Genomic DNA, 72,089 nt, shown 5'->3' on the forward strand with positions numbered 1-72,089 from the left:
CATTAACAAAGACATTGGGAACCTCCAAACACTTGACCTGACCCAGTTCGACTTTGTTAAGGGCAGATCATGCCTACTAAACCTGGTTGACTTCTTCGAGACAGTCACCAAGGCCATAGTTGAGGGGAAGGTGGTTCACACAGCTTACCTTGACCTAGCCAAGGCTTTTGACACCATTCCCCACTCAGAATTATAGAAAAACTCACCAGCCTGAACATAAACCCCTACGTCATGAGATGTGTTGCCAACTGGCATACAGACAGAACTCACACGGTAAGAATAGCAGGCTCCAGGTCTGACTCTAAACCAGTCACAAGTGGTGTCCCACAAGGCTCGGTACTGGGACCCCTACTGTTCGGCATATACTTCTCAGAAGTACAGGCAAACACAGGAGGACTATGGCTAACCAAGTTTGCCGATGACTGCAAACTGGGAGCCATAACTGACTCTCCGGCTGACATGGACATTCTCCAAAAGGGCCTTACTGAGACAGACACCTGGTGTCAAAGTCATGGTCTCAAGCTAAATGCCAAAAAATGCATAGTCATCTCATTTGGGAAAAGCAAAACACCCATGAATTACCACATAGGTAGCAGCCCCCCCTTAGTACAGAAGAGGTAATAAGAGATCTGAGGACCCAGGTAGATAGTAATCTCTCCTTTGATAATCATATTGCCAAAGTAGTTAGGAAATCCTTCTGTGTAGCCCATCTAATTACTAAAGGGTTTGCATCTAGAAATAGAGGTTATAGTGCCCCACTACTCATCACTCATCAGACCCATCATAGAGTACAATGCCCCATTTGGGATGTACTTCACAAGACACGTCCATCAGCTAGAAAGACCACAAAAGTACTTCACCAAGAGGATTACTGGCCTCAAACATATGTCCTATGCAGCCCGACTGGAAAAACTCTGGCTCTACTCAGTGATATATCACTTACTCAGAGGTGATCTCTGCCTGACTTACAAAGCCATGTCCAACTCAGAATTGATGGACATGCTCCACCTAAAGAAATCCAAGTCACTGCGAGCCACTCACTCTAGTGAGCTAAACCTCACCACAACAATAAATAGAACATGCTGGAGGGATAGATTCCTGTCACAGAGACTCTCCATGCTTTGAAACAAAATTCCTAACTACATTAGGCAGATCCCCTCACTAACACTCTTCAAGAGAAACCTTGATGAGTGGATGGGTAACAGAAAATGCACCCCTGGGATCACTTCATTGGCTCTTCTTGACAGAGGCTCAGTTAATTAATCAACAGGGCGGCGAAAGCTGACACACTCTGGCTACGCTTATAAATGCCCTCGGGCAGATAGCCTAGTACCTACCTATGAACCTATGAACCTATACTATGAGTTGCTAAATCTTCTTCTGTTCCTCCTGTTTTGGCTGCCTTGCTGGATGCATTTTCCAATGCTTCTAAGGCTCCAGATTCACAGTCCCCTGTTCCCAAGAAACCTAAGATTCTATAGGGTGCCTGAGTACTTTAAAGTTTTGTACAAGTGTCCTGCTGCTAACCCCTTGGTGGTGTCTGTAACTTCTGGCAAGCCCTCTCAATTACTTCCTTCTCCCAAGTTACAACCCTCTGATAAAGATAGCAGGACCATTAAAAAGCTAGGCAAGAATGTTTACACCTCTGTTACCTTGGCTTTTAGGGCCATTACTTATCGGACCCATGTGCCTAAGTACTTGTTGGCTGACCTATCCCAAGGTTGTCAGGTTATTTCTGATCTTCCAAACTGATGGTAAAACTTCTGCTCTTTCCCTGTTAGAGACTTCCTCCCAGGTGGCTTGTCATTACATCAAGTGTAGTTATGATTCAGCAGATGCTTCCTCTAGAGCTGCTGCTTTTGGATCAGTGATGAGGAGGTATTCTTGGCTTCGGCTAAAGTCCCTTGCCTGATGATATTAAGGCTGCTGATATGATTAAGTCCCTTCAGGATAAGGGCAAGGCTCTACAGGAACTTAAACATGTGTTTGTTTCCCCTGTACCTAATTTTCAGAGAAACTACCCCGATGAGCCAGCATTTGTTTGCAGGCAAGCTCACCCCCCTTGTAAGGGCAAAAAGGGTGGCAAGCAGGCTCCTCCTGCTAAGACTACTCAGATTTCATTGCCTCAGAAGTCTCCTTTTTCGGATAAACCAGGTGCTGTCTGACTATCCTGTTCTTCCCAGCCACTTTCCTCTTTCTCTTTCCCTCTGTCTCTCTCTTCTTGTTTGGCTTCAGATTACTCAGGATTCCTTGGGCCTGTACATTATTAGCCAGGGGTATTTCATGGTGTGGAAATCCCTTCTCCCTTTCATGGGTATTCCTCATCCCCCTCATGAACAACTCTCGTTTTCTCCAGATGTGCTTTGGGACCTTTTGATTCAGGGTACAATTCAAGAGATGCATGTGTTCCAAAAGGGGAGGGGGTTTTACTCCAAGATGTTTCTAGTACCCAGAAAAGAGGGCACTTGGAGCCCAATATTAAACCTCTGTCATCTAAACACTTTTCTGAAGGTGCCATCCTTTCAAATGTTGTCCCTTCAGACTTTGTTCCTTCTTTTGCTTCCTCAGGCTTATATGTGTCTTTGGATCTCAAGGATGCTTATCTCCATATTCTGATCCACTTCCTTTTCAGGAAGTTTTTACATTTCTCTGTTGTTTCTTGGCATTTTCAGTTCTCTGCTTTGCCCTTTGGCCTTTCTACTGCCCCAAGGGTGTTCACCAAATGCCTCCTTACATGGACAACCTCCTGCTTCAGGCATCCTCTCCAGACATACTCTTGCAAAATCTTCATTTTGCCATTTCTCTTCTGCAAAGCCTACTAGGGTTCACAATAAACTTCAAAAAGTCTTTTCTGACTCCTTTTCACGACCATGTTTTTCTGGGGTGCGGGATTCAGACAGTGCCTATGCTTGCATTCCTGACTCTTCCCAAGGCCATGACACTCATTTCCTTCTTTCAAACTCTTTTTCCTCTGGCTTCTATTACAGCTAGGAAGTTTTTGAAAGCTCTGGGATTCATGGCATCCACCATCCCTATGCTCCCTCTGGCCAAACTCCACATAAGAAAGTTTCACTGGCTTCTGAAGTCAATTTGGCTTCAACATGCATATCCCCTAGAATTTGTAGTTCCTCTTCTACCTTGTCTCAAAAAAGTACTTCACTGGTGGATCCAGTAGTTGTCTTTAAATCCAGGACTCCTAACAGGAGCTGCTCACAGATGCTTCAGACATGAGATAGGGAGCAGCTTTTGACTCCCTAAAGGTACAGGGGTTGTGGTCATCCTCTTCAACAGAAAGAGCACATCAATGTCAAATACATGAGATCTATTTTGCTGGGGATCCAGGCTTTTCATCTTCTTTTCTCCCCAGGACCTTTCAAGGTATTTACAGACAATACCACAGTGATGTGGTATGTAAACAAAGGGGGGAACTAGATCTTATCTTCTTTGCCAGCTGGCACCCCTGGTGTGGGACCTTGTTGTCCAGTATCAAGTGACTCTTCAGGCAGTTTACATTCCCATAAGTCAAAACATTGTGGAAAATACTCTGAGCAGGTCCTTATCTCAATCCCATGAATGGATGCTTCACAGGGATGTGTTTCTGGACCTTGTCCTACCAGTGGGGTACTCCTCAACTAGATCTATCTGCCTCCCCTCTAAACAGACAACATCCTCTATTTTGTGCCAGAGTCCCAGGTTCTCTATTTTGGAAGGTTGATGCCCTATCATTTTCTTGGGAGGGGATGTTTCTTTGTGCGTTCCCTTCCCCTTATTCCAAAAGTCCTGCTCAAAATTCAACAGGCCACTCCCAAAATCTTGTTGGTGACTCCCTTTTGGCTGAGACAGCAGTGGTTTCCTCTTCTTCTGCATTTAGTCAAGGACAATCATCACAAGTTGCCTCACAGGGTGGACCTACTCACATAGGACAAGGGATCTCTCATCCATCCCAACCTGTCCACACTTGAACTGGCACTGTGGGTGATAGGATTTTGATTCCACATAGACCTTTTTCTGAGGATGTGCTTAAGGTCCTGCAGAAGGCCATGAAACCAAATGCTAGGAAATCTTATTTATCCAAATGGAAGAGGTTTTCTATTTGGTGTCTTTCTTGAAACCTAGATCCACTTTCTATGGATACCTCTTTGATTCTCTCTTATTTGTGTGAATTGCTCATTAATGGATTTGCTTATTTTTCTGTTAAGGCCCATTTATCAGCTATATCTGCTTGTCTGCCTTTATCTCCTCCTTTACCTTCTAGATTTGAGGCTAGACAATTCCTAAAAGGTGTCCTTCATATTGTGTCCCAGAAAGCCTGTTCCTCCTTCCTGGGATCTTAATTTTGTTTTGGAAAAATTAACTCTGGCTACTTTTGAGCCTGCAGCTTCAGCTTCCTTGCAACATTGCTCTTGAAAGACTGCCCTTTTGTTAGCCCTTACTTCTGTCAGATGGGTATCTGAGCTTCAAGTCCATATGGCTTCTCCTCCTATTTTAGTTTTTCATAAGGACAGGGTGTCCTTGCATTTTAATCCTTCTTTTATGACCAAGGTGGTGAATTAATTGTCCCCTAATCAGTCTATTCATTTGCCCACCTTTTTCCCTGCTCTGCAATCTGCCAGTGAAAAGGTGCTGCACACATTGGATGTGCATAGACAACTCAGATTTTATTTGGATAAGACTAAGACTATTAGGCAATCTGATCAGCTTTTTGTTTCCTTTCAATCCTAGGTCTTTAAGATTAGCTGTATCCAAGCAAATTATTTTTTCTTGGATCTCAAAAGCTATTTCTTTTTGTTATTCCTTTTATGGTAAGAGCCTTCCTTATTCTGTTAAGGCTCATTCTACAAGGGTTGTGGCTTCTTCTGGTGTTTTTTATAAGGGTTTGGATAATAAATCTATTTTGAGGCAGCTACATGGACTTCTGTGCATACTTTTACCAAGCACTACAAGTTGGATGTAATCTTCAGAGCTAGAGTTGGTTTTGCTAGGGCCATACTTCATGGCTTCCTAGAGGGCTCTGCTGGTCCTTCCTCCTCCCAAGTTTCTTCCTGAGTTTTGGCACTCTCCCTAAAATAAAGAATACTACAACAATGAAATGGCAGGACATAGTGCAGTTGTGTAAAATCTTACCATAACGGTAGATGTCCTTCTCTTCACTGTTGCAGTATTCACTCCCTCGGTCCTCCCGTCCACCCCCTGGTCCATTTCTCTTCTGGGTGTACTGATTACCTGTCTTTTCCTTAGATTGACATTCCTACTGGGGGTCTCAGTTCTGAGAATGGTATGTCCATTACCTTTATGCCCTATGTTATGCAAGGAACATATGTGTGACATACAACGTATTTGAAGGCAACCTAAAAGGCTTTGGTATACTGACCATATGTTGTTGGCCTTGGCATCGGATCCTTAATGTAAATAATACTACAGCAGTGAAGAGAAAGACTTCTACTGTTAAGGTAAGATTTTACACAACTGTACTTTATCTCCTGGAAAATGCAAGAATAGAAGAGAGAAGAAAAGGAAATAGGGAGAGACAATAAGGGAAGGGTGGCTTAGTACTAAGCAATGCATTAACCAGGGTATAATTAATTATAGGATTATAGCAAGAATGTTCATCTACCAACAAGATGACCATAGGTCATCCTACCATGCAGGAAGATGTGATAGAATGAGCTTGTGTGGCAGATATGAGAATCATGGGCACTACCAGGACATTAGTCCATCAAGTTGGTGATGCACCCCCCATGCATTACATACTCTACCTGGCAGTTGATGAAATGGTAGCTCTTCCTATTTTGGTACCACTCACACCCTGTCCTGATGGGGTCACACCAAGCACCTCAGGGAAACGCATCATCCCATAGAAGACATGCATGGTTTTGACTTGGTCCTGTGGTGACACTGGCAGATAAATATACTGATCCACACATAACAGTATGTTAAGGAACTGCTGACATATCTTCGATGCAGAAGCCTGAGATATACCCAGCATGTCTCCAGTCAGTCCTTGAAAGGTCTCCATGGCAACTACAGTGAGTTCTATACATACATTAGTATCCGCAGGTAGAGAAAGGACATGCATTCCCCCAGTTCCATCTGTGGCCATACATACTCACTAAAGCCCTTAAAATGTCCCTGTTCACTCTACATCTATCAAACATTTCTTGATTATCAAATCTATAATTGGTAATTGTCTTTATTTATGCCTTCCTGCAGCTGGATACAAATGGTTTTGGCTCAGTCTAGACAGGCACCTCACACTGAGAAACAGCTATCCTGGCAGCAACTGCAAGCATTTTCACCAAATGCGAAGCAGTTAGAAAAGGTGAGATTTCATGTTTTATAATGCCACAGCAAATGGTGTGCAAATGCATTAAAAAATGACTGAATTTCAAACAGGCAGAAAAAGGGCTAATTAGAGTAAGAAGTTCTATATCATTTCTTATTTTAATCTTGTTATTCCTTCATTTGTATTTGTTCGTTGAATGCTACCATGTCTAAGTTACAAATGGCCTTGATAAATTGTACCAAGGCTGTGCTTGGATGTGACCAGTGCAGACTGTCATTATGCCTTAGCACAATAACTATGAATACCACTCACCGAATGATGATGGTGATTCAGGGTGGAGTTTATAAAATGGACATTAGTCATTTCATGGATTCAATCTGAGGAAGCAGTATTTATGAAAGTACTTACTGATATATTAAAATGATATTTTGTTTTTTATACATGTGCAATAAAGGAGTTTATTTTTACATTTACTGGCTGCTTTTTATATTTGTGTGTGTGTGTGTGTGTGTGTGTGTGTGTGTGTGTGTGTGTGTGTGTGTGTGTGTGTGTGTGTGTGTGTGTGTGTGTGTATATATATATATATATATATATATATATATATATGTATATATATATATATATATATATATATATATATATATATATATATATATATACACACACACACACATTTGTTTACCATAGTATTGCACTGATCAATATTGACTAATTTCAGGCTCAGCCTAGGTAAAAATCCAAAACAATTCAAAAACAAATATACAGAAATATAAGCAATAACACAGTAGTTCAGACTAGGTATACAATAAAACTGTATATATACAGTCTAGTGAACATGCAGAATATAACATACAATATATACATTAGTTTATAAAGTGGGTCAACCTTCAGTAAATCTGAGAGCGAAGAGGCTTGGGAAGAAATAGGGATAGTGTGTCAGGCGATATGTTCTGTGTTGAGGCAGGAACATTTGGCTTGGATTAAGAAGTACTTTTTGAGTTGCATTCTGAATTTGGAATAAGTGGTGATTGATTTCCCTTAGGTCAGTTGGGAGAACTGCCAAAAAGTTGTTGAATGAGAGGAGTATGCACGTGCAAGGTTGTGAAATTTGGTTTAGGGGTGATGAGAGTTGGTGTGGACTGTGAGTAGTTTCTCAGGTTGCGCAAGGATTTTTTCCCATGAAGTCTAACTACAAGGAGAGCAAACGTCTGAAGATGGAGTAGTTTGCAGAGTTGGGATCCTAACAGTATATTAGATGTTTGTTTCATGGGTAGCCATTTGGCTTTTTCTAGGGTGGTACTTTAATGCTCACTAAAGGTGAGTTTGTAATGAATCAAGAGATGCTGTTAGAGATTATCTATAGTGAAGCCAGGGGTGAAAACGAGAAGTCCATATATTTTTATCCATCCTTTGCTGACCATGTTAGTCCTACTAGGTTAGTAGCCTCTTTTCAGGGGAGACCCATGGTGGCATTTGTGTTCAAGCTGAGAAAGGAGGACTTCTTTACTGATGGTTGCTCTGGCCAGTTGATAGAAAAGGTGAGAATGTTTTTGGCCCAGAATACTCTTATGATGATGGTTGCCTGATTTTTTTTTTATTAGGTTTAAATGTAAATAGTATTTTGTTTCTACCAGGGAGGAATGCAGTTATCATTTACAAAATCACATTAGCTAACATTCATCTTTTTAAGTTCTTACATGAATTATAAAAAAACTTGCTGCAGTTAGCTGTAGCTTGCTATAAAATTATGGACATGAGTGTATGCAAGTGTTTCAAAACTGACAACCCTTAACAATTTAGCTGTGTATAGTTTCCACAAATGTTTCTGGATTACTTAATGGTTCGCATCATAAAACATTTCACATTTTGTGGATTCATTCCTAGCCATGGAAAAAAATGAGTAATCTCATTGGCCTGGTGTAGATATTGAAGGGCTCATAAGAGATTCTTGGTGCTGTCTATGAATGTTTTCTGGACTTGCAGAAGGCCTGTCACTGCCTGTGAGAAGTGCTATACAGTCACTGGGTTTCATGGCTGTTGTTGCATGATCTTCTCTTCTTGTATTTTAGGAGTGACAACTGCATGCATATTCCCAACATTAAGTCAAATACATTCAGTCTTTGTAGAGGAGTCTGCTAAAGGTAAGTTTTATCTCTCCTTTTCTTTATGATTTTTCACTGCCAGGATATCACAGCCATGGTCTGGAAAGTATTCATTTTAGGGATTTGGAAGTTTTGTTTTTGCAAATAATGCCCTTTTAGCCTAAAGTGACTGTGATCACAATCATACACTGAACAGAATTGCTACTGAATATGAAGTATCTAAAATGAAAATCAGTACTAGCGTAGCAGAGGTCGTGGCTCTCTTCCAGGAAAGAATGGCTTGCTCTCTGCTTATCAGGAGGGAAAATGTTAATTTGGTTGAGGAGTTTAAGTATCTTATGGTCTTGTGAAGGCAGATGGGATCAGAAGACTAACCACTAGGTAGGTGGAGTGATGACAGTGCTGGCTAATATTACAGGTACTGTACTAGAATGTGGTGGTGAAGTGACAGCTGAGGCTTAAGGCAATCCTCTCAGTTTACTGTCCAGCCTATATTCTTATCCTTGTCTATGTTCTCACCTTTGGATAATGACCAAGACACTAGCATCTTGGATAAAATCAGCAGGCATGAGGCTCCTTCACATGGTACCTGAGTTGAGTCACTGTGACAGAATGAGGAGCTCACCAAACTAAAAGGATTTCCATATACAGCTACTTATTCTCCGTGTTGAGAGGATTTAGTTTATATGATTTAGGAACCTCATGAGGATGCTCTCTGGGTGACTCCCATTGGAGGTGTACTAGTCAAGGCCCATTGGGATGAGGTCATAGGGCAAAATCAGGACATATAAGAATTATATCTGAGATCACTTGGGAACATCTGGTATCAAATGGAATGAACTGGAGAAGTATGATCTACCAAATCTATGTATTTTCATTTGCTGCCACTATACCTAAAAAATATATTATTTTCTTTGACATAAATGCAAGCCCTTCCCCTTTCTTCTAACTGCTAGCTGTTTTGCTTATTAAAAAATAGTACATGAGACCAGAAGATCTCTAGATATTGATTTGTCTGGGCTGTTTTAAAATCCTGTATCCAGGAAATGATTGAAAATGTGCTGAGGCTAAATAAATTGTGTAGCCTTTCCAAATGCTTGTATACATAAAATACATACTCAATGAAGATTATCTGTTATTTAGATGATATAAAAGTGGTTTACATGTTCAGTCCAATCTTTCTAGATCAAAATAGGATTTACTGATTTTTTATATTGAAAAGACTAACCTAAAAACATAAAAAAGGCATTTTTTGCCACAAACAACCAAGTTGAAATGGAGTATAATGTTGTATAATAGTACCACAAAGCAAATAATTCACCCAAAACATGCCAAACACTGATCCAGTAGAATGCAGTTGAATAATATGAGTGCTACTGTCCCTACACTTAGGGACAGATGCACACAAATAATTTATTTAACTGTGTTCTACTAGATTGGCTTTTACCACGCATTGAGAGAATTGTTTGGTTTACATGTTTTTTTCCATTGGGGCAGCCTCCTTAATCCACTATGTAAACATAACTCAGGCAGTCATTGCAATTACGTTAAGAAGTCACTTTTATCCCATCCCTTAGAGTTAAGTATAAGAGCAATATCTGGTCAACATCTCTCATTCCACATCCTATTGTGAGTAATCCACTTGGCCTACTGTAAATTCTGGACCACTGTAGGTTAAAACATACCCCAGCTGCTCTTATAGCATCAAAGGGTAAAGCCCCAACTACAGCCCAGCCAACCCAGGTTCAGTTAGTGACTTCAGCAACTGAGGGTTGGGCAGAGAGGGTGGTTATATGGGCATTTCTTGAGAGGATCCCTGGTGAAGACTGCAGACTTCGCAGTGAGAGGGGCATGGTCCAAAGAGGGGAATGGTGTTGGATATGGCTGAGCTGCTGCAGATGTGGGGAGATGTGCTGCACTTCTACATTGTATGCTGCTCTTCGTCCATTAACATGGATACCATGATCATTAGGGAGGAGTAAGGGTAAGTCATTAAGTCATTAAGTAAAGACACCCCAGGTTGAAGGTGATGGCAAGACCCTCCAGGTCACCCATGGATTCTGTCCTACACTATCCTACCTTAGACTATTTGAGTCAGTCCAGGGGAAAAAGGAGAAGTTGTTAGACTTAGTGATGGATGTAAGGCACAGAGTAGAAGTCAGTAGTATGAAGCAGGGAAGCAAAGGACATTTAAAAAAATACAACCTACAGTTCTCTCAGGTTATTTACTATACGCAAAATAAAATACCACTGGCTTGCTTTCTTGACAACACTCAATGTTCATCATTCTCATTGCTGCAGTGGTCTTTGGTTATCTGGGCTGAATCCTGTCTAGAATACAACAACAACTAGCCAGTCTTCAAAACTCCCTGGTTCCCTCCCCCACCTACACTGTGACTGTTGATTGGACAAAGCCTTGGAGGGAAATCAGCCGATTCAAGAGAAAGCAGTTCTGAGGCTTCACAGGAGCAGCATCTGGCTTCAGGCCTCATTTCTGACAATAAATTCCCATAGAGGAACACTTCTCCATGGAAATTATTGCCCTTTTAAGATAATTGTATTTATTTTTTTAGCATAAAGTGATTTTTCCACTTCAGGAGTATCATCAATTTTACAAACATCAAATGTTCATAATTTCATAAGTTCATAGACTAATGAACACAAAGACCATTTTAAGCTAGACTATGCATCCTAAATAAATCCAACATTTTTTGGTGCCCTAAAGTTTATTTTAAGGGACATATGTGAGCTAGGGCATCAATAGTCAAGCATTTACATGCTGCCTCTGTCCTTTAGAGACATAGGTAATAGACCAGGGGTGAACTTCCAGTTTCCTATCCACTGTTCCAGATTACACTTGAATAGGCTTAAGGAAGGCCTCTGCTTCACATGGATGTGAAACCTATTCCAGGGAAGGGGTACTCGCTAAGACACAGACCTCTCCTTCCAACATGTCTTAGTTATGTTGCAAGGAAGGCTTAAGTCCATTGATTGGGTAGTTCTGATGTTATTTATTTTTGGGATATGCAAAAGGTCATATCAGAGTGGGATCCAAGGTTGCCTTGCATACCAGATATGGGTCACCTCTCAACAGACTGCAGGAGACAGAGTATAAGGATAGGGTTTTGTATTGCCCTATATTCTTTTTGAGGAACCTCTGTGGACAGTCCGGTTATTGCATACACCTAGTCAGAAACAGTGAAGGGAGCATTGTACTCAATGATGAATCTGATGAGGGTTGAATACAGTGGAACAATTGCTTCCATGGATCTATATGCCATGCGGTTGCTTATAAGTTGAGCAACATAGAATGATTTCCTCACTACCTTAGGCACATGTTAGTCAAAAGCCAGGTTACTGTCTACTTATGTTATCAAATCCCTGAATACTAGGTCTATTCATAGAGGTGTGTTATCAATGGAATAGTTTCCTTGGGTAGCTAATGTCTTATAGGAGGTCTATATTAAACTGTCGAAATGGCATTACAGCAAATGCTCCCTAGGAAAAAAATTGGTGAACTGGGGTTTCACTGCTTGAGCATTTCACTCTTTACGTGTCAACAAAATGGCCTTCTCTGTAATGCCGTTTCGACAATTTAATATAGACCCCTTATAGGACACTATTATGTACTTCTTGGCATTGAGTTTTAAACCATGGCTCTGGCACCAGTTATTTGTCTGTGTTAGCCCTTCCTGGAGGATATTAGTGTCTTGGTTGTAGTCTATGACTGCTCCCAATTTGTAATCATTTGCAAACTTGGTCAGCCAGGGACCCTTAACATTGGTCTTGCCTTCCAACAGGTGGATGTCAAAAGTGAGCAGACCCAGAACAGAGCTGTGAAGGACTCAGCTACCGAGTGGCCTATTTTTAAAGCTGGACTCCCCTATCCTAGCTTCCTGGGTCCTATTTGAGTGCTGTCTGGCAATACAGCATGTAATGTAGGGGTTATGCCTAACTCCATGTGTTTGTTTACAATGCCTGAGTTGAATTTTGTACCAAATGCCTTGACCAGGTCAAGGGAGAACAGAATGCATCATTTTGTCCTCATCCATTGCCTTGGTAACCTTCTTGAAGATGTCCACCAAGCTGAGTAGACATAATCTGCCCTTGACAAAACCAGAGTGGGTTGAAACCAGTATCTGAAGGCTTCCCATATCATTAATCATTTTCATTATAATTCTTTCCATGGCTTTGCATATGAGACTAGTCAGACTGATGGGTCTGTAGTTACCAGGGTCCATAGAAGGCCCTCCACTATGCAGGATGAACATTACATCTTTTCATTCAATTGGGATAAACCCTGACTGGAGGTTATGGACATACAGGGCCATGTCAAACCCAGAGCTGTTGGACATGCTACACTTAAAGAAATCCCAATCCCTCAGAACCACGCACTCCAGGGATCTAAACCTTGTCATCACAATAAACAAAACATGCTGGAGGGATAGATTCCTGACCCAGAGACTCCCCAGACTCTGGAATAGATTGCCCATACATGTCAAGCAGAGTGCCTTTTTGGCCCTCTTCAAAAGGAACCTTGATGATTGGATGGGAGAAAGGAAATTCACCCCAGGGATCACGTCACTCGCCCTGCTAGACAGGGGTCCAGGGAAGTAAATAGTGTGGGAAGAAATAGCCAGGGAATTGTTATGGCTAGGCTTGTTTAGGCCCTAGGGCTGATAGCCTAGTACCAACCTATGGACCTATGGTTAAATATTGACTGCAGTGGTCCTCATAGGTCATATTTCATACTGATTATGAGACATCCTGGGATATTATTTGAGCCCATTGGACTTGATGCCTTTAGGACCTGCTCCCTGGTGATAGTTGGAAGGTTACATTCAAGTGTATTTCCTGAGGGGTGGTTGGGGGGGGATAAATTTGGAGCTGAATTTGTCAGCCAGTAGATTTTCTATATCTTGCACCCCCATTTACACTTAGTTCTGCACATTGTTGTACACAGCCTTTGAGGTTGCAGGCATAGCTAAAGAATGTTTAATGGTTGTCCTTAGCCTGAGAGGCTCTTTTTACCTCAAAATTGGCTTTGGCAGCCTTGATTTGCCCTCTGAGTTATTTGTTTAGCTTTGTGAGAGAGTTTTTGTCGTGATGGGCAGTGTATTACCTTACGTTTGCTATGACTTTCTTCCTTTCATTATAGAATTTATTGATGCTTGGATTCCATCAAGGTGGCTTGCTTTTTGAGTTTTTATTCTGTGCTTATTCCTGGGTGGCCACAGTGGAGCAGCGGTTAGCGTTGCCGCCTCACAGCAAGAGGTTCTCTGGTTTGATCCTTGGCTGGGGTGTCTTCTGCGTGGAGTCTGCATGTCCTCCCTGTGGTCACGTGGGTTTCCTCCAGGTGCTCTGGTTTCCTCCCACCTTCCAAAAACATGCTGTAGGTGGATTGGACACTCTAAATTGGCTGTGTGTGTGTGTGTGTGTGTGTGTGTGTGTGTGTGTGTGTGTGTGTGTGTGTGTGTGTGTGTGTGTGTGTGTGTGTGTGTGTGTGTGTGTGTGTGCCTTCTGTGAAAGGTTGGTTGCTGGGCTGGCAACTCGACACTGTAAAAACTCCACTGCCAATCATGAGCAGACAGGTGATCTGCTGTGGCGACCCCTAACCGGGAAAAAGCCAGAAGAAGATTCTGTGCTTATTCCTAGTAGGCGCAACCATTTATATGCATCTATTAACATGATTGTACAGGGTTTCTGTAAACAATTCTGCATTGGCAGGTATGTGGGGGCCTTTTTGTCAGCTTATCACTTAATAATTGGAAGTTTTACTTAGAATAGTTCCTAAATGCTACAGGTTTAGCTGGGGTTCCATTTTTTTTTTTATTTTTATTTCAAATGAGACAGCTCCATAGACTAATGTTAGCAGTCAGAACATTACATGGGGGTGCTGTAGCATTCACCCATCCTTGTGAGGACCATGTCCAGTATGCTTGTGCCCCTAGTAGGTGTGTGGACTACCTGTTTACCATGTTTGAGAATCTCTGAGCTTCACATTTGCAGTCATGTGTGATTCCTAGTTTATAGTGGGGTAATTAAAGGACAACTGTATGCCAAACCTGAAAAAACATATGTCTTTCAGCACGTCTTGAACTTTTCTGCATTACTAATGTCTCTATATCAAAGTAAGTAGTTATTATTTTCTAATTTGTTATACCCCAAAATAACCTGAAAGGGGCTGCCATGGGTAGCATGATTTTGTTATACAGTCAATGACTTTCATCTCCTGATTTCATTTTAGAGGGACAGGGAGAAATCCACATCATTAGAAGATGAGGCTTATTTACTGTGGTTTTCTCTCTCTTCAGCTTACAACAGTACTGTGACTGCCTGCTTTTGACTGTCAGCATCAATCAGCATGTTTAATTACTTTGCTTCCTTTGACTTTCATTAGTGGCCATCTCTGCGGTTTAAGGACTGTTTGAATGACAGGCTTGAAAATGCAGCAGAGTTAATTGTTCTTTTCAAAGTAGCAACTGTAGTTCAGTGCTCAAGTGAGAGAAATCTGACCTCTGATTAATAGGTGTTACTTGGGCTGAGATGGTTTGTGTTGCATTCACGGTTTTTAAAACTATAGCTAGAACTTGAGTCACTGATGTTAAATTTTCCTTCCACAAGTCATTGAATTGTCTCAACAAAACAGTGTATGTAATGCAAAATGCTTTAACATTTTCTTTCTTTCTTTCTGGCACTCAGAGTTTCATTAAAGAGTGGTAGGTTAAAGGGAAGTTTGTTATAAAGGACGAAAACATAATGTACAACATGCAAATGAAAAAACATTAATGCTTTTTTTTTGTTAATGTATGTGCACCTATGTCTTAAGTGATAATCTAATAAAGGTGTTAATGGGAGCACCTAATTTGAAATAAGAAAAAAAAACAGTATGAGTTGTGTTTTCTTGTTCATTTGTATCTGAAAACAAAGCTTGAAAGCCTTGCTTTTGTTTAGACTTCAGGCTACACTTTATCTGAGGTGTGATGCTGGCAGTTTGTAACTGATAAGTCACATTTAAATGCCATTGTTTAATAGACATTGTTTTCTTAATAGTTCTAAGAGACCTAACCTAAATAGTGTGCCGCTATCAGTATCCTTCATGTTGTAACAGATGATGAGAGAAATGCAGGAAAGAAATCAAACAGAAATAAGTTCATACATAAAACAAATGGAATAATTGTCAAATTATGCTTTCTCTATACATTGACATATTTAGTGTTAAATTACAAGGAAGAAAAACATCACTTTTTGGAACCTAAAATTTGACATTTGGGTGGAGTTCTCTTTTAAAGTCACCCATGAAATGGTATTGGGTTGAAAATTTCATAGGTAGTTACTAGGCATGCGGTTCAGGAGACCATTAAGGAACCTAGCCCAAATTCTCAATTGCCCCAATGAACTGTCAAGTTAAGAAACCTGTTGAAGATTACCCAGTAGGCAAAAGAACGAGGAAAGATTCAAGCTCTGTACCCTTGGGACAGGAAGCAATGCATTAACTGGTTGAAGCTTTAGTCCTCTGTGCTAACTACCAGACATATAATAATAATACCTCTTTGTTTACCAGGTATGCCCAATCGACTCACAGTCTTTCTTCAGGGGCAACTTGAGAGCAATTTCTGGTTAAGTAACTTTTATAATGTTACGCAATAGGCAAGCAAGGGGTGTGGGAATCAAACCCTGTACCCAGGAACTACAGCTGATAGCTTTAACCCTCTGCACCAACAAAAGTTTGTCAACAATGAACATTTTTTAAAATGTTTATTAATAATTATTGGTGGCTGTTTTTGTGATTAAAATGTACTGCTTTTCAGACATTTTATTGGAGGGTGTTGAATTTAAGAGTTGGGAAGTGCTTTCCAGGATTGCAAACTTATTTTGTGTATATATGCTTATATATACTTCATGACAACTTACCTTCAATACATGATTTCTCTCAGGGCACTTTCAGAGAAAGGTACTTGCTAGTTCTGACAAAATTTTGTGTACTGCTTATGCTTTTATTTTTGAAGTGGGATTGTGTGAGGAAGTGTACATGTGTTGCTGCTTCTAAACACTTTCCTCCATTACATGATTTCTCTCATGGCACTTTCAGAGAAAGGGACTTGCTAGTTCTGACAGAAATTGTTGTGCACTGCTTGTGCTTTTATTTTTGAAGTGGGATTGTGTGAGGAAGTGTACAGTGTTGCTGCTTCTAAATGCTTGTCTGACAACTTACTCTTTGACTGTCTCTTTCCAACAGCTTTTTCTCTTAAGGACATTTGTTATTAAATATTTGACTGCATTATATGATTTTCAAGTTGAGCAGTCCAACAGCTTCCTTAACCTCCAACCTGACATTCAGAGAAGATGTTAAACCAAGGTCGCATCTGCCTGAGTTACTGGTAGCTCAGGTGGATGTAAATGTGCCTAAGGCACTTATTGAAAGAAGAATGGGTTCTTTATTTAAACAATCAAAGTAACATCATACAAAACTTAAAATCATAATCCCCTTCCTAAAATAAACATTTTTAACATTCCTTCTATTTTTTATATTATTGTAAAAGCATAAAATATCAAGCACTAACTTCATTGTACCTTCTATGCCTTATTTTCCCCATGTTTTTTCTCCATCACCACATTGCTGTCTTTCTTATTTCATACTTATTCCACTTTTATTTTACAAAATATAATTGTATTTAGCCAACTATATACACTTTTTATGGTAGCTTATGCATAGCCATTAAATTCCACTTATATCTTTCAACTCATTCCTTCATAAAAGCCATAAAGTAATTTCCATATTCATGCCTCAGTGCTCCAAATATCTCCCATTCATGTCCAGATTTTTTTATTCTTTTACACTCTAAAAAAATGCTCAACTGTTTCTTCCTTGCTACATACATAACATAAGCTTTCAGATAACCGCTTGTACTTCATAGCTGCTTTTACTGAACATTTATCACCAATGCCCACCTAAAATCTGCACATCATTTAATATAATACACCGACTACTTTTTCCATATTTATAATACATTTTCTAATTTTATTTTCTATTCCCTGCCATCAGTCAACTTTGAAATATGTATCTAAAATGTTTTCATATCAACATTCCCTATTTTTGTCTCCTCTGTCATATTGCATTTCCATTCTTTTATTTTATTCATACATTCTATAACTTCTACTTCCATTTGTTCATCTCTCTTTCCTGGATTGTATCAACTCAAAAATGTATATATTTTATGCTTAATATTTTAGTCACAACATATTTTTCTTTTTTCTTTATGTTTTATAATAAATAGTCAGTATACAAAATAAATGCAATGATTTCAAAAATGCTGCATTTATTAAATCCAAATGTCTTTTATTTTTAGAATTGCAAAATATAAATCTTTTACCGGATTTAATCTAGAATGCCAAAGTACGTGAAAAGCAACTACTATAGATCCTATTTAAGCCTTCCGGGAATCTTAAATACTCTACCTAAATAATCCAGCATTCCTGATATTACTGAATGTATTAAATAAACCTTTTTTTTCTGAAAAGATAAGTCATATGATTCCATGACAACTGCATCTTTTATCCCATGTTAAAATTATTCCATTGTTTTCATATAATGTATCTCTGAGTTTAATACCTAACACTTTAGTATACTGCCTATTTTCTTTATTTTACCAAATCATTTACTGTTTTCTCTGTTTAAATCTAATCTAACCATCTTTAGAAGAAAGCATATATCCTTCATGACAGCACTTATCCATACCTGTTTTTAACTATTATAAAAGTATCACCTGCATAACACATCTTTATATGCAATTTCACAAAGCCCTTATAAATCAAATTTGCTTCTCAATTATTTATTTGTAGTTTTTCTTTAACAGCATTTATTACCAAATTAAGAAGTATCATACTTATCAGATACCCCAGCATATGCTCCTTTTAACTTCTGTCTGCCCAACCATACATGCTTCTTTTAACTTCTGTCTGCCCAACCATTTACTGATGTATTTGCAGTTGCATTATCATAAATAGGTTTAAAAATTAATAATTTTATAAAAAGTATCATACTGTTTTAAAATATTCCATAATTGATTATGAGGTTTATAATCATGTTAATTTTAATGTTATATGAAATAAATTTGCATTTAGTTTGGTTTGGAACAATTTTGTCCATTACTTCTTTAGCTATAACCAACATATTTCTAATATCCTTTCCTTTCATCCCATATACTCCATCATTAAATTACCTCTTTTAATGACATGAATAAACCTTATGTGAAAAATAAACACAACTTTTATAATCTTCATTATATACTGATGTGTATCTCTAATTACTTCATTTTTATAATCCTTTAAAATAAATCTAATAATAATTATGTACATTTCTCTTCATTTTATGTATCAGTTTACTCACTCACATATCACTGTATGAAAACACTTCAGTTGCCCATGTTAATTTTTCTATAAAATGTATTGCCATTACCATCTTCCCTTGGTACAGACTCAATCCTTCCACTCCTTGTGATTTTTTTAAATACATCAGTAATAGTTTCTCTACTGTTTGTTTAGAAAAGTTATAATCCTTCATTCTATATCCTCTATAATGTAGTATGAATATATAGCTTCAAACATTCAATAGCTTTAATAATTTCTTCCTGCTATGACATCTTTTTTTCATTCTGTACCTCTATTAGTATACTTTCATTATACTTTATTATCCTTCTTAAATAACAAATTAATTTCTTTATTTGTACCTTAACAAGATATTTTACCCTAACTGCATATCTGTTATGTTTACTTCATTCAACATAAATATTACTTTTTGCTGTAGTATTGTTTTCTAATCATTATAGCTAACAACTCCCTCTAATTTTTGACATTCTTCCTCATACATATATTTTTCAGTCTTATACCACAAACATTCTACATCAAGATAAATATTCTTATATTTCATTTTGTAATCAACCCAGCACTCGAAACAATTCCTGTAAAAATATGTTATTTGTAAGTTCTCATTAAATTATGCTTGTCTTTCATTCTGTCAGTTCTAGAAATACTCATTTAATCTCTTACATTTCTTGCCTAGTACAATAATAAATAGTTTGTGTCCTAAAACAGTCCATCATGTTACATGATCAGAAAATCCACAAAACAAAGTCCCAGTAGTATCTTCCTTTAATATCTCCAAGAATGCAAAATACTCAAATTCTATCCTTGCATTTCCCTTCATATAAGTATATTTATATTCCTGCCCTATGTTTACTTAAATGTTGAAAATCATTCTTTACCTGTATTAACTTCTCTCCCTTGTTTTCTTTTTTCTTCCCATGATATCACAATTATTCTCCAAAATCAGTATATTCAAGGTTCAGGGTTATTATAAAGTACCATAAAAAATCTTACTACCTGTCCTTTAACACAACAAACTAATATAGCTATACATTTCCTGGACAAACAATATTCACTTCATATATTGTAATATGATTCACCGTATACAATGTTAAACATACAGAACTTAGATCATTACATATAGAGCTTATGATATTCCCTTCCCATGCTTGCAAAATATTATGTCATATTTAACTGCTTACACAATTGTATTACATAATTTCTAATGCTTACATTTTTTATAATGTTTACATTAAGAAAAAGGACATAACATTTGTCATTTACCTTTTTTGTGTACCAGTTCATCTTTCAAGCCATTTTCCTTTTTCTTTCTCATTCTCAATTATCTATTATTAAATCTTTCACTCATCCTATTCTTTTGTTTATTTTTTAAATCTGTTTAGATTTTTAACATCTTTTTCCCCTACAACTGGCCATTCATTTTTCATTGTCTCCTTCAAGTATAGAAACATTATCCCTCCCTCTCTTCATCACAACCAGGTAATATTTCCTCATCAGTCAACACACTTCGGACATTTATTTCAATATTTTCACTTTCAACATTTTCTTTCTTTTTAACACAGACATACTGCCAATGTTCATTAGATATGTAATGCCTACAATATGCCTTACAACTTACAAATTTTCGCTGTATATACACAATCACCTTTTTGTAAATTCATTAATCAAATAATCTGCAGCAAATAAATAAATAAATATTTTATGCTGCCCTGAATATTTAACATTTCCCTTTGATTAAATTAAGCATTTTTACTCATAGAATATGTTAAACAATATTTTCATTTTCTTCAGAGTTACCAGTATTTCCCATCCATCAGTCCAAATTCTCCTTCTGTAATATAAATTGGCTATAGAGTCCAAAGGGTTGCATTTAATTTCCATTGTTAAAAACAAAACTGTCAGTCTACAAGTGACCATGTAACCAAAAATAAAAAACAGCAATAAACGGACCATAGTGGTCAATCGCTCTTACTTTATTTAAACAACAAACCAAATGAACTAAGCGCTTTCGCCAGGGACTAAACCCAGCTTCTTCAGAGTCATTTAGTCAAACAATATTACACATTTAAATAATCAATAATGTAAACAAACCAATGACTGATAATTAATGATCTAACCATCTAGTGTTATCACATATTTAAAGACACATAGTAAAAAATTCATGACTTCCATTTCCACTTTACATAAAAAGAACATCAAACTAATAATAATATACATTACCTATACATAATACATATACACAACTTCCACCTATACATAATACATATACACAACTTCACTAAAACCTATAAAAATAAATATATAACTAAGTATACATATAGTTCATGTATAATTCAAACATATTGAATAAATTTAAAAAAGTATATATATATATATATATATATATTTCTACCCTGAATTATATTATATTAGCCCTATGTTTTAAAATAGGCATCAAGGTAATGCCATCATTAAGTCCCGGTGCCTTCAAGGCATTTAACCTAAGTTGCCATTGTAACTCTCTATTTTCAACTTCAAGGTTAATATCGACCCAACTTTCACTAGTCATAATTCTATCTACAACAAAAATATATATTTTTAAAATTCAGGCATTTACTATGTGTATAAAGTGCATTGTGCGCATTCCTATTTTTGATACTTCTCAAATCTTTGGAAATCCTATCACACAACCTGCGAATAATCTTTCCTACATAAAAAGCATTGCAGGCTGTACAGGTTGTCACATATACCAATCTGGTACTGTTGCAATTGCATTTACCCGGACATGCAATTGAAAACTGATAGTCCTTGATACATAAATAGGGACCATCATTAATAAAATGACAGTACCTACATGAACCACATTTTGTCATAGATGATACATTTGAATTATTTCTGGTAGAATTACTTTCAAAAATATTTTTCATATTCCTACCTCTACCATAAACTATCCGAGGTTCAGTACCCAAAATTTCCTTAGTAGATTTATTTAAACAAAATCTCCATGCATTTCTTATAGTAGTCATAAGTTGTGGAACTAATGGATTAATTTTAAAACGAAGACATCACCTGCCTTGTTTTCATTGATTGCTTTATGAAATACCGAAAACTCACTTCTTAATATTGGGATGTATAACTTTTCCCTTTTCCTCCAAACTTCTTTTTTGACACTTAGTAACAACTTAAGGGGATAACTCCTTTCCATGAACATACCTATCAGTTTAAAAATTTCATGTTTGAACATTTCATTGTCACTGACAAATCTCAATGTCCTTTATAATACCTTTTCTTTGATGGTACGGATGACAACTGTCAAAATGTAATAATGAATTCGAATAGGTGTCCTTCCTGTATATGTTACTACATAAACCTTGTGACGTTTTCTTCAAAGTAATGTCTAGGAAATTGATCTCATTATTATGCCATACATAAGTAAATTTGAAGAAATTAATCGTCTCATTCAAGTAATCAATAAATTCACTAATGATAGTAACATCCCCCCCTCCACAGGATAAGTATATCATCCAAAAACCTACTATAAAGCAAAATATTGTCTCAATATTTAGATGGAAAAATATGTAAGTTTTCCCAGGCCAATAACACCAAACTGGAAAATACTGGTGCACATCTTTCACCCATCGCCACACCAGTTTTTTGCTGGTATATTTCCCCTTCAAAACTCAAAAAATTATTTTTTAATACCAATTCCATGAGTTCAACTATTAAATTCAATTTAGATTTATCAAACTTTTTACTATTAAGTAGACTCTCATGGAACATATTCAAACTTTCATCTTGGGGAATCACTGTAAACAAATTAATAACATCAATGGTCAAAAATATATAATTAGTTTCATCTTTGACCATTTTTAATCTTTCCAGACAGTGCCAAGAGTCTTTTAAGATATGTACAGCTTCCTCAACTGCCACTTTAGACCATGTGTCCACAAAAGATGCTAAAGGTTCTGTTTTGGAACCACCAGTGGAAACAATAGGTCTAAAAGGCAGATTCTGAATTCCCTTGTGCACATTAGGTATACCAAAAATCAGTGATAGAAATGGGATCTTAATTGTTAAATAATTGAATTCTACTTCATTAATCATTCCTTGGAAAAGTGCGTCATATAAATACATATCAATTTTCAAATAAGCCCTGTTCATCTCATTTCTAGATGCTGTATAGTAGGTTAATTCATCATTCAATATTTCGTTCATCTTACAACTGTAATCCATAGTTGTCATTACCACCATCCCTCCACCTTTATCAGGTTTCATAAACCTATAATTTCTATTATTAACCAAGTCCCTCAAAACTACCCTTTCATCCTGAGTAAGGTTGTCAATAGTCTGTCTATTGTGATTTAATATACTTCTAATATCACTTTCAACACTTCTTTCAAGGGATAATATCTCCTGGTGTGATGGTGGGATAAAGGTACTTCTTCTTTTCAATAACATTGTATTATGGCAGCCTGCACATCTAAACCCATAGCAGAAAAATACATTTTTAAATTTAGTTGTCTAGTAAATAATTTTAAATTAATAGCTATGTCTAAATGAAAATTTGGTATAAAAGTTGTTCCTTTACTAAGAAGTTGAAAATGTACATCACCAATATCCATTTCTGTATAGTTATATATAGTAAAACCATGTTTTTTCAACACTTTACATTTCATTTGTTCATATCATTGTTGAAATCCATAACATTCAAAGAATCTACACATGGTTCAAGCATTTCATCACATACAACGTGAGTATCCAAAGGAATTGCAGCAATATGGTCAGACAAAAAATCACTATGCAAAATAGTAGATACATCATTGACAGAGCAAACAGTATGAAATAAATTCAGTGATATCCCCTCCTGTTCCCTCTCCTCCTCTGGACATTTCTGTTGTGATAGTTCTGTGGAGCAAATCTGCCTCCATTGTTCCCCATGTTCCCCCTGTTTAAAAGTCTTTAAGACCTCCATAATTCCATCGGTTGATCCAAAAAACATTCATGGTTATCAAGTACTTCTCCATAATCTGTTTCACCAATATTTGCTGTTACACTACCATTGTTGTCAATGTTGATGTCTCTTGGTAGAGCACCATATTGCTTGTATTTCGATAGTAACGGATAAGCACAATTCTCCCTGTAGTCATTGGTATCCCTCAAAAGTTTCTTTTGCTTAATAGTAACATTTTTGTTAACAAAAATTTCAACATTGTTTAAAATTTTACTAAAATTTTCCCAATGTTGAAAAAAACAACAAATCTTCAGTAATACTGTTGCGGAGACAAGACAATTCTTCCTCTAACCTTGTCAATTTACTCTCATTATTACGGATAATGATATTCATCATTTCCAAACCTGTATGATCAAAATAAAGCAACCAGTTCACAATATGCTGATATCCCATCTTCTACGCCCATGGGATATTTCCATATCCTAAGACCTTTCGGTACTTGCTTCAGCATCAATGACTTGTTTAAGAACATATTGTTGAGCTGTAAGGCTCTACATGTAGCACATAGCCTCTCAAAGTTGGTCATCTGTTGTTTAAGCATTGGCATCTCCTTCCTTGCCTCATGCAAGCCTGTTAATTCCATACCCGGTTTACGAAACCAGCTAGTGAAGTCAAGGACTTTGGCATCAGTCTTAGGGATTGAATTCGCCCTCGTAGCCCCTCTTCCACCCAGTTGAATAACAATCGCGGTATTATTCGAATTAGCTGCTACGTTCATCCCTGCATCTGCAATCGGTGAATGCAAGGTGAATAACTCGGCTTGTGTGCTAGAGAGCGTGTCAGCACCAGCACCACCACTGGCAACATTTCCCATGTATACAGATTTTAGTCTCTCCACAGCAGTAGCTAATTCCTTAATGGCCACTTCCATCATACTGACCAGAAGCAATAACAAAGCACAAAGCGATATGACCAGAGAGCCAAAAATAAACTAAAAACAAAACTGTCAGTCTACAAGGGATCATGTAACTAAAAATAAAAAATAGCAATAAACACACCACAGTGGTCAATCGCTCTTAATTTATTCAAACAACAAACCAAACAAACTAAGCGCTTTCACCAGGTACTAAGCCCAGCTTCTTCAGAGTCATTTAGTCAAACAATATTACACATTTAAATACTTAATTAATAATTTAAACAAGCCAATGACTGATGCTCAATTAATGATCTCACCATCTAGTGCCATCACATATTTAAAGACACATAGTAAAAAATTCATGACTTCCATTTCCACTTTACATAAAAAGAACATCAAACTAATAAAACACATTACCTGTACATAATACTTATACACAACTTCACTATAACCTATAAAAATAACAAATATATAACTAAGAATACATATAGTTCATGTATAATTCAATCATATTGAATAAAAAAAAAAAATATATATATATATATATATATATATATATATATATATATATTTCTACCCTGAATTATATTATATTAGTCCTATGTTTTAAAATAGGCATCAAGGTAATGCCATCATTAAGTCCCGGTGGCTTTGTAACTCTCTATTTTCAACTTCAAGGTTAATATCGCCCCCCACTTTCACTAGTCATAATTCTATCTACAACACAAAATACATTTTTTTAGAATTCAGAGAACATTTACTATGTGTATAAAGTGCATTGTGCTCATTCCTATTTTTGATACTTCTCAAATGTTCGGAAATCCTATCAAGTAACCTGCGAATAGTCTTTACTACATAAAAAAGTGTTGCAGGCTGTACATGTTGCCACATATACCAATCTGGTACTTTTACAATTACATTTACCCGGACAAGCAATTGAAAACTGATAGTCCTTGATACATAAATAGGGACCGTCATTAATAAAACGCCAATACCTACATGAACCACATTTTGTCATAGATGATACATTTGAATTATTTCTGGTAGAATTACTTTCAAGAATATTTTTCATATTCCTACCTCTACCATAAACTATCCGAGGTTCAGTACCCAAAATGTCCTTAGTAGATTTATTTAAACAAAATCTCCACGCATTTCTTATAGTAGTTGTAAATTGTGGAACTAATGGATTATATTTTAAAACCAAGACATCACCTGCCTTGTTTTCATTGATTGCTTTATGAAATACCAAAACTTCACTTCTTAGTATTGGGACGTATAACTTTTCCCTTTTCGTCAAAACTTCTTTTTTGACACTTAGTAACAACTTAAGGGGATAACCCCTTTCCGTGAACATACGTATCAGTTTAAAAATTTCATGTTTGAACATTTCATTGTCACTGACAAATCTCAATGTCCTTACCATCTGCCCCTTTATAATACCTTTTTTTTTGATGGTACAGATGACAACTGTCGAAATGTAATAATGAATTTGAATAGGTGTCCTTCCTGTATATGTTACTACATAACCCTTTTGACGTTTTCTTCAAAGTAATGTCTAGGAAATTGATCTCATCATTATGCCATACATAAGTAAATTTGAAGAAATTAGTCATCTCATTCAAGTAATCAATAAATTCACTAATGATAGTAACATCCCCCCTCCACAGGATAAGTATATCATCCAAAAACCTACTATAAAGCAAAATATTGTCTTGATATTTAGATGGAAAAATATGTAAGTTTTCCCAGGCCAATAACACCAAATTGGAAAATACTGGCGCACATCTTGCACCCATCACCACACCAGTTTTCTGCTTGTATATTTCCCCTTCAAAACTCAAAAAATTATTTTTTAATACCAATTCCATGAGTTTAACTATTAAATTCAATTTAGATTTATCAAACTTTTTACTATTAAGTAGACTCTCATGGAACATATTCAAACCTTCATCCTGGGGAATCACTGTAAACAAATTAATAACATCAATGGTCAAAAATATATAATTAGTTTCATCTTTGACCATTTTTAATCTTTCCAGACAGTGCCAAGAGTCTTTTAAGATATGTACAGCTTCCTCAACCACCACTTTAGACCATGTGTCCACAAAAGATGCTAAAGGTTCTGTTTTGGAACCACCAGCGGAAACAATAGGTCTAAAAGGCAGATTCTGAATTTCCTTGTGCACATTAGGTATACCAAAAATCACTGATAGAAATGGGATCTTAATTGTTAAATAATTGAATTCAACTTCATTAATCATTCCTTGGAAATGTGCGTCATATAAATACATGTCAATTTTCAAGTAAGCCCTGTTCATCTCATTTCTAGATGTCTTATAGTAGGTTAATTCATCATTCAATATTTCGTTCATCTTATAACTGTAATCCATAGTTGTCATTACCACCAGCCCTCCACCTTTATTTGGTTTCATAAACCTATAATTTCTATTATAAACCAAGTCCCTCAAAACTACCCTTTCATCCCGAGTAAAGTTGTCAATATTCTATCTATTGTGATTTGATATACTTCTAAAATCACTTTCAACACTTCTTCCAAGGGATAATATCTCCTGGTGTGAGGGAGGGATAAAGGTACTTTTTCTTTTTAATAACATTGTATTATGGCAGCCTGTACATCTAAACCCATAGCAGAAAAATACATTTTTAAATTTAGTTGTCTAGTAAATAATTTTAAATTAATAAGCACATTAGCTATGTTTAAATGAAAATGTGGTACAAAAGTTGTTCCTTTACTGAGAAGTTGAAAATGTACATCACCAATATTCATTTCTGTATAGTTATATATAGTAAAATCATGTTTTTTCAACACTTTACATTCCATTTGTTCATACTCATTGTTGAAATCCATAACATTCAAAGAATCTACACATGGTTCAAGCATTTCATCACATACAACGTGAGTATCCAAAGGAATTTCAGCAATATGGTCAGACAAAAAATCACTATACAAAATAGTAGATACATCATTGGCAGAGCAAACATTATGATATAAATTCAATGATAACCCCTCCTGTTCCCTCTCCCCCTCTGGACATTTCTGTTGTGACAGTTCTGTGGAGCAAATCGGCCTCCATTGTTCCCCATGTTCCCCCTGTTTAAAAGTCTTTCCGACCTCCTTAATTCCATCGGTTGATCCAAAAACATCCATGGTTATCAAGTACTTCTCCATAATCTGTTTCAGCAATATTTGCTGTTACACTGCCATTGTTGTCAATGTTGATGTCTCTTGGTAGAGCACCATATCACTTGTATTTTGATACTAAAGGATAAGCACAATTCTCCCTGTAGTCATTGGTATCCTTCAAAAGTTTCTTTTGCTTAATAGTAACATTTTTTTAACAAAATTTTAAACATTGTTTAAAATTTTACTAAAATTGTCCCTATGTTGAAAAACAACAAATCTTTAGTAATACTGTTGTGGAGACAAGACAATTCTTCCTCTAACCTTGTCAATTTACTCTCATTATTATGGATAATGATATTCATAATTTCCATACCTGTATGATCAAATAAAGCAACCAGTTCACGATATGCTGATGTCCCTTCTTCTACGCCCATGGGTTATTTCCATATCCTAAGGCCTTTTGGTACTTGCTTCAGCATCAATGACTTGTTTAAGAACATATTGTCAAGCTGTAAGGCTCTAAATGTAGTACATAGCCTCTCAAAGTTGGTCATCTGTTGTTTAAGTGTTGCCGTCTCCTTCCTTGCCTCATGTGAGCCTGTTAATTCCATATCCGGTTTACAAAACCAGCTAGTGAAGTCACATACTTTGGCATCAGTCTCAGGGATTGAATTATCCCTCGTAGCCCCTCTTCCACCCAGTTGAATAACAGTCACGGCATTATTCGAATTCGCTGCTACGTTCATCCCTGCATCTGCAATCAGTGAATGCAAGGTGAATAACTCAGCTTGTGTGCTAGTGAGCGTGTCAGCACCAGCACCGCCACTGGCAACTTTTCCCATGTATACAGATTTTAGTATCTCCACAGCAGTAGCTAATTCCTTAATGGCCGCTTCCATCATAGTGACCAGAAGCAATAACAAAGCACAAAGCGATACGACCACAGAGCCGAAAATAAACTAAAAACAAAACTGTCAGTCCACAAGGGACCATGTAACCAAAAATAAAAAACAGCAATAAACAGACCAGAGCGGTCAGTCGCTCTTACTTTATTCAAACAACAAACCAAATGAACTAAGTGCTTTTGCCAGGTACAAAGCTCAGCTTCTTCAGAGTCATTTAGTCAAACAATATTACAAATTTAAATACTTAATTAGTAATTTAAACAAACCAATGACTGATGCTCAATTAATGATCTCACCATCTAGTGTCATCACATATTTAAAGACACATAGTAAAAAATTCATGACTTCCATTTCTACTTTACATAAAAAGAACATCAAACTAATAATAATACACATTACCTATACGTAATACATATACACAACTTCACTAAAACATATAAAAATAACAAATATATAACTAAATATACATATAGTTCATGTATAATTCAAACATACTGAATAAAAAAAATATATATTTATATATATATATATATATATATATATATATATATATATATATATATATATATTTCTACCCTGAATTATATTATATTAGCCCTATGTTTTAAAATAGGCATCAAGGTAATGCCATCATTAAGTCCCGGTGCCTTCAGGGCATTTAACCTAAGTTGCCATTGTAACTCTCTATTTTCAACTTCAAGGTTAATATCACCCTATTTTCACTAGTCATAATTCTATCTACAACAAAAAATTAATTTTTTTTAAAAATCAGACATTTACTATGTGTATAAAGTGCATTGTGCTCATTCCTATTTTTGATGGTTTTACTATATAAAACTATAGAGAAATGGGTATCGGTGATGTACATTTTCAACTTCTTAGTAACGGAATAACTTTTGTATCAAATTTTCATTTAGACATAGCTAATGTGCTTATTAATTTTAAATTATTTACTAGACAACTAAATTTAAAAATGTATTTTTCTACTATGGGTTTAGATGAGCAGGCTGCCTATACTACAATGTTATTAAAAAGAAGAAGTACCTTTATCCCACCATCACACCCGGAGAGATTATCCCTTGAAAGAAGTGCTGAAAGTGATTTTAGAAGTATATTAAATCACGATAGACAGAATATTGACGACCTTACTCGGCATGAAAGGGTAGTTCTGAGAGACTTGGATAATAATAGAAATTATAGGTTTATGAAACCAGATAAAAGTGGAGGGATGGTGGTAATGACAACTATGGATTACAGTTGTGAGATGAACAAAATATTGAATGATGAATTAACCTACTATACGGCATCTAGAAATGAGATGAACAGGGCTTATTTGAAAATTGATATGTATTTGTATGATGCACTTTTCCAAGGAATGATTAATGAAGTAGAATTCAATTATTTAACAGTTAAGAACCCATTTCTACCAGTGATTTTTGGTATACCTAAGGTGCCCAAGGGAATTCAGAATCTGCCTTTTAGACCTTTTGTTTCCGCTGGTGGTTCCAAAATGGAACCTTTAGCATCTTTTGTGGACACATGGTCTAAAGTGGTGGTTGAGGAAGCTGTACATATCTTAAAAGACTCTTGGCACTGTCTGGAAAGATTAAAAATGATCAAAGATGAAACTAATCATATATTTTTGACCATTGATGTTATTAATTTGTTTACAGTGATTCCCCAAAATGAAGGTTTGAATATGTTCCATGAGAGTCTACTTAACAGTAAAAAGTTTGATAAATCTAAATTGAATTTAATAGTTGAACTCATGGAATTGGTATTAAAAAATTATTTTTTGAGTTTTGAAGGGGAAATATACCAACAGAAAACTGGTGTGGCGATTGGTGCAAGATGTGTGCCAGCATTTTCCAATTTGTTGTTATTGGCCTGGGAAAATGTACATGTTTTTCCATCTAAATATCAAGACAGTATTTTGCTTTATAGTAGGTTTTTGGATGATATACTTATCCTGTGGAGGGGGGATGTTACTATCATTAGCGAATTTATTGATTACTTGAATGAGATGACTAATTTCTTCAAATTTACTTATGTATGGCATAATGATGAGATCAATTTCTCAGACATTACTTTGAAGAAAACGTCACAAGGGTTATGTAGTAACATAGACAGGAAGGACACCTATTCGAATTATTACATTTCGACAGTTGTCATCCGTACCATCAAAAAAAAAGGTATTATAAAGGGGCAGATGGTAAGGACATTGAGATTTGTCAGTGACAATGAAATGTTCAAACGTGAAATTTTTAAACTGATAGGTATGTTCATGGAAAGGGGTTACCCCTTAAGTTGTTACTAAGTGTCAAAAAATAAGTTTTGAGGAAAAGGGAAAAGTTATACGTCCCAATATTAAGAAGTGAGGTTTCGGTATTTCATAAAGCAATCAATGAAAACAAGGCAGGTGATGTCTTGGTTTTAAAAAATAATCCATTAGTTCCACAACTTACGACTACTATAAGAAATGCGTGGAGATTTTGTTTAAATAAATCTACTAAGGACATTTTGGGCACTGAACCTCGGATAGTTTATGGTAGAGGTAGGAATATGAAAAATATTCTTGAAAGTAATTCTACCAGAAATAATTCAAATGTATCATCTATGACAAAATGCGGTTCATGTAGGTATTATCATTTTATTAATGATGTCCCTATTTATGTATCAAGGACTATCAGTTTTCAATTGCATGTCCGGGTAAATGTAATTGCAACGGTACCAGATTAGTATATGAGGGCAACCTGTACAGCCTGCAACACTTTTTATGTAGGAAAGACTATTCGCAGGTTACGTGATAAGATTTCTGAATATCTGAGAAGTATGGGTTGGGAGGGTGGCCTAATGGTTAAAGTGCTTGCCTTATAAACACAACATGCAGGGTTTGAGTCTCACAAGGGATAATTGGCTAGGCTTAAAATGGCTTGCAAGGGCAGTTAGCCTAGTACTAATCTATAAACCTATAAAATCAAAAATAGGAATGAGCACAATGCACTTTATACACATAGTAAATGTCTGAATTAAAAAAATATATTTTTTGTTGTAGATAGAATTATGACTAGTGAAAGTGGCGATATTAACCTTGATGTTGAAAATAGAGAGTTACAATGGCAACTTAGGTTAAATGTCTTGAAGGCACCAGGACTTAATGCTGGCATTACCTTGATGCCTATTTTAAAACATAGGGCTAATATAATATAATTCAGGGTAGAAATATATATATATCTATATAGATATATATATATATATATATATATATATATATATATATATATATATCTATATAGATATATATATATATATTTTTTTTGTATAGGTTTTAGTGAAGCTGTGTATATGTATTATGTATAGTTAATGTGTATTATTATTATTAGTTTGATGTTCTTTTTATGTAAAGTGGAAATGGAAGTCATGAATTTTTTACTATGTGTCTTTATATATGTGATGACACTTGATGGTGAGATCATTAATTGAGCATCAGTCATTGTTTTGTTTAAATCATTAATTATTTAAATGTGTACTATTGTTTGACTAAACAACTCTGAAGAAGCTGGGCTTAGTACCTGGCGAAAGCGCTTAGTTCGTTTGGTTTGTTGTTTGAATAAAGTAAGAGCGATTGACTGCTGTGGTCTGTTTATTGCTGTTTTTTAATTTCCATTGTTGCCTGAGGCCTAAGAGTTATTTCTCATTTAGGTCTTTACCCTCTGTACCAGTCTCAGGCTACCCAACAAGAGGCTAATTGGCCGAAATGGAACAAGAGAATAATTGGACATTGATTTTCATTGCTTTTTTATCTATTTTAACTTTATTTTAACAGTCTTTGTTTTACTTGTTGTTCCTTCTTGTATTGTGTCTTAAGTTAACATATTGCATCTGTTTTAGCTATTTGAAATAATTATGTCATTTTAAGTTGGTGTTTTGTTGTTGCTGGCCTTACAGCATCTGGGTAAAGTATTGTAAGTTTTTTAAGCTTTTATTCAGTAAATTCATTATGTAGCTCTTCAGTTTTGGGTTTTCAGGGACCTCACTTTTGGAATTAAATCATGGTTGTCTTTTTATGAGAGAAATTGAAAGCCAGTTTGAGTTGCATGCATTCTTATAGCTTCCAGATGATGTTATGGTAGTGGTTAGCTGATACAATTGTCTGAGGACCAAGAGCTATTTTTTAGTTATGCCTTTAACTTCTCTTTGTGCCAGTCTCAGTCTATTCAGCAAGAGAGAAAATTGGCTGAAACTCCCACCCTCCTGCCTTAGTCTTTGTTATGTTCTTAAACCCAGTGTCTCTCTCTTTGTTGTCTGTCCTTTATGCAAATTTGAGCATAGCACTCTATCTCTATCTTAACCCACGGTAGTGGTGCTGCGGTAGCGTTGTCGCCTCACAGCAAGACGTTGTCCCGTTTGATTCTCAGCTAGAGCGTCTTCTGTGTGGAGGCATACATGAAAGGGCGTGCCTTCATTGAAGGTTGTGTGTCAGGGCTGGTAACTCAGCACGTAAAAATCCTCTACCAAACATTAGCGGACCGGAGTTCCGCTGTGGCGACCCCTAACCGGGATAAGCCGAAAGACACAACAACAACAACTCTATCTCTATCTTTCTTCATTGGTTGTTTTTATTAAGTGCAGAAATATCATTTTTCAGCTGTTTAAATACCTTTATTTCCCTCCCATTGTTTTCCATACATCCTAAATATGGGGTGCCCACCAAAGCCACCAGTGTTGCTCTTTGCTTTTTACCTGCCCATACTACAAATTGTCTTTGGAAATCCCGCCAAATCTCATCTCATCTCATCTCCTTATAATACCGTATTTTCCCGAAAATAAGTCCGGGTCTTATACTTTTCCCTCCGACCGAAATATGCATTAGGACTTATTATCAGGGGATGCCTTACTTACCCCCCCCCCCAGTACAACAATCTACATTTATTCATTTATTCATGTACAAAAATTGACATTTATTCATGTACACAAATCGACATTTATTCATGTACAAAAATCAACATTTATTCATGTACACAAATTTATTTGATACTTTTCTGTTATTGGGCAACAGTTATAGGCAACGTGTTAACAGTTGTGTGAGAATCCTACATAAACAGTGCAACAAACATTTCAACTTCAGAATATCTACACCTTGGCTTTCACAATATTTCATGTTTAACAGAAAGTGCAGAAAAATCTTAATACATGTGTATTGGATTAGGAGAATAAAGCAGGTGAATAACTACCACTTTTTGAGTGGTGATGTTTTCTTTATTCCTTACCCAAACCGTAAGAGAAGAATGATGGAAAGTCATAAAAATGAAGTCTGGGAACTAGTGGCCTTACTTTTAATTACCCCTTGATAATGAAACGTTACCTTAATACAATAAAGTAAGAAAATTGGACAAGAGCTTGCTGGCAGCTGAAAGCAGAAGCAATCCATTTTGTTGCCCTGATAACGGAAACGTTATTCAAATACAGTCATGTCATCTTCTTCTGGAACATTGTCATGTCTCCAGCCCCTGAATTCCGGCCTGAATTTCTTGTGACTCCATTTCCTGTAGAACCATTGGCCACAATCTGTCATGCCTAACAATAGAGCTCTCCTTAAATGAGTACTGCTTGTCCAAGTAGCCTGCTCGTAATGCATTGGCAACACAGCTATCAGTGATTTTATCCCATGAACTTTTCACCCAAGTCACAACATTTTGTAGGCAAGGCTTCACAAAGTTTCCATGATGATTTCTCTCCATTCTATTTTCAGTGTAGTAACTGAGTTCCATGTGCAAATTGTCCTTGAATGGCTTGTTTATTGCAATGTCAAGAGTCTGGCGATAGGCAGTCATTCCTGCGAGAATCATTATTTGATCTTTTCTTCTCCGTGCAAGGAATTTCTTCATGTCTTTAGTGCGGTGAGTGCTGGCTGAATCCCAGACTAACAGACCTCTTTCGCCACCTCACAAAACAAATACCAACATTACATCGACCCACTTCCTTATAACTGCTTGTGTGCACCAGGCTTTTTCAGTTTCAAGAATGTAAATGCCTGAAACACATTCAGTCTTATCTTTCTTGCCCTTACTAATGATTAGAGGTGGGGTTTTCTTTCCATCTAGATAAATTGCCAAAATACAGGTAACATGTGCACTTTTGTAACCAGTGGAGAGAATGTAGATTGATGAGGCACCCCTCTAATCAATTGTTGTTTGAGATCCGTGACCCATAAACACTCCAGTTTCATCCATAGCAATCATGTTGGATAGATGGTATTTAGAAAAGTCGATGCCATCAACAAAGGACTTAAATGCAAGTGCACGTTTAATAACTTCAGTATCTTCCAGCTTGAACAGTGTTGTTGATCTTCTTAGAGACAGTTCATATCACTGAAGGAAGCCATTCAGCCAATGTTGTGATGCTTTGAATTCTTCTGGGGATATTTCTAACTGTGGTGCCATTGCAAGGGCAAATGCTTGAAGATCCGCCCTGCGCACAACCAAAGCCTTTGCTCTCCTGTTAGTAATCCTTTCACAGATGATGTCTTCCAGCTCAGGAAATAATGGTTGCTGACCTGATCCACACTTGCACTTCTTAGCATTTCCCTCATCGGCCTGTTGACTGAGGTTATCGTATGCTGCACGCCATTTTCAGACCATTTGGAAATCCAACTTTTTCTCTTTGCAGAAAGCCATCAGATTCTTTCCCTGGGAGTTCTCCATGATTCCTTTCTTGTACTCGATGGAATAGCTCTTTCTTTTTGCACTCATCTTGTCTGAGGGGGAGTTAATTGAAGACTTACGAGACAGGAGTGGCAATAGAAAATAGCAATGGTTAAGAAGACACGACAGCCATTTGTTATCAAGTGCGCACGTTTTACGTGTGTTGTCTGTACTTTGACCAATTAAAGTACACTTGCCAGTGTTTATGGGCCAAGGATCTCAACCGTCAAGTGTGAGTGAGGATTAGGGTTACAGTAAGAATAGTAGAGGACTCCCAGGGAAAGAATCTTACGACTTTCTGCAAAGAGAAGAAGTTGGGTGTCCAAATTGTCCGAAAATGGCGAGAAGAGTATGATAACCTCAGTCAACAGGTGTCAATAATATTATTTTATAATTCAACATATCCATCATGTGTTGTTGACAATCTTAACTGAGGCTTATTTTTGGGGTAGGGCTTATATCATGACCACCCTGGAAAACCATGCTAGGCCTTATTCTCTGGTTAGGTCTTATTTATGGAGAAATATGGTAGTAGATGCTAGAATATCAGACTGGAAGTTCCTCTCCTTAGAGTGCTAAAGCTTGAGTTACCTCTCCTTCATATTTCCATGCCTGTGTAGTGCAAAGTCCAGCCAATATGGAAGTTTAACCTGCTTGTTTTGCTTCTGATGCCTGTCTCATGGCACTTAGTATCCTTAGCAGTGTAGTAACTGCCTTATGCTCACAGATAATGATGTCTTAGTTAACACAAGAAGTTTTGTTTGTGAGAGATGCAGATATTTAACAAATACCAAGGCCTCATTCTCACAAAAAAATGGAGTGTAAGCAACTAACACAATGTCCACACTCTATACCAACCAACACTAAAATGTCTTATGCTGAGAATGTAAATGATTGCCAAAGCCTTGTAGACCCATGAGGGCTAGGTCTCAGCACCACTTCACATTTTGGCACACATTCAACAAAAAGTGGCCAAATGTTAAATTATCTCAAATCTAATACACCAGACCAGTCTGCAAATACAAATGTTTTAGTGATCAGTGACTCTGTAGTCAGGCACACACACTCTCCTCTCACTAGTCTGGACATAGTCAGGGTAATGGTGAATTGTCATTCAGGTGCCAGGCTCATTGATATCATAAGGGCTCTTAAGACTCCTATGACAATGACATGATGGTGGCCCACATGGGGGTGAATGACTTGGAATGCAAAACCCTGAGGGATATCCAGACAAACATGTCTGAACTCGCCATGCATGTCACAAATGCAGCTAATTCTCTGGTCATGAGTGTAATTCTTTCAACTCCAAGAATGATGCCTCAGAACAAAGAAATTATCTTTAACAACTAGCTAAATAGTTGTCGTTCCAGGGGAGATCCATTATGTGTCAGCATGGAATGAGATGCTTGACAATCCTATGAGCACAGAATGGTCTTTATGCTTCATTCCAAGGCTTCCACATGTTGGCAATAGTCTTTTCTACCCCACAGTGCCTTTTTAGGCAGAATCCAAATAATGGACAATGCTATATAACTGGCATATCAAATCCAAAACAAGTTCACATTAAGGTGTCTTTGATCAATGCCAGTGGTCTCAAAAATAAACAGCCCATCCATGAAGCTCTCCTGCATTTGGAACATATCCAGATCTGTGTAATTACCGAAACTCAGTTTAAATATTCCATACCTGGATTTTGCACCTAGTATGTCTTCAGACTTGATAGTAATTGTGGTAGCATCTTCATATTTGTTATGGATCATATCACCTCTAGGCAGTTCTGCAGACACCAACAAATGGAACTCATTGAACTCCAAACCACACTAAACAGGACCGACTATCATTTTATAGTCTGTTACAAAACATAATCTGTGCCCTTGAAAAACAGGTAAGATTCCTAAATACTTGAACTTCCCTATAAAGAAGAACTCCATTACTTTGGGATACTTTAACTACCTCTCAGTGACCAAAAGTTCTTAGATTTAATAAACAAAACCTCCCTGGACCACACTGTTGACAGTCCCACTGCACAACATAATATTCTTGACCAAGTCTTTAAAAATTAGCCTCTTCGTTTAATATTCCCCCCAGTTAATTCAGATAATAAATTAGTTGCCATCACCTTTCAAATCTCTAAACCCACTGCAACCAATATATCTGAATTCAAGGATTTTAAATGTATTAAGCTCATCAAATTCTATGATGAAATTTCAAAATTCACTTATAGCAGTATCACCCCCAGACATTGCCATGGCAACTAGCATCACAAAGGTATTCTGTCCCCATTTAGAAAAAAATGTACAGAACTGATAGCTGATAGTTCCAACTGAATCTAAATATAATGGGAACATTGATGGCCCACCAACAATAAAAAAAAAATCCTTAAAGAATACAGCAAATCAAAAAACCCAAAAATCAGGGATAATATCATAAAATTGACTAAAATCTAGAAAAGAGACATGCAAGAGCTCTTGGATCATGTGGCCCAGGCAGGTATGACCCTAGCCCTGAGTAGCATCCTGCCTTCGCCCAGAATTATACCACAATATAAGGACAAAATGATTGACTTCAACAATTGGCTAAGCTTCTGGTGTCATTCAAAGGGGATCCAGTATCTGCCTGCCTGGGACAACATGACTGACAGACCACGATGCTTTGCCAGAGATGGTCTGTAACTGTCACCCTGGGATTCTGGTTACTAGCTAAGGCTCTTGCCACCCCTATAATGCCTTTTTTAGGCAAAGTTCAAAGAACAAAACCACCACCATAACAGGTACAAGTATGCAAAATCTGAAGGTAATGCTACTCAATGCTAGAAGTCTAAACCTCAACATGCACTCTCTCGAGGCACTCCTAAAAATGGAGAACATCGATATCTGTGCAGTAACTGACACCTGGTTCAAGGCTCCAGAGAGCACCCCTGCAATACCAGGCTACAACTCTTACCACACTTTTCGGCTACCAAACGAGGATCGAAACACAAAAGGTGGAGGAGTGTCCATATTCACCAAGGATATTCACACCACCAGGTTAGTTGCCCAACACAATGCATCTGAAATTCTCCAGGTGCAACTAACACTAGGTAAGCCTGCAATCCAAATTGTAGCTTGCTACAGATCCCCCATCATGCCCCAAGATTCTCACTATGCCTTTTTAAACATACTGGAAATATTAATATACAACCAAACACCCTAATACTGGGTGATTTCAACTACCCTGCCATTAACTGGGAAAACTACTCATGCACAAACACCTTTGCCCAACGGTTCTTGGAATTCATAAATTCCAATGCCCTGGATCAGCTAATCCATAGTCCCACCAGGGGCTCCAATATCCTAGACCTGGTCATTACCAACATGGGAAATCGATGCTCCACACCTATGATCACCCTTTCGTTGGTCAGGTCAGACCATAAGCTAATCACCCTTAACATCCACATCCCACCCCCCAGTAAGGAAACCTCCATAAAAAACTTCACCAAGGCCAGCTTCATGCTACTCAAGTCAGAAGTTACAAACTTCATGACACCCATGCAGATGAGAACTGAAAGTTCGACTGCTGAGTCCTACACTAAGGCACTGTACAAGCACATCCACTCATGCATGAATCATACTATCCCAAATAGAACCAAGATGCTCTCCTCCAAAAAAAAGAAGCCAATCTTCTGGTCCCCTGCCATAAACAAACTTTACAACAAAAGGAAAAAAACTGTTGCAGAAAAGAGGAAAATCCCAGAATGCAAAAAACTCCCTTACCAGCCTCAGTAAGAAGCTGAGATCCCTCATAAAATCCTCCAAAGCTAGTTACGAAAATAAAATTGCCAAAGATTCCAAAGACAACCACAAGGCATTCTATAACTATGTGATGAATCTAAATGGCAATGCTCAGATCTGCTCTGAGCTACAACAGAATGGCATTAAATATACTGATCTCAAGGATATTGCCAATATCCTGGCAGATTGATTCAGTGCCAACATCACTCCACTCTCACCCCCTAAATGGCCCATCTCAATACTGGAAGATTGCCAAATTCCGGTAATAACGGCCACACAGGTAAAAAACACACTCTCCAAAGCTAAGAATACAGCATCCATGGGACCAGATGACATCCCAGGCTGTGTACTACATGAACTACAAAATGAACTGGCACCTCACCTAAGTATCATGTTTAATCATACCCTCACCTCAGGCTTCGTGCCCACTGAGTGGTGCACAGCTACAGTTATCCCACTCCACAAGGGGGATCCACCTTGGATCCCGGGAACTACCACCCCATCAGTCTGATGAGCCTGATCTGCAAGGCCATGGAATGTATTATCATGGAACTTATAAACAAAGACATTGGCAACCTTAAAACACTGGACCCCACCCAGTTTGGGTTCGTGAAGGGCCGATCTTGTCTCCTGAACCTAATTGACTTCTTTGAGTCAGTCTCCAGAGCCATGGACAAGGGTACGGCAGTCAACACAGCCTATCTGGACCTTGCCAAGGACTTTGACACCATCCCCCACTCTGGAATCATAGGTAAACTTACTAAGCTGGGCATTAATCCCTACGTCACTCGATGTGTTTCCAACTGGCTTACTGACAGAACCCACACTGTAAAAGTAGCTGACTCCAAATCCAGCTCCAGACAAGTGACAAGTGGAGTACCTCAGGGTTCAGTCCTGCGACCTCTCTTGTTTGGCATCTACTTCTCTGAAGTACAGGCCAACACTAAGGGACTCTGGCTAACAAAGTTTGCAGATGACTGCAAACTGGGAGCCATTAATGAATCCCCAAATGATGTGGATACTCTACAAATGGGCCTTACAGAAACAGATGCTTGGTGCCAGAGCCATGGGCTCAAGCTCAATGCCAAGAAATGTATAGTTATCCCCTTTGGGAAAAAACATGTACCCATGAATTATCACATAGGTGGCAGTACACTAAACACTGAAAATGTGATAAGAGACTTAGGGACACAGGTGGACAGTGGTCTCACCTTCAGTAACCACATCGCCACAACAGTCAGGAAATTCTTCTATGTGGCACACCTCATCACTAAGGGCTTTTCATCCAGAAAAAAGGAGGTCATTGTCCCACTGTACTCATCCCTCATTAGACCCATTATAGAATACAATGCCCCATTTGGTATGTACCTGTCAAGACATCTGCAACAACTGGAAAGGCCGCAGAAATACCTCACTAAAAGAATCACAGGCCTAAAGCAGATGCCCTATGCTGACCGCCTTAAAAAACTGCAGCTATACTCTGTCGCATATCGTCTACTCCGAGGCGATCTCTGCTTAACATACAAGGCCATGTCAAACCCAGAGCTGTTGGACATGCTACACTTAAAGAAATCCCAATCCCTCAGAGCCACATGCTCCAGGGATCTAAATCTTGTCATCACAATAAACAAAACATGCTGGAGGGATAGGTTCCTGACCCAGAGACTCCACAGACTCTGGAATAGACTGCCCATACATGTCAAGCAGAGCGCCTCTTTGGCCCTCTTCAAAAGGAACCTTGATGATTGGATGGGAGAAAGGAAATTCACCCCGGGGATCAAGTCAGTCACCCTGCTAGACAGGGGTTCAGGGAAGTAAATAGTGTGGGAAGGAATAGCCAGGGAATTGTTATGGCTAGGCTTGTATAGGCCCTATGGCCGATAGCCTAGTACCAACCTATGAACCTATGAACCTATGAAAATACAATTATGTCTTCGTAAGCAGGTCATCAAGTTAGATTAGAATCTGAAGTCAAGTACAATTACATATCTCCCTTTAGTTACATTAAGAACCTAAGAAATAATATCCCCCCCAAAAGGCCTTGTGGTGATTAAACACCTATGAACCTACGATCAGTGCTCTAAACTTATTCATAATAGCACCACCTACTCTGATCCAGTAGACATTGCTAATATAATAGCAAACACATTTGGTGTGAATTTTATCCCAGAAATATCTATCCAAAGTCCATTTATCCCTGAATCTATCAGACCCTCCTGCCATTATCACTAAAGAGCATGCACTGAAGGTGCTTTCCAAAACAGAAATATTTCCTTCATTAAACCTGACAATATACCTAACTGCTTAATAAACAATGGTGAACAATCTTTGGCAGAGCCACTCCTTAATGTATTTAACCTGAGTTTAGCCACTAGCTTTGTCATTGATGTTTGACACACAGCAGTAGTAATGCTGCCATTTCACAAGGGTGGTTCCACTCCATTTTCAGACAAGGTGAAGCAGTAGACAATCTGGTGAAGATAATCTGGGACAAACACAAAGGCAGCAAGAGGAAACTAGGGCATCCAGAAAAGAGGTGGTAGGATTGTGCGAGAGAAGACCTGTAACAGTCAGGTATGAGTGTTGAAGAAGGTAGAAGAGTGGCGTTGAATTGAGAGAGATGACAACAGTTGACATGACACCCCAACTCAGTGTAGAAAATGGGGAAAAAGGGGGATTGATGATGATGATGATAAAGTTAGGTTCATTATGTAGAACCTTCTCCACCTCTGGAAAAGTCTGCCATTACAAATCAAGGAGTGTAAAAATGTATCTTTCATCAAACAGGAACTGGATGATAGATGGGTATTCACAAATTCACCCCAGGCTTGACTGGTCTAGACCTATATGAAAAAGGAGGTGCAGTCTAAGAGTGGGTACAGGCAATGCATATATGGTCACATGACTCATTTGGTTTGTATCTCCTATGATTCCAATGAGTGATATATTGATAGAAAATAGTCTTTAATGTCCTTTTCTTCTGTTAGTCTCTGTTTTTTAATACAGGAGTATTTTTTGAAGCATATATTTTTTCCAAAGATACTCCTTTTTCTTTGAGTCAATTGCATACATACATTTGTCCATTATTTCAAATGTCTCAAAAATCAGATTACAAAGCAGCTCATATCCAAAATGAATTAAGGAGTGATATATCTTAATGAGTCATTTTTTGTCCCAAATAATGTACCTATCTATAGCCAAATCTTTTGTGAAAAAAAAAATCTTTACTGTAGGAATACTTTTCTGCTTAATATTAAATTTCCCTCTTCCTATAACAGCTGCCACCACTTCCTCTCCCATTTCCTGTGACTGTGAGTGCAGTGGTGTTTGTGGTTTCCCTTTCCACTCCACAATGTTTTCCAAACTTCTCATTGCCACTCCTTCACTTTCCTGGACCAGTTCAACAGCCTGCCATCATGGAATGGCAACACTACCCTCTGTTCATTTTCACTCATCAATTAATGTAAAACAGAGTCTTACAAACCCTATCCTGCAAGTATTATAACCGAAGACTACTTTCTACACTCCTTATTGACTACCAAAATGACAGATAAGTTTGGTGACTTCTCATCCATAACTGCTCCCTCCAACACTTTTTTCACAGATCATTCCTTGCTCTCTTGCAACTTGTCACATTCTTCATGCTCCTTTTACCCCATCTCACTTATTCCAGTTGCCACCCACTGGCTCTCAAAAAAGAAGAGAGAAGGGGGGACACATTTTCCTAGTCAGTATAATTAACACCTCAGGTTTCCCCCTGAAGAGAGGCCACCAGTCTAGAACCAACATGGTCAGCAAAGGATAACTAAATACATTTCTGTTAATGGTCTCTGCCTTATTTCTTACTTTTTGTTAATATTGAAGTTAAGATGTGGTTTTATTCCTTAACAGAACCCATTAATCAGTATGAAATTACTTTCATTTTAGATGAATAATTCAGTCCATCCTTTCATTCTTTAATTAATAAACAACCTTATTATAGTAAGATTTCTCGCAATAGTCTACAAACCTTGTCAATTAGCCTACTAGCCCACACACTTGTCAGCCCAACATCTAATCAATTAATAACTGCACCCTTTGTCTGTGGTGCCTAAAACATTGATTGCAAGTATTTTTTCTCTAAGGCTGCAAGGCTGAAAGACCTCTATACTCATCACATTCTCTAGATGAAGCAAGACAGCAATTCCCACTAGCATATTTTATAGAGTTATCCATCTACAACTATATCTGAAAGACCCATTGAAAGCATCCAGCCTACACCCCCCCCCCCCCCGGGAGGTAGGGCATCCCATCACTTTTTCTGTGCAACTTGTACAACTTTTATCCATCATCCTGAACCACTTTTATTCATGCCCACCAATGCACCATAGATATAAATGAAATATTAATATGCTTTTTTAGGGGACATATCACCTCTCCAACTGCATCCCATATGGAATGTGCACTCTACATAACAATCCCTTTGTTCATGAGGCTGTATTCAGTGAGAACTATGGACTATTCCCCCTCTTCATATTTACTACTATCTCACCCGAAATGCCACCTTTTATTTTTGTACTGCCTGACTTACCAGTTACCTGTTCTCCTCATCTGCACCATAACTGTCCTTATAGAGAGAAATGCATTTCTCTTATTATTTCTAACAGTTTACTCGTTGATAGTCTCAAACTTGCAATAAAGTGTATCATACTTATATGGCATTGTTAATAGGAACCTTTTTGCTTTTTTTTTTCATTTTAGAGGCAGGTTTCCATCAACTTGGTGAGAACAGAGGTGGCTTTTAAACTGCTATGTTGTGATGACCACTTTGTAGCAAACAAAGAGCATGTTCATAGCCCTTTCTACATGCCCACCTTTTATATTGTTAGGGGGTAGTAAAATGCCTAATATATAGATAGATATACAGAATGTGTGTGTGTGTGTGTGTGTGTGTGTGTGTGTGTGTGTGTGTGTGTGTGTGTGTGTGTGTGTATATATATATATATATATATATATATATATATATATATATATATATATATATATATATATATATATATATATATATATATATATATATATATATATATATGTGTGTGTGTGTGTGTGTGTGTGTGTGTGTACATTGGATATAAAAAGTGTACACACCCCCCTGTTAAAATGCCAGATTTCTATGATATAAAAAAATGAGACCACAATAAACCATTTCAAAACTTTTCCCACCTTTAATGTGACCTATAACCTACACAATTCAATTGAAAAACAAACAAATCTGTTAGGGGAAAATATAAAAAATAAAAATTGTACAATAGGCTGGTTGCATAAGTGTGCACACCCTTAAACTAATACTTTGTTGAAGCACCTTTTGATTTAATTACAGCATTCAGTCTTCTTGGGTAGGAGTCTATCAGCATGGCACATCTTGACTTGGCAATATTTGCCCACTCGCTCCGAATCTGTAAGATTGCGAGGGCCTCACTTGTGCACAGCCCTCTTCAGGTCACCCCACAGATTTTCTATTGGATCTTAGGTCTGGGCTTGGGCTGGGCCATTCCAAAACTTTAATTTTCTTCTGGTGAAGCCATTCTTTTGTTGATTTGGATATATGCTTGTGGTCATTGTCATGTTGAAAGGTGATATTACTCTTCATCTTCAGCTTCAGCTTTCTAGCAGATGCCTGAAGGTTTTAGGCCAAACGTGACTGGTATTTGGAACTGTTCATAATTCCTTCCACCTTGACTAAAGCCCCAGTTCCAGCTCAAGAAAAGCAACCCCAAAGCATGAAACTGCCACCTCCATACTTCACTGTGAGGATGGTGCTCTTTTGGTGATGCGAAGTGCTGTTTTTGCGCCAAACGTACCTTTTGGAATTATGGCCAAATAAAAGTTCAGTCTTGGTCTCATCAGACCATAACACATTTTCCCACATGCTTTTGTGAGACTTGATGTATTGTTTTGCAAAATTTAGCTGGGCCTGGATGTTTTTCTGTGTAAGAAATGGCTTCCGTCTTGCAACCCTATCCCATAGCCCAGACATATGGAGAATATGGGAGATTGTCACATGTAGTACACAACCAGTACTTGCCAGAAATTCCAACATCTCCTTCAGTGCTGCTGTAAGTCTCTTGGCAGCCTCCTTGACCAGTTTTCATCTTGTCTTTTCATCAATTTTGGAGGGAAGTCCAGTTCTTTGTAACATCACTGTTGTCCTATATTTTCTCCACTTTTTGATGACTGTCTTCACTGTGTCCCATGGTATATCCAATGATGTGGAAGTTTTTTTGTACCCTTCTCCTGACTTATTACATTCAACAATTAGATCCCTTTGATGCTTTCTAAGTTCTCTGCGAACCATGGCTTTTGCTGTAGCAGGAAACTGAGTAAATGTCAGGAAAATCCTATTAGGACAGCTGAACTTTATTTGGGGTTAATCAGAGTCTCTTTAGTTGAAGGTAGGTGTGTACCCAAGAAGACTGAATGCTGTAATTAAATCAAAAGGTGCTTCAACAAACTATTAGTTTAAGGGTGTGCACACCTATGCAGCCAGCGTATTGTACATTTTTTATTTTTTATATTTTTCCCCTAACAGATTTGTTTGTTTTTAATTGAATTGTACAGGTTATAGGTCACATTAAAGGTGGGAAAAGTTTTGAAATGATTTATTGTGGTCTCATTTTTTATATCACAAAAAACTGGCATTTTAACAGGGGGTGTTGTACACTTTTTATATTCAATGTATGTATATATATATATATATATATATATATATATATATATATATATATGTGTGTGTGTGTGTGTGTGTGAGTGTGTGTGTGTGTGTGTGTGTGTATGTATATATATATATATATATATATATATATATATATATATATATATATATAGAGAGAGAGAGAGAGAGAGAGAGAGTATGCGTGTATATGGACGTATATATGTGTCACACATACAGTTGATCAAATGTCAGTATTGTCAGATTAGGTATATGTACGTTACTTTTATCAAATGACAAAATTGAGGAATGCTGAACTAGTTGCAGTGTGGTTTACCAAACTGTGTCAGCAATGATTACTTGTAGGTATTTATATTTGTTTCTAAATTTATATAAAATATGGAAATGTGCAATGTTGTAGTTGGTATATATAAGCAGCAGAGGGATGGAGGAGGGCAGTGTGTATTTTTTAATCGAGACATTTGTTGTTTTAGTATTGATAGGTATTTATGCATATTTATACTTTGTATTGCTTATGGGGCTATTGTTTCAGTATTAGATATATATTACATGGTTTGTTTATGCACTAGTGGATGTCATTATTTGTTTATGCAGTGGAAGAAAAGATAGGTCAGAGTGTTTTGCAACAACTTTACAGTCTGAATACTATATACGGTTGTAATATTAGAATGTCTAAGGTGCTATTTACAAACTGAAGTTATTTTAGAAAGTGGCAGAAATAATATTGAATGGGTTCCTAGGTTCATAGATAAATACTAGGCTAGCTGCCCTTGAGGGCCATTTTAAGCCTAGTCAGTTTCCCTAATTGTGCTTAAATTAACTTATCCCATTTGGTTAGAAATTGGCCTTACCCATCTCATGGTCAATAATTATATATTACCCCTAATCAGAATAACTGTGATCGTACCATAGGCAATTTGAGGGCACCCATGTATCAGATAAATCATTTAGGAGCTGCCTCTATCCATTAGTAGTACAGGAAGCAGTCTTCAGGTAAATTTTCTGTTTCCCATCCATATGTCCAAGTAGTGGTTTAATATGGACAGGGCTGAATGTTGTTTTATGTGGCTGGAGAGTCTGTTCCAGAGCAGTGGTACCCTCTGTGAGATATACCTGTCCCTCCAAACCATTCTGTTGATGTTGCAAGATAGGTTTATATCCCTAGACCAAGTATTTTGTATACCATTTGTCTTGTTGATGTGCAGTAAATCAATCAATATTTGGTTGGAGGATGTCTTGTATGTCAGACACAGGTCACCTCTTAGCAGTCTGTCAGATACCGAGCATAGTGACAAGGCTTTGACTCAGTCCCTGTACGACATGTATTTTAGGCCTTGTATCCTTTTAGTGGGGTATCTCTTTGGACATTCCATTTGTTGCATGTATCTGGACAGATACTTGCCAAAGGGGACATTATATTCAATAAATCACCAAATGAGGGCTGAGTAAAGGGAGACATGGACATCCCTAGACTTAGATATAATCCCTTTGTTTATATGCCGTGCAATATAGTATTTTCCACAGCAATGGACACATGCTGGTTAAAAGCTAGGTCACCGTCCACATAAGTTCCCAAATCTTGAGCAACTGGGTCAGCTCTTAGGGGTGTATTGTCAATGTGGTAAAATCAGTTTGACAAATTCATAAAAAAGTATCTAGCAATAAATACATACACAAAATTCCTATTTTTTTAATGCTAATTTCCTTGATCAAACTGTTCCCCTCTCCTACATGGGTGATTATCTTCTTGATCTTGTGCTCTCTTTCTTGCCTTCCTGTATTACCTCTAATTTCATAGCAAAAACAAAAACTACTTAGCAGCAGCTCTGTCCATTAAAACACACATTGAGATATTAAATAATCCTAAAGTGTTTCTTCATTACTCCAAAACAAACTTTCACCTCATATTTATAGACCTACTTGACAACTATCACTGCTACACGTCTCCAAATAACCAATCAGAGGTGTAGTCAGGGTGGACCAAAGGGACCAGGTGCCTAAGGTGTAAGGTGTTAGGAGGTATGATCAGCCCATGCTAATCAGGCTGTAGTACACTATCGGCATTCAGAAATAAATATTAGTACAGCTTTTGAGGTCAGGACTGTGGTAATTAGCTGGAGTCACATTTGCAGCAGGTGGTTTGCTACAGTTTTTAAAGAAGAGTTTTTTTTTTTTAATTCTTTCAATGTTTTTTGGTCGATTATGGAAATGCACTGGGTGCTAGAATATTTAACAGCTATAAGAAGGATGGTAAATTCAGAAATAAGCCTTTAGATCAGAAATTCCATATAAATTAGTTTTTCATCAAAGGAAATAAACTTCAAGTTGTCTGTTACAGAATTAAATGGACTTAAAATAAGTAAAACTCTTGTGAACACTATCAAGGAGTGCAGGGCAAGGTATGAACTTGGGGTTCATTAAGAAACTTAAAAATGATGACCATTACTGGACCAAAGCTATTTCCACTGGAGTCTTCCACTCTGATCCTAAGTTATTCATATTATTGTCACAGACTAGTTCAGTACTAAAGTCATGCCTCCAATCTAGACAGATATTTCCCTCACTACCAACCACCTCCATCTCTCCCAAAATTACTTTTAATGCTAATTTTTAATATGAGTTTCATGAGAACTGATACTATTTCCAGATGTCTGCCAGGGAATTTCAAGTATCAGTTAGCTAAAACCCCTCTTAAGCCACCTCAGATCAGCTATTTCTCCAAGCTGTCTCCCTGAAGTGTGGAGACCAAATGACAGACCCCAACACCAAAAAAAAACAGTCATAACACCTGTTAGCCTTCCAAAAATCATGTGTAAAACTATGGAACACATAACTGTTGAGCTGATAAACAATGGTGTCAGTGGTGTGCAAACCCTGTCCCCTGACCACTGTGGATCTGTAAATAGTAAGGCTTGTTTACTAAACCTAGTTGGTTTCTTTCAAAGTGTCAGTAAAACACTGGATGAGAGTCAAACACTCCATAGAGCTTATCTTATCCACACCAAGGCATGTCATTTTCCCAAACTGATATAAGAGTATATGGAATCTACTGGATAACCAATTAGCTGCCTGACAGAAACTATGCTGTGTTAAGAAAGTGGGTACCTCCGCTTGCCCAAGGACTGCCACTAAGAGGATTCCATGAGGGTCTTTCCTGGGACACCTGTTGCTTGGTATCTACTTCTAAGAACTGAAAGCACATGTTGAGGGACTATAGATACCTAAGTTTGCAGATGACTACAAACTTGGGGCAGCTGTAAATATTCCTTCTGCACAGCTCTCAACCTTTTGCTTCCATAACTAGGTAGAAAGCAAAAATAACTAGAAGAAATGCCCAAGGTTAATGACATATTTTAGACAAAAGGTACTATTATATTTAAATTTCTCAAACAAATGCCCAATTTTAGGAGATCCTAAACAAAATTTTGAATTAAAGTGAGGTGGGCTAGAAATTATACACCTTAGAGGTATGCAGTTTGAACTCTCAGATACTACAGCAGGGCTTGAACCAGACTACTTCCTGGTGTGTCAGGCATGTCTTCAACTTATATGACAAAAGTATTTGCTATTGCAAAAGATACTACAAAGTCTTCTTGCTACATTTGTGATACCCTTTTTAAAACAGATATCGTTATCTGGGACAAGTACCTATGTTGACAAAAAAATTCTTTTCAGGAACATATTTTGGTTGTATTCAAGAATCGCTTGTATATTGCTCAGCCCATATGTAAGGTTATCACCTCTATATCTCATGCAGTTTCTGGCCCTTATATTCTTCTCTTATTAAAACTATCAGAGTCCAATGTCCCTTTGGGAATATACCCCTCAAAGCACCTTGACCAACTCTGAAGATCCCAAAGGTTTCTGATAAAAATGTCTTGTTTACATTAACTAAGCTATCTTGAAAACTAAAAGTCCTGTCACTGTACCCTGTCTCATATAGATTCCTCTGTTTAGTTTTTCAAGCACTGAAAGTCCTTACTATTTTAACCTCCTCCTCCTTTGGAGAACCAACAATTAGCCTAACATTCACAACATTCACCAAACGATCAGCAGCGCCTTCAGGTGTGATAGAGTCATAGCCCAGCATATATTGTGCCTTATAAATAAAATCCAACTACATGCCAAGTATGGCTTGTTGCTCTAGGGATATGATTCTTACTGTGGGTGTGAAACAACCTATGTTCAAATCACAGGCAAATCCAATATTTTTTGGGATGCATGGCTATGCTTAAAAAGACTTTAGTGGTTATTGGCCTAGCACATGCCTATGAACCTATGAAATAACATTAACATCCTATTTACTTTCAAAATTGAGTTTAACAATTGGATAGTAGACTTTAAATTCATATCTGGGGTATGTCAATATAACCTTCTAACCAAATGTAACCACTATATTTTCATACCAGGTGGTGCTATGGCTAGACTTTCTGGTAGCCCTTTAATTGTAATCCTTGTATGATGCTATGGATCTTTAGCACACAAGTTGCAGAGACTGTACAAGCGGAAGCACTAAGTGTTAATTACTTTGCATGCATGAGTGGAGCATATTGTGCCAGCAATTCGTATGGAATGGTTTATTTTAACTTTTTACACTGTAACCTTCTGGAAGTTGCTGATTTGCATGAAGAAAATGAACATCATCCCAAGAACATACAAATCCACAAAGAAAGACAGCAGCAAAGCAGATTGCAATGAACTAACATAAAAACTTTAACAGAAGTAATGAGAGATTGTAATATCGCTAATACTTTATGCTGATTCACGGTGACTTCTCTCCAAGCATGCATGGACATTTTTGCATCCAGTGGTTGAAATCCTCTTTAAAGATTGACGCCCATCTGAATGCGACTTGATGAACAAGCAGCTGATACTGTGACCTTTGCAAAAATAAGGTATGAGGTAAAATTGTGTTACAAATGTATCAGTTCATTTCTTCCCTCTCAAACAACTCTGAAATGATCAGTCTGAACATTGCAGCTAATTTTGCCATTGTAACTACCCTAACTTGGTGGCTTGGAGATCATGAAACAGAAAGTCATATGGCAAATGTTACAGCAGAATCAATTCATCAAAGGTTTGAGATCTCTGATAAACAGAGCCAGATAAAGGAAGCAATTGTTTGTATAAAATGTTGACTTGTGATGTTAATGACGTGTGGCTCTATGATAGGGGGAAGAAAAGGGAGGCGGAATAAATTATTAGTAATATATAGCAGCAAACAATACATTCTGCAAAATTAGTGAGTGATATTATGTATTCATGTACATGGGTTGTATGAATTTAATTGATTGAGGAATAAACTAAGTACTGCGGTTTTACTCTTGGTAATATCTGAATTGTAATAAGTAGTGAGCTAAGTGTATGAATCATCTCCAAAGACAAAAATAAACAAAGAAAAGAAGTATAAAATGGGATATTAACATTTTAAATTAAAAACATGTAACATTAAATAATGAGTTTAAATCAGATATTCATTCGTTAATTCAGGTGCTTAGTTTTTCAGGCCTGATCAGTCCCACTCAATCTATAGCCAATCTTCAAGGGAGACACAATGTAGCATGCATACTGGTCAGACATAATTTAGTCAAGATACCAGAAAAATCACCTTCAGTCCATCAAAGGTCACCAAAGTGTAGACCTCTGATGCAAAACCTTCTGAATAGGAATGGGGCAGGGCGAGACAGAAACAATAATTCAAATGAAACCAAAAAATATTTTGCTAAGTTTGGACCAGAATGGTTTATAATGGAAAGTATAGAAGAACTTAATGAGATATCACACACCCAAGCAATTGTTGGAGGCAGTGTCTGGGCTAATACAGTTCAGCATATTGCAGTCGAACAGAAAATTACTGTTGTGAACTATGGACTTAATGTTTTAGAAATGAATTCTGCAGTTCAAACTGTTGAGGCTTTTGATACTACTGTAACCCCTCAAACAGAGATACAGCTGTGTTGAAGAAATCTCACATAGAAATGAAAAGTACATTTAAGATTAACATCAAAACACAGATGTTACAAATTATTTACATATGCCAAAGCTGGTTACAAGGCTTCAAACACTTATGGTACGGATCTGATTTTCATTACAATTTGGTATGCTAAATTATGAGGGGAGCCATAAAATATATATCTTTTAGGAAGAGGATCTTGAACCACTCAGTATTTATGCTATGCAAGTAACAGCATTAATTCATTTTTGTAAATTGAGAGACAGTTTATAAACACTTTTTAAAAATATTAAATATGGTTTATAATGAGCTAGAGAAAATGACTGGAATAATTTTAATGTGCACAATCTATGCATGAAAAGAGAAGGAAGACTGCTCAAGTAGTCACAGGAGATGTTTGGATGGACAATTCATATTATTTTTTTTTAATCAGTGTAATGCAGTATCGTGATTAAGAAAGATTAAAGATCAGTTGGGGGTTCAACTGAAGGGTAACCAAGTAGAATTATTATTGAAATAATAAAAAATGACTACATTTTTATAATCAATCTTTGTTAATAACTGTTAAATAAAATATTCAGAAAAACTGAAAAAATCATGTGTGCAAGAATGAAAGAATCAGTGTAAAGATGAATACTGACTATGGATTAACAGGATACTCTAGGGAAAACTTTGTTCAGAGATGCACAAACTGGTAAGGAAGGAGATTTTTGGACTGATTGTACATAAGAAACAGAGAGACAGTCACTCTGTGGGTAGTGCCAAAAAGGGAATGTTTTGAAGAGACCAAAGGAAGTGATGATTTTATGGTAGTAAAGACACACATGAATAGAAACACAGCTAAAAAAAGGCCTAAAAATAAGAGGAATGAAAGCAGTAAATAGTTTTAAAATGTTACACAATGAAAATGAATATGCTACAGAAAATGTTCATCAAATAAGAGATGGTAATGAAAAAAAGGCAAATAAATTGCTAAGTGTGCAATATATTATTTAATACAGATAACTTGAAAATGTTTAGAATGTGGACTGTATTAGAATGGCTAGAACAAAATGCATCAGGTGTATGCCTGATACAGGGCACAAGAGTTTTGAGCTTAGATCAAGAATAAACAGTAGATATTTTTAGCTAAAAAATCATGATCATTTGCAGATGAGAACTGATTGGGTTAAACATATTGCATAAAAAGACTTAATACTTAGTTTTGATATAAACATGGTGATATATCCAAGTTGGACCATGCTAACTCCAAGTTTAAAGCAGTGTTTCAGTTCATATTATGCTGTGAGTACCTCAAAGAAAATACATAAATTCTGAAATAAACTGAGGGCATATTTTAAGTAAAAGAAAGAAGAATGGCTAATTTGTGAAGAGTGATTTTCATAGGAACATACATAAAAAGAAAATAGAGATACATATCAAAATAATCTTAATAAATGGTAAGCATGTTTATAATAAAGAAAAATGTGAGCAGGATATTAAAATACTGATATTAGGATATGTAAAGAATTAATGGAAATAAATTAAATATTTTGGGGAGAAAATGTTTTACTTTAGTGGAGATCTAGAAATAAGAATAGACTTTGTTTGGGGAAATGAGAGTTCAAGAAAAAGAAACCAGATCAGAGAGGATGTTTTTTTTATTTACTATCAAAGGCTCAACAATCAGAATCTTGAATTGAGCAATAACTGCAATGGAACTTCTTAAATCAACATGCTAAAACTGACAATCCCTCAAATACCTTGAATACTGAAACACCTTACCTTCCAGAACATGGAGTAAGACCTAACAAGACTCTGGGAAAAGGGGGGGGGGGGCAAGGTCAGTAATTTGGTATTGCCATTCCTCAGCATTCTGAGAGTTAGTGTTTAGATTTTGGAGAAGCTTGAATCAAGGTTCTGACCTCTCAAAGTTGTAGTAGTACACCTAGTTTTATAGACCGTAAAAACTTTAATAGTTAGTAAGGAAGAAGACAGGGTATATTTGAAAAACTCTGAGTATAGTACAAAGAGAAGAGGTAAATAATTATACAGTATTTGAACCTGTGTTATTATAATGCAAATAAATATCAAGACCTTTCATATGGCTTCATACACATTTAAACATGTAGCATAACTGCCACTGTAGGCTAAACCAAAGTGATTTTCAGATAAATTATTATAAAACAAGTACATAAGCATCTTGCATGAAGCAATACACTATATGGATTCCTTTTTGCATCCCACGTGAACAATTAAGCATTGTAACTTTATGCTTGCTTGAACACATATTTATTGCTTTTTTTTTCTCTGCACTACTTGCAAAAATGCATGCTTATTGATATTATGACTATCTTCCCGCTGATGTAAAAATCACACATCTTCCCAGTGGGGGAAGGGCAGTGGAGAGGGTAAATATTTCAAAATATTAATCAGAATAATTTGCATATCATGTTTTTTAGGTCTCATATGTGGTATTTTACAAACTTTTCTGAAAGTGTTGACTTTCAGTAATGATAGAAACAAATATTCATCAGATTAAACACAGAGTCATAAATTTGTCCGTTACTAATATTTTTAGACAACATTTTCAGAATAATAATCTTATGCATCTATCTCAGTCTGAAGATTCATTTTATAGTTCCATCTTAAATTTGGGTTTATATTCATTATTTAAAACTGAGGTTTCTTGTCTGAAGTCACCTTTTGTGATAGGTATGCACAAGGACATTACTGTTGTCTGGGCGTGTGACTAAATGTTGCATAATGAGTTTCAATGGATAAATGTGTGAAAACCTAAGTGTAAGTGAGCAAAAAGGTAAATACTAAAACTCACTGCAACAACAAAATATTTTCTACAGGTAACCAAAAATGCAAGAGACTTTGCATTTAGAGCAAAGAACTGAGGCAAAAAGATAAACACATTGATCAGAGTCCATACAATCCACCAAGTATCCACAAAAATGCTATACAATCCACCATGCAGCCTAACATTTCTGCTAAAAATATTTTTTTAAGGCCCATGTACTAATTCTGAGACTATTGCACCTCAGAGAAAGATGACCTGAAAATAACATAATGATGGAATCAGAATATACAATACAATTCATGCTGGTGTTCATACATGAGTTGCGAACAGTTATGTAGTGCACTTCTACCCTAGTCCCTGTTGTTCATGATGTGAGGTTACATAGGTGTAGCTTACAAATCTGAAATAAAGATCTGATGCTGTCAAATTCATTCATTCCTGACCCTCAGATCCAACTCAGCCGCTTTTTACAGATTGTGGATACTGAAAACTTTTGAGCTCCTCCCTTACCCATAATGCCCTATTCCCCCACCATACATCGGATCTTGTTTGCTGCCTTCATGTACAGGCATAGTCTCTGTTAGTTCTCAAGCTTTGGGATTACTTTGTGAGTAATAAGTAGATTTATATATACCTAGCCTTCTTTCTTTTGTATTCTGTAATATTCCTCGCTTACCCTTTCTACACTTTTTTGTGTAAATTATTATTACCATTGTTGGTGTTTCCTTTTCTTACCTTATAGCCTTGCAGTAGCTCCTTCAGTTACCATCATGGTAATTTTTTCCACTTTCTTCTTTCTTGTCTAACAATAAAAAAATAAATAAATAAAAAAAATAAACTTTTCCCTATCTTATCCCAGAATGACTAAAAAAACATTGTTTTTTAAGAAATGTATGGCCTATGGCCACAAAATTCCTTTATCAGATGCATGTGATTCATGCCTTTACTGATTAGGCCCGGCCCATATGAATGTGTCTTGTGAAATATGTAAGGACTTTAATCCATGGGTCGTGGTGGATCATAAAAATAAACTTATTTTAAAAAGTTTACTTCCTACCACTTTTTCTGAGACAATATCTGGGGCTGAAACCCCCAAGAAAAAAGAGGCCAAAAAGAGTCCTTCAGACCCTTCTGAATCTTGTTCCGAGCTTGGGTCCTATTACAGAACCACCACTTAAGTTATCTAAACTATTGGTTCCAACTTCATCGGATCTGAAGGTAAAACCTCAGATCTGACAACTTCTGATGCCAGATCTATGTTGTTGGATCTGACACTCAGATCTGAAGAAGCTTCCTTGCACCCAGTATGCTCCGACTCTTGACCCTGTACCTTCCCACCTTCAATCACCTTTCCTAGAGAGATGTCACCACTCCAGGACCTCATCAGTTGCTTCCTCTTCTCATTCGTCCAGAAGTCTGACCAAAGCAGATGTGGATAGAATGATGAGGAAATTTCTCTCGACACAAGTTCAGATGGGAGTTTTTCTGGCTCCTAGCCCATCAGGTCTGGAGACCTTTATCAGTACTACTACACCCTTTATGGCTACTTCTCTGATCCAAACTTTGGTTTCAGAGCACTTGGATCTGAGAATCCCAGAGTTGTCTATGTCAGATCTGAAGATCGTTGTATATTCCACTCCAATACCATCTCTGAGTGGATTGGCTCTGAGTGTGTCAGAGCTGGATGACTCTTAGAGCTGTACCATAGATGCTAAATCCAAGGTGTTGGAGTTGACTCCAGAGTTGTCAGAGCCATCTCTGCCTCTCGAAGCCTCAACATTGGACAGCTCAGCCCTGACCCCTGCCTTGAGCGGTCTGCCTTTGGCTCAGAAGGAGCCGACAGTTCTGAAGCACGTCTTTTTGGGATTATCAGCCTTTTTCTCTCCAGGAAATTCTGCTGTTGAGGTAGTGGAGAGAGTTTTCTCTGCTCCTAGTGGAAGGATGATCCCCTCCTCACCAGATCCTTCTTCCCAAACCCATCTGTCTTTGTATCTTGAGCCTCAGCATTCTACTCCACAGGGACAGCCAGTCCAAAGTCTACAAGCTACCCACCAGGGTATATGCATATCTTCTGATAATTCTCTGTAAAATCCCACCAAAGAAGTTCCTAAAAAGAGAAAGTGCAAAAGTAGGCACTTAGACTCTCCTCAAGAGTTAGTCAAAAAGATACTAATTTTGATGAGGAAGAAGAGTCCCCAAGATCACCACCTAATGATGTCTCCTTTGGAGATATCCTGGAGCTTCTCAAGCAAAGGGATGGCTGGTCTACCAACAACCCTTCCCATGAGGAACTGGTATTCCTAGAAGCCTTTGGATCTGGCCTGTACACCTCCTGGGTGACTTTGCCTTCCAATTACCTCATCGATTTGATCTCTTGGTGGGCATGGAAGGAACCTAACTCAGTTGAGTCAATTGCAGGGAGACCAAACCGGATCCTGGGACCACCAAAAGATAGGGAATTTTGGAGTAAAGGAGTACCATTAGATGCCATTATTGTAGCAGCTGCCACAACAAAGGAACTCACAGAACATAGTTCTTCTGTTCATCCCCCTAACAGGAAGTATATGGCGCTGGACAATTTGGAAAGCATGTACATGCGCCAGTGACCTTTGCACTTTGGTCACTGAATTATTTGGCACACTTCATCAGACTGCAGGGGGATTTGTTTCAGGAAATTACCAAATCCCTTTCTGGGACCATAACTTCTGAGGCAGAGGGTTCCATTGTCTTACATTTGGCTACCCTACAATTTATTTGAAATTCATCTATCAGGTTTATTTCACATGCATCTAAAGGTACCTTGGTACTGGATGCACCTGTGTGATTTCAAAGTCTTCCTTCATCAATGCTCCCTTTGATAAAACTTCTTTGTTTGGCCCCAAGATTAAAGACACACTATCCAGCTGTGAGCAAGATGGTAAGTCCATGTGTGCAGCGGGTGTATGTGTTTCAACTCCTCAAAGAACCTTCTCTAGGAATCAACAAGGTGGTTGAAAAATGTGGTTCAGAAAGTCCAGGGTTCCTTTCCAGGATCCACAAAAATTTCTCCCAGGGGCAGAGGGGAACTCTGTCAGAAGATGCCAACCATGTGGCAGAGGAGGCCCTCATAAAACAAGGGACACAATCTCTGACAGATCCTACCAGCACTCCTGAAATGTGGGCCAATTGACCACCTCTGGAGGCAGTCAGGGGTCATCTATCCCTGCAACAGAGAGCCTGGCTAGAGATTACAAAAGATACATGGGTGCAGAGGATTATTTCCCCTTTAATGGTAAACAAAATTTCTGATGTTCCACACAGTCAGATGAAAGCAGCAGCACAAAAAATAAATTAAAAAAAAGCTGCTAGAAAAAAAGAGTCATCCAAGAGGTCCCCCAGACCAGAAAGAGTCCAGAAACACCTCAAGATTCTTTTTAATGCAGAAGAAAACAGGGGAATAGAGACCAATTTTAGATCTCAGCAATCTAAACAAATCAATTCAGTACACAAATTTCCAGATGGTCGGTGTTCAGTCCACTTTGACTTTCCTGCACAAGGATGACTGGATGTGCTCAATAGATCTTCAGGATGTATACTATCATATAAAAATGAACAAATGATCCAGAAGATATCTACGCTTCCAGCTGGGAGCCAGTCATTGCCAGTTCAGAGCTCTGCTCTTTGGCCTCACCACAGCCCCCAGGGTGTTTACCAAATGCATGACAGTAGTAGCAGCCCACTTCAGACTGCAGGGATTCTGGATGTTTCCTTACTGGGATGACTGGCTAATAACCGCTCCAACCAGGCATCAAAACAAGATTATGTACTCCAGCTGTGCTGTCACCTGGGAATTACCATCAGTCACAAGAATCTCTGCTAGAACCATCTCAAATATTAGAGTTCATAGGGGCTTTGCTCAATACGGTATCAGTGACAGCCTCCCTTTCCTTACTAATGGTATAGATTCTCCAAGCCTGAAGCCTGATGATTTTCCCCCCTTCATCCTTCCTCCTCAGCCTTCCTTGCCTATGGGCCTTGGGTGGGTGGGTGGGGCACTTCTGTAAAAGACCATCCACATCTGCACATCCTGCTGCCTGCCTACCTAAAGCATCTATCAGGATAAAAATAAGTAATAACAATAATGGTTACACTAGTGTAGCTTTGCTGCACACAATCAGCAATTACGGTTTTAATCTTGCAATGCCAACATTATAATATCAAACAACAAAACAACACTAATCATTTAATCTACAAATAGCCCTAGACGCTTTGCTACCCAAATTATCTGGTTTAACCCTGCCAGGAATAAAAAAAAATACTTACCTGATACTATCTAGAGAAACTCCAGGAGCAACTTTTTCTGTGCTAGATAAAAAAAAAAAAAAAAAACAGTCATTCAATATATGTGTGCTCCACCTTGTCATAAAAATAACTGCATTTAGGAACATGTAGCAGGAAATGAGCTCCTAAGTTTTTATCATAGCTTCATAGGTTCATAGGTGTGTGCTAGGTTAATGGCCCTGGAGCCTTTACAAGCCTAGCCCATAGGATTACCCTGGCATTGTGCCACCCGACCTTAGTTCCCAGTGCCTCTGTCGAGTAGAGCCACTGGAGTGATACCTGGGGTGAATTTTCTATTTCCCATCCAGTCATCAAGATTTCCCTTGAAGAGGGCCAGTGAGGTGCTCTGTTTGAAATGTATGGGAAGTCTATTCCATAGCATGGGCAGTCTCTGGGTTATGAACCTTCCCTCCAGCATGTTCTGTTGATTGTGGTAATGAGGTTGAGGTCTCTGGAGCGTGTGGTGTGGAGGGATTGGGATTTCTTTAGATGTAACATTTCTAACAGAGCTGGGTCAGACATGGCTTTGTAAGTCAAGCAGAGAACACCTCTAAGTAGTCGATATGAGACAGAGAATAGTTGGACCCCAGGATTCATGAAGCTCGGCGCAAGGACGGTGGTAGGCTTGTGCCAACAGTGCGGCATGAAGATGGCGCAGTAGCGCCAAATGCATATTAATGAAGGCGCGCTGCCGCCACAGCCACGTGCACAGGAAAGGAGCATGAGTGCATAGGGCATGTCGAAGTGCCGCACGGAGGAGTGGAAATGCCAGCTGTCGACGTGCAACCTAAAATGCTTGCATATAACAAGTTGCAAGATAGTAATCACATCTGTCAGTGTCCGTGGATACTGAAACGTATGCAAAGCATGCAAGAAAGTTCCTGCGAACACAAAATGAAGAAGCAAACACAAATGCACGGTAGGGAATAACGGGTCCCTATCCCGCGAACAAATGACATGGAAGACCGTGTGGCCGTAGTCCAACACAGTGTAGATAGCTATACCAAGTGGAAGTGAAACGCATCATATGTTAGCGAGCTGCCAGTAGGTACGTCCAGCCCAATGGTGAGGGTCACCAGCTGACCCATAATGTGAGGGAGGGTACACAGCTGGGCAGATGTGTCCATAACAAAATACACGATAAATGTACATATCTAGCGACCGTATGTCCGAATCATATCCCACAAGGCATGTAATAGTCACATACAAAAGGTATGTCCACATTTCACATACCAAATGTGATAGGAAATAGAATAAGCATGTAAACGAAACAGAAGGAGCATATAAACAGCTACAACAATAAGGAAACATGTAGGCTGAAAGGAACAGTATTATCCATACTGTCGACTGTGGGGACGTGTTGTCCAGTACAGTCAGATATGTGTATGGAATATATCCCATCCTGGACATAGGAAAAGGTGGCATCCTACCAATGAGTAGAACAGTCTGCCAAAATCCGGAAATCAGCGGTACAAGCCGAACTTGTCAGGATGTGTCACAGTTTAACGGGTAGTACCCCGGTATACCAACCATGTAATGAAAGTTAAGTATGGGTGTTTACTTATGTGCGTGAGGGAAAGCAAACATGGCAGGGTAGTCCACACAACCATACAGGTACCTGACACATGTAGGGTATTCAATGTGTTACTCTGGCCGTGTCATGGGCCAACAACCAAAGCAGTGATGTATGGGGTGTGAGGAATCTGTGTGTGTGGGGGGATGGGTAATGGTACAATCCTCCAAGGCGATACTGTGTCGTATGCAGAATAGGTGAACCGGAGGTGTATGAGGGAGCAGCGGGTGAAGCTGAAAGAAACACAAACACATGTATAAACAGCTGCAATACAACCAGACAGGCCATACTGTAGAACACAATCCCACAAACATATGAATATTGAAATGTGCGATACAAATGTATAGACATGTCACCGGCACATACCCACAGATTGGTCCTGATGGAACTGGCCATAACAAATGCAACACACCTGGATGCATAATGGACTACCCAGCATCCCCTCCACATCACACAACCTGCTCCCTTACCTGAACGTCCACCAAATCCAGCCATACTTGGCCTACTGGTTTGGTGCAGCCACAGCTACACATAGTGACCACTACGCATATGTAGTAGGTAGTGTCACCCTAGGCAGTTGCAGGATTGCACACTATGTATCCCTTGCATGTAAAACCCCCAGCACATTTTCGTAAAGCCAGAAAAATGTTCGGTATTCGTCTTGTTTTGGACCGGTCCAATTTTTGGGATATCCCTCATGGGATACGTAACCTGTGTAAACATTAGAATGGAAGACACGAAGTCCAGTCCTGTAGATATCTGGACACAAGTTGGAATGTGCATTAGAGGTGCACGACACTGTCCAGCCCTAAATGGTCATGCATAACCTACTACCCAGGATCAAACACCTGCCCGTGATGCACGTGTCCCGACACAAATAAGCAGGAGAATATATTGCAGACATCTGCATAGTGGCACATGGTATAAGGGTGATGAAGGCACTGACGTAAACAGGATACCCCTGATCCACTGTGTGAGGGACAATTAATGTGTGTGTAGGTGTGACCTGACCAACAATGGTACAATGCCAAATGTCTTGTGACCGTAGGAAATAACTATGCACCATACTGCATGTAACAGTTGCCTAAAGCGGTCACGTCAGGATAGAATAAATGTAATTCATACAAGAAACAGGCAAACAACAAAAGTGCCAAAGGTATAAGGCTTACAGCTAGGAAACAAATGACTGTTCTAAACCTGCAGTGACCGTGGCTATGTGTTGGCCCAAACAATCTGGTGTCCGCAGTAGGGTTCTCATCTGTCCTGCTTTGCGAGGGATAGTCCATCGTTGGACAGTTGTGTCCTGACAAAAGACATTGCAAATGGCAAATGTCCTGGGATTGTAGGACATAATCATGTCCCATATGTTATGTAATAGTAGCAGAAAATAATTATTGCAGTATCTACAATACCTAAATGTTACAAGAAACAGAATAAGCAAATAAACCGCTACAACAATAGGCTTTAATGTAGGCAAATAAGTAAAGTTCTATCCGTTGTACTGACCATGGGTATGTGTCAGCTTGTAAAACCTGGTGTGTTCTGAAAATGTCCCATCTTGGCCATTTGAAAAGGTGCCAACCCTAGTCACCGGAATACAGCACACCCATACATATGACAATGTCAACGATACCAATGGTCAGAGCATTCACACAATAACTGGCCAGACCCTTAAAAACTCACAAAGCCAGTGCCCTTTGGGGGAAAGGTGTTGAATGAGAATGACTACTTACAACAATGAAGAGTACTAGATGCATTTAACTGCAGACAATTAGTAGTATTACGAATCTGTCAACATGTTCCAAGTTAATAGTACTAATATGGTAGAAGTGTCCGTGATTGTCCCTGAGTTGTCATAGCCTTGTCCCTGTCACTGTAGACACGAGTACCCGAGTATCAGAGAGGTCCGTACACAGAAGTACACCAACCAACTGTCCCAGCTGTTGACAAGACTATTGCATACCTGTAGTGATTTCATAACAGATGTCCAGAATAATATTCATTGTATGTATAAATGAATGAAATAGTCAAATGGGAAGGGAAACCACCCCCCCAACCTGCATTATGTAGTGGAACCACTCCCCACCCTAAATTATGTAGTGCCGACCCAATAATGTGGTCAGAGGTGCCCAAACACCTGCGTCTGTAAACACAGGTAGAATGTTAAACTCTGGACTAACTCTGTCCATGTGCTACGTCTGATCTTTGAACAGCGCCAGGGCAGTGCTAGTCACCAGTCGGCCGAGCCTAAACCTGGACCAGCACATGAAAACCCTGACAATCAAACATGCGTATGTGTGAGGACTATAAGCGTAGGAGTTATGAATATCCTTGGAGTGAGTAGACTTGCAGCATGGGTCCAGAGCAGTAGGAAACAGGGAATGTCCTAATTGTAGTACTGTGGTTTTCCCAGCAGGAGAATGGATGCCTGCTGTGTAAGGGAAGCGGTGAGGCATATGTCAGAGTAGCTATGAACCATGGGTATACATATAAATGAGCCAGAACACCAATAGTGTAGTGGTTACAGCATCCGCCCAACGTAAAGGCATTCCCGGTGCAAGTACGACTATAGCACATATTAATTGTGTAATGAATGCCTCTGTGCTGTAAAGCCAACAGTTATACATGTAAAGGTGACCGCGTTCGCATGGGTCCATTAACCGGATTCCATCAAAGTGGTACTGTCATAAGGAATAAGGCACATGTAATCCTAAAGACGTGCCTGTAAACATATGTAACTCAGAATAAGTAGATGCAAGTGGGCCTGCGCGGGTGTATGCAGCTATTAGCATAGCAAATGTATGTTGTCTTCTACAGCTGTAACTTTCATATATATATAGTTAGATAGATGTGTGTATAGAGAAATATCCACAGACATAACAGAAATATGCAATTATATAGCTACATATCTATCTATATATACACACACATATATATATATATATATATATATATATATATATATATATATATATATATATATATATATATATATATATATTAGGAACGCTGAAAGATGAAAGCAAACCTAAGGGTTGTGAAGGGAATCCAGAGCAAGTTAGGAATTATGAAGTGCTCGCAGCGTATGTCACATAAAGCTGCACAAGTGTGGGTAGAGCACCGCTCTCCACACCAGAGGCAGGGCTATACCAGTGGCCATAACATCGTTGAAGTGCTACGTCAACATTGTAAACAGATGGAATGTAGGACATGTTGCGACCACCTACACTTGTAACCCGCAAATCGTTCGTAATCCATAACACCAGGAAAGGCACGTATGTGCAAATATGAATGGATGGTGAGCCTGTGAATACACGAGGTGGTACAAAATGTGTGTAGGGCCCCAACGCTCATGAGAGGGCAATGTGTAAAGGTGTGTCATGGCTGTGATATCAGGTGTATAATGTCTGTTATGCAGGGAAACTCAACACGGGTGTGCAGGAGAAACCATGGATATGCGAGTATGGACACAGGAGTGATAGGGTATGTTGCGCCGGGTGCAATGGAGTGGCCCATGGAGGTCAGCTAGTAGTACATAGTTGCGATTCCCAGATAGAGTGTTGTTTGCGTGGAGACATGCGTGAATGGGCGTATCGTTGTCGGACGTTGTGCGTCAGGTCTGGCAGCCCGGCATGTAAAACCTATACGCCACCCATGAGCAGAACGGAGTTCTGCTGTGACAACCCCAAACCGGGAAAAGCAGAAAGACACAACTACATGAAGACAACAATTTGTCGATGTACAGTCACAGTAACACAAACACACATCCTATCAACAGTAATAATATGAATGTGTACAGAAACAAACACAGTAGCAGGAATAATAGGCTGCACATATGAGGAATAGGTCGAATGACACTATCACAACCCAGTTAGCAGCGGCACCCCAGACATGAAAAACCTGCGACATCTGTCCGCTGCATAACGTGCAATATACTGAGCACAAGTTCACCGGAGTGAAGTGTCGGTGTCAGAATGACTAAGGCAATAGTATGCTGTTGAAGCAGGGATAAAACCAATACGCATGTGTAAGTGTCCATGTCCGGGAAATGTATAGGTTAACGGACACACAGATGTATATATAGATAAAAACGTATATATACACATAGCTATAATAATTTACATACACATATATATCCATATACATATATATATATATCTACATATATATATATATATATATATATATATATATATATATATATATATATATATATATACACACACACACACACACACACACAAGGATATACTACGGATATATATAGATAGATAGATATATATATATACACAAACAACAGGTAGTGATATATACACATACACACAAAACAAACTATATGTCAGTGTAGATATACACATTCACATAAATAGGTTACTTCACAGCAATTAGGGGTAACATATTTACAGCCTGGCATTTGTGACTGGGAGGTCCAATAAAGAAACGTTGTACCCCCCACATCGCCCAGCTAGGCCGGACAGACATACAGACAGGCAATACAGATCAATACACTGCCGCTGTCCAAAACACCGGTAGGAAAGGACCAGTGGGAGAGTTCTGCAAGGTCTACACTTTAAACATGGATAACGGTGTCCCTTGCGGGACCCCAAAAAAGTCAGGTATGAAAGAATCTGCCGACACTAATATGAGCAGGATGTAGGTGTACATGGAACAGTAGGTTGTGCAAGTGTGATAATACATGGGTTGACAAAACGTACGACATGTGTCCCGAGATGGGGAGAGTGGGCAATGTGTAGGGGTGTGCTCATACCCCAGCTGCACTCGCAGTAAGTATTTGTCACGACTGCTGTAGAGGGGTGCCAGGTAGGTGGACCATGGGTATGCATTAATGGGCTTAAGTGTGCAGGTGCTGGTTGGCAGAGATGTAGTAGGCCCGCCCAGTGGAAGTCATTAATATTCCTATGTGGGCATAGCATATGCCTACACCTCCCAAACCTGAAGAGCACATCTACCGGATAGTTTGTAAACCATCAGGGAATACATAGAGACCTACACAGTGCCGTGTACCTGAGTAGCATGGACGTCCATAGTTATGTATCAGAATGTAACAAAGTCCAAATAAACACTGCCAGAACTACTGATATTAGGTGAACAGGTGGCGGAATACAGGTAATGACAGATGACAACATGTATGAGTCATAAGCAGCATGTACCTCGACAAACGTGAATGAATACATATGTTCTGTGACTGTGAATGTGTCTGGTTAATAGAACCAATCATCTAAATGTGTCCCGCAGGGTGTTATGCATTGTTCCTGATACGGTGTTCAGTCACACCCATTGGTATGTGAGTTCTGCTACTGACGGAAAGTGCATAAGTTGCTGACCACTTCAGGTAGATGATAGCATAATAGAAGAGGTTAAACACCCATACGCCTGTGAGGGACACACCCGTCTGGGCAGTTGTGTCTTGCAAAATGACAGTTATGGCACATGGCCTGTGAGTTCGGGAATGGAGGCTATATAGTGTGTGTAGTGGTGTCAGACATCAATTTGTTGTATCAGTAACAGCTACATGTAATAGGAAACAGTATTATCAATTATAATGCTACATGAATAACCTTAACGTATGCAAACCGTGGAGGTCGTCCATGTACTACTGGCTGTGGGTCAGACCTCTCAACCAATTGGGGACAAATTTCAACAGAATCACGGACAAGTCAAGAAAACACAAGGACAATCATGGACACATTTAAAATATTAGAGCTATTAACTGGAAACATTGACAGAATCAGAGCATATGAATTAATACACATTTTCTGAAGTAAAAGAAGTTTGTAACTCTTAATTATTGTCATTATTCATTAAGTGTAATTCACCACCTTTCCTCCAAATGTCACTAGTTTTAGGAGGGATTAAGAGGGACAGAGTTAAAATTTGATTCAAAATCAGGGACGGCCCTGAAAATCAGGGACAGTTGAGAGGTATGCTGTGGGTATGTGTTGCCTCGACACATGTGATAGCTCTACATATAGGGTCTATAGGGCCGCCACCAGTCTGAACGGCCAAAGTGGAACCTGCTCTGTAGAACTGTCAGATGTACCAGGGCAGAACATACTTACAGCCATGCATAGTACAGAAATATACATATCGGAGCAAATCAAAGCGTAGTCTAGCAGCAGTATAGTTGCTTATGCTACTACATATGACATATCGACGTGTCAGGTATACAAGACCTGTAACAAGCAACCAGTACAGACACCTACAACATGAGAAGGCCCCTAATCAGGACAGTTGCAATGGCTAGAGTATTGTCCATACCACTCAACTGTCCCTGAATGTCAGGTACATCCCTGAGTTTGACTGAAAGTCTAACTGTGTCCTTCTTAATCCCTCCTAAATGTAGTGGCTGTTGAAGGAAAGGTGGTGAATTACACTTACTGACTAATGACAATAAGTAAGAGTTATAAACAACTGTTACTTCAGAATATGTGTATTATGTCATATGCTCTGATTCTGTCAATGTGTCAAGTTAATAGCACTACTTTTGTAAAAGTGTCCCTGTTTTTCATGACCTGTCCCTGATTCTGCAGAAATGTGTCCCCGATTGGTGGAGAGTTCTGGTATTGTCACATGTGATGTGTGATGAGGGACTGTCCCATGCAAAGTGGGAAAGGTGTCACTCCTACAGTCTCCTGTCGTGCAATCTGAAAGGTGGTCAACGTGCAGTTGGTATGCGGTAGCATGACTCGGCAGACAGCTGCGTTAACAAACTCAAGTCACATGTCAGCATTGCAGAGTATCGGTTCCCATGTATCAGGCAGATGGGAGCAGATCGTATGAGGAACACGCATATAATATGATTACATCACTGGACAGGCCGCCGAGTCCATACAGTCGAACGGCTGCCGTCACAAAATGGTTACACATACCCGATACTGTAGTCATGTAGTCCGATGTAATACGCATCACAAGGGATCGCACACACCCAGCGTGAGTGACAAATGTAAGCGGAAATGTCGGAGAGCGAGCGGCTGTAAGCGTGTTTGTCTACCAGTATGCCAGTAGTGCCCTGTCAAAGAAATGTGGAGTGTAAACATGTATAAGGTGCTGTGACCAGAGGTCAGCAGTGCTTAACACTGTGCAAACCCACGCACAACAGCTCCCACCTGCTGGACTGTGCCTTACCCGGTTTGTATCCAAAGGCGTCGGCCTGTCCGCAAACAAAGAACCGCCCTATACACGTGATGGTAGAAGTACCCTGCGCACATAGCTCATGTGAATGAACAATAGACCATGGCATATGTACAGACAATAGACCGCAAACACCATACAGCGCAGACATCCAACAGTATAGCAATGTACTGGCAGATATGTCCGGACCACTGGTGTGTGCATGCCTGGCCATCCTGTGTTTCAGTGTGTGAGCATGCCCAGTATGACTGTTACGCATGTTGTAGACTGACAATACCATCATGTGTGTGAGCATGCAAAGTATGGTCAACTGTATTGCATGTGTCACATGTCCAGATAGTTAGTACTGTGTTGCTGACACCTCCATTCTACACAGACAGGTGACATTCTGTGTCTGCAGGGTAGCTAATGGTCATGTGGCATTGACATTTGCTACATGTCTGTATAGCGTGGGGGGACATGCAACCACAGTCCTTCACAGCACCATGGGTGGTGCACATGACTCTCACATGTGTAGGTGTGACGGGGCACAGCCAACAGTTGTACACATCTGCCGCTACTGTACTGGTCTGCCGGGTACTCCATGTCAGTGTGTGGACCTACCTAAATTGCTGGTTGGAGGGATACCAGGGTATGTCAGTTCCCAGCATTAATTACCAGCACAGTGGTGTTGGACATCCTATTACACATCCTACATCAAACAGCCTGGCCTGCTGTCATCTGTGTGTGTCATAGGGGGTTGGGGTCAGTCATTGGGCATATCCATAGGCCATCGTATATCATTTGTCTGTATTGGTCCACATCTGTCCAGCTGCATGGAACGTGTGTGGGCTGTATGGACACACATGATGGTCAGCCCATAATCTGCAGTGGGTAGGACACCCTGTGTACTACAGGCTACCATTGTGACCCCGTATGTGCTACAGAGGTCATGGTGCCACTATGGATGTGTACTGTCTGCTGCCCTAACATTTGGCCACCACAGTCACTTGTATGCTCACATACATACCAGAGCAATGGGTAAGTACACATTCTAATACAACCGCCACTTGTTAGGTCAATAGACATACCCTGGTTGTGTTACGGACTTGAGGATGGTGCTGGAGTGCTGCCTATGTCGGATGCACACAGTGCACCTCCCATACATGGCCGAGCACAGGTACTGTCATGTTTGGCATCCATTGTACTGTGTGCTGGTCAGAGCGGAGAAATCCGTGGGTACCTACTGTGTCAGTGCATATGCCTTGTGTTGCCTCTTTGCCAAGGGCAGGTCATACTGTGCACGGGCTGTCGCCGACTGTGCCCTACTCAGGTAGTTCCTTCACCAAGTCACACTGTGCCTGTACAGGCCTTGGCAGTGGTGTTGGGCTGTGTGGCCCTGCCCCATGCTGTTCCTGCTGCAACTGTTACTGCAGGTTAACATTGTGTAGCATAGCAAATAACATAACAACATGTATGCATGTAGCTTGTGAATACTGCAGAGCCCCAACAGATGTGTCCGGATACCAGAACTGTGAACCGAGCATCCCAAACACATGCACATGTATATGTCTTGCCTGTGCATCCGCCTCAGTATGGTGTGAGTGTTCAGGTGTGTGTGCATTGCTGATGGGTGTTATAAGCCACTACACCAGTGTTTACCTAGCATCCCCACTAGGAGACTGTAGGGGTGTCCACATAGGCATTGGTGTGCTACAGCTGTGTCAGACGCCATATATCGGACACATCACAGCTTCCAGGGCAGACAGCACACACATTCAATCTCATGCCCTGGCCATCGCATAGGGCCTAGCTGTTGGAGGGTATGCCCCTGCACTGACTGTAGGCCCTACCCTGCTCCCGGGTGGTGCTACGTGTGCAGGCTATAGCACCCAGTACCCCAGGGTACTCATCCATGTGGTTGAACAGATTCATATTGCTGGTCCACTAATCACGTATGTGGAGGACCTGTACGTGCTCACTAGCATGTGTTGACATGGCATCTGTGAACTGGTGCAATACTCTGGATGCAGATGCCTGTGAGATACCCATGATATCCCCAGTTGTGCTGTGTGAGGTACCTGTGGCTAGTACACCTAGGACAACACATCCCATGGTATCCACTGTGATGCGTTCCCCTCGGCCTGTGTGATGTGTTAGGCACAGGTCAACAAGCTGCTGTAGGAGGTCTCTGTCCACCCCATAGTGCTCCAACATCCCCAGCCCATGTAGACCCTGGTAAGTCACCCTCGGTCTATAAAGTCTTATGTCACCCCAGTAAGGGTTGTTCGGCAGCATACACATCCGCACTGCCCCAGCCTCCTGCACATGTTGGTATATGTTGCCTGCTGCAGCCCGTGTCATTTGGTTGGACTGTGTCGTGAAATGTCCCTGCAGGTATACACCAGTGGTGTAGAGTGTGGATGAAACATGTGTGTATGCTGCTTGCTCGCATTAATGTACTGTTCATGTGTGGGCTGGCCATGTCATCAGCTGATTGTGCTGATCAACACCTGTTTGTGCAGCCTGGACACCCTGACTACCCCACCACTGCTGTCATCCCTCCCAACATCACCAGGCAGGTATAGACACACCCCTAGCTTAGGTTTGCTAAGGCAGGAGCAGTCCCGAGGCACAGTTCTGCAATGTACGTACAGTATGCCTGACCCCCCTCCCATGCTGTCAACTATATGCGAGACCTGCACCTGGCTGACTACACACATACACTCCAGGGACCAGCAGCACACCCTGGTGATAAATGTGATACACCATAGTCAACCTCATCTGCATAGTATAGTCTTCTAATGAATAGTTATATGACCCATACCGAACCTCCAACATATTAACCACTGCTCAGTGTCACTCAGATCCACACACAACTGGCAACAGGTGCCTTACCATCACCATATTCGATGTCCCATGGTCTTCCCAGCAACAAAATAACCGGTGTCTACATGACTACAACCCATGGCCCTGCACACCACAGACGATGTGCATTAACACCACGCCATGGCAGATATACATAGATCCCAGGTTATCACGTACAGATCATCCGGCACAAATAGTCAATAGTGCTGAAGTCCCCAGACATATGTTCACATCTATGTCCACCTCTACATCTACATATATCACATATATTATTTGTAGACATATATACATGGACATATATATATATATATATATATATATATATATATATATATATATATATACACACACATATACATGTACACATATGTAGATATGGCATTTATGTCACAACAGCGAACCACATGACAGCAATGCATTAGACAGGAATGGAAAGGAAACTACATGTGCCACCTGCATCATGTAGTGTTGTTAATATCAAGGCACGTGTGTTATGTTGCGTCACATGGGTCAGACCGTAGCAAGGGTAAGAGTAGGGCTGCTGACAGTTACTCACCAGACCTATTGGTGACTGTATGTGTTGACAACCCAGTGTCTTGGCAGAATATGCGGGCTGTGGACATTAAATAGGTCAGCAACAAAACAAACTGGACACATCCTGCAGCTAGCCACCCACAGATACCAACACATACGGTATAACTGCCAAACACACACCTGCCATGCCCTGGAATCGAGCATCTACCTGTCTAGTCTACCACACTACAGCATTATGCAGTAACAGAATGCGCTACCGAGTTCTGGCATCACCGCACTCCCACAGGCATACTTCTAGGTGGATGACATCATCCGCAAAGGCAAAGACGCCGATAGGGAATGTATGTGGTGTGAGCCATCTAAAAGCATTACTCTGTCCCCAGGCAGCTGGAAACACACACACACACAGGCACACACCTGGCAGGGCTGGGAGTCGAACATACACCTAACTACCTTATCACACTACAGCATTACGCAGTTACAGAACAAGCTACCGAGATTACTGAACACAGCACTCCCAGAGGCATACTTCTAGGTGGGTGACATCATCCGCAAAGGCAAAGACGCCGATAGGGAATGTATGTGGTGTGAGCCATCTAAAAGCATTACTCTGTCCCCAGGCAGCTGGAAACACACACACACACCTGGCAGGGCTGGGAGTCAAACATACACCTAACTACCTTATCACACTACAGCATTACGCAGTTACAGAACGCTACTGAGATTACTGAACACAGCACTCCCAGAGGCATACTTCTAGGTGGGTGACATCATCCGCAAAGGCAAAGACGCCGATAGGGAATGTATGTGGTGTGAGCCATCTAAAAGCATTACTCTGTCCCCAGGCAGCTGGAAACACACACACACACACACCTGGCAGGGCTGGGAGTTGAACATACACCTAACTACCTTATCACACTACAGCATTACGCAGTTACAGAATGTGCTACCGAGATTACTGAACACAGCACTCCCAGAGGCATACTTCTAGGTGGGTGACATCATCCGCAAAGGCAAAGACGCCGATAGGGAATGTATGTGGTGTGAGCCATCTAAAAGCATTACTCTG

Source organism: Protopterus annectens, chromosome 7.part0 (genome assembly GCF_019279795.1).
Source record: "Protopterus annectens isolate FY-2018-M chromosome 7.part0, PAN1.0, whole genome shotgun sequence".
Classification (NCBI taxonomy): domain Eukaryota; kingdom Metazoa; phylum Chordata; order Ceratodontiformes; family Protopteridae; genus Protopterus; species Protopterus annectens.